The sequence below is a fragment of the Pelophylax lessonae genome, assembly GCF_965119305.1.
Source record: "Pelophylax lessonae genome assembly, chromosome: 1".
Lineage (NCBI taxonomy): Eukaryota > Metazoa > Chordata > Amphibia > Anura > Ranidae > Pelophylax > Pelophylax lessonae.
The window spans coordinates 9,687,423-9,759,511 of NC_138768.1; the positions used below are offsets into that span (position 1 = coordinate 9,687,423).

At 47.3% G+C, this 72,089-nt stretch overlaps 1 protein-coding gene and 1 pseudogene across 2 annotated transcripts; both read left to right on the plus strand.

The window, feature by feature from the left end:
• Nucleotides 1–10,272: 10,272 nt before the first annotated feature.
• On the plus strand, nucleotides 10,273–50,694 carry LOC309552695 (annotated as a pseudogene). The gene is made up of 6 exons (XR_014226136.1): nucleotides 10,273–10,475; nucleotides 22,481–22,771; nucleotides 24,659–24,928; nucleotides 32,545–32,685; nucleotides 44,867–44,971; nucleotides 50,591–50,694. The product of XR_014226136.1 is annotated as an uncharacterized misc_RNA (transcript).
• Nucleotides 50,695–53,998: 3,304 nt separating this feature from the next.
• Nucleotides 53,999–64,520, plus strand: LOC309544839 (uncharacterized protein). Its single transcript, XM_082243822.1, has 4 exons — nucleotides 53,999–54,060; nucleotides 56,790–56,903; nucleotides 61,395–61,493; nucleotides 64,062–64,520. The coding sequence occupies exons 1-4, from the start codon at nucleotides 54,027–54,029 to the stop codon at nucleotides 64,499–64,501; spliced, it is 687 nt and encodes a 228-aa protein (XP_082099948.1). The 5' UTR covers nucleotides 53,999–54,026; the 3' UTR covers nucleotides 64,502–64,520.
• Nucleotides 64,521–72,089: the final 7,569 nt, after the last annotated feature.

A 72,089-nucleotide genomic window follows, 5' to 3' on the forward strand; every position in this document is an offset into this window, starting at 1 on the left:
TGTATGAGAGCTGAGGGGCATCTGTGAGAGCTGAGCAGGCATTTGTGAGAGCTGGGGCCATTTGTGAGAGCTAAGGAGTCATTTGTGAGAGCTGAGTGGGCATTTTTAAAGGCTGGGGGCATTTGTGAGAGCTGAGGAGTCATATGTGAGCACTGGGGGCCTTTGTGTGAGATGAGGAGTCATATTTGTGAGAGCTGGGAGCATGTATGAGAGCTGAGGGTGCATTTTTGAGAGCTGAGCAGGCATTTGTGAGAGCTGGAGGCATTTGTGAGGCATTTGTGAGAGATGAGGAGTTATTTGTGAAAGCTGGGGGCATTTCTAAAGGCTGGAGTCATTTGTGAGAGTTGGGGGCCTTTGTGAGAGCCGAGGAGTCACATTTGTGAGAGCTGGGAGCATGTATGAGAGCTGAGGGGGCATTTGTGAGAGCTGGGGGCATCTGTGAGAGCTGAGCAGGCATTTGTGAGAGCTGGAGGCATTTGTGAGTACTAGGGGCATTTGTGAGCCCCTCCCTCCTGTTGAATACCTCCCCAGCAATCAGTTTGCTATGAGGGCACCCGAGCCAGTCACAGCTCCCTGTTTTCATTCAGACATGGAGTCCCGAACTGGCCTTGCCCCTCTCTCCCCTGATTGGCTAACTGACTTTGATTGACAGCAGCAGCACCAATGGCGCAGCTGCTGCGGCTCAGCCAATCAGGAGGGAGAATCTCAGACGGCTGGGACACTCTGGATAGAGAGGGGGCTCAGGTAAGTATTAGGGGGGGCTGCTACACAGTAGGCTTTTTTATCCTAATGCATAGAATGCACCTTCTGCCTTTACAACTCCTTTAGGTTTTTTTTTTTTTTCGGATCCCATGCTTTTCAGTGTGGAGGAGATGGTTTTATAGACCTCAGATGTCTCCATAAAGAGGACCTCTCATGCCTTATTTCTGTATGTAAACATCCCTTGTGATAGGAAAAAAGTGATCAAGATTTTTTTAGACCCCTTTCTCACGAGGCGGATCCGCTCGGTGGACTCCCCTAGCTCAGCGGGGATTGCTCTGTTGATCCCCGCTGAGCAGGTGGATAAAAGTTCTGTCTCTACTCACCGTGCGGAGACGGACCTGTCATAGTCCTGCTCTCCTCTATGGGGAGATAGGATGAAAATGGACATCATGTCCATTTTCACCCAATCCGACCCGCTGGACGGATGGCGAATATATCGCCATCCATCAGTTTTCAGCAGATCTTGTCGGATCGGATGCCAGGCGGGTGTGTCAGCGGACATCCGCATTGTAACCGATCAACCGGCATCCCGATTGGGTACCTCCGTTGACGGATGCTCCTAGTGCTTCCCGAGGGCTCCAAGCACTCCACCAGACACCGTAACCACTTCAGACCCCACGAACCGCTGCAGCTTGGTTGGGGTCTCCCAGCCTCCTACCCACCCTGGACCTACGACAAGGCTCCAGGTTCCAGTTGGTGAACCTCTCTTTCCCCAGAGAGTGAAGCAGGAACAGGAACAAGCTCTTACAAGAGCTTAGTGATTATTCAAGGGAGTATGAAGAGCACAGCAATACCTTACATAGTTACATAGTTTGTGAGGTTGAAAAAAGACCTCAGTCCATCCAGTTCAACCTATGATGTGTGTGTGTTTGCTGTTAACCGTACATTGTATACCCCTGTATGTTGTACATTGTCTACCCCTGTATGTTGTACATTGTATACCCCTGTATGTTGTACATTGTATACCCCTGTATGTTGTACATTGTATACCCCTCTATGTTGTACATTGTATACCCCTGTATGTTGTACATTGTATACCCCTCTATGTTGTACATTGTATACCCCTGTATGTTGTACATTGTATACCCCTGTATGTTGTACATTGTATACCCCCTGTATGTTGTGGTCTTTAAGGTGCCCATCTAATAGTTTTTTGAAACTATCGATGCTCCCTGCTGATTCGACTGCTTGTGGAAGTGAATTCCACATCCTTACTGCTCTGACAGTGAAGAACCCCCTACGTATTTTAAGGTTAAACAGTTTTTCCTCTAGTTTTAGTGAGTGGCCATGTGTCTTATTGTATCTCCTTTCTCTAAAAAGTTTGTTCCCTATGCTAGGGTCACCAGTACAATATTTGTACATTGATATCATATCCCCCCTCAATCGTCTCTTCTCCAGAGAGAATAAGTTTAGTGCTTGTAGTCTTTCCTCATAGCTGATGTCCTCCATTCCCCTAATTATTTTTGTTGCCCTTCTCTGGACTCTCTCCAGTTCCAGCACATCCTTCCTGAGGACCGGTGCCCAGATTCCCCCGCTTGTAGCAGATTCCCCCGATAAGAGATAGGACACTCGATTTAGGGTGAAGTAGAACTCAAACTGTTTATTCCAACACATGCACAAAGAGATATACACTGTGGGACAATCCCCCCTCCCCCTTAGCAGCCAATCCACATACACATATACATCCCATAATAAGTTTATCTTAAGGCAGACAGAAACAATAGAACAATGGGATACAGGCACTTCTCAATAACAAACCCCACCCCATCTCACTATCTAGCAAAGGTCTATGAGACACTTCTGCAATATTCGCGCAATCTGAAAAGTCAAACCGTTCATCTTCATACATTTCCTGAGAGATATTGCTGACAAATATTACTGTCCCATCTGAAGCCATCCAAACCATTCTCTCAGCGTCCCCCAAGTATCTGTCCCTCACTCCCAGTGACGGTGAGCACTGTCACACGCCTCCCCATAGAGGAGAATGGGTGGCCTGATCTGGTCCGCCTGAAAAACAGACAGACCTGGTTGGTCCGAAAAAATAAATAAAAAAAATTGTCACGACCACCTTTTTTATTCCCTAGGGTCTTTGCCAAAAATATATATATATAATGTTTGAGGGTTCTGAGTAATTTTCTAGGAGGGAAATGTCAGAAACTCTGAAATGTTTTATTATTTGAAAGAATGACGACCAGGATTTCACGATTTCCAGTTAGAGACGTTTATTCATCACACAGAAGAGACAATTCAGAACGTATCACACCAACATACATTTATATGATAAGAAAACAGCAAATTACATTATTGTTATTTGGATACAAATGGTTCAGGACACCGGACACGCATGTATTAATATCGATAGGAAAAGAGTCACAGCAGAAAAGATCCACATTGGAGCTCCAAGCCCCTACATTGACCAATTCAATATGACATTGTCATCTAACATTGTCTTTGTTATCTGTTAGTCGGTAATATGGATGACATACACCATAGACACTCCTAAACCTTGCGGACGGCCTTCCCAGAAGAGTTGAAGCTGTTATAGCTGCAAAGGGTGGGCCAACTCAATATTGAACCCTACAGACTAAGACTGGGATGCCATTAAAGAGGTTGTAAACCCATACAAACATTTTTTTTTTTCGACCTGAAAGAGAAACACATAATGAGCTAGTATGCATCGCATACTAGCTCATTATGAAATACTTACCTTAGAACGAGCCCCCGCCGTGCCGTCCGCTTACCTGTATGATGGGCGACATGTCCAGTCACCCGTCTTCCGCGCGTGGGAACCGATGGTCACGGCCGCTGGTGCCGTTCCTTCAGAGCGCATGTGCCAGTAATGTCACTGGCTGCATGTAAGGTAAATATCTCCTAAACGGTACATGTTTAGGAGATATTTACAGTACCTATAGGTAAGCCTTATTATAGGATCACCTATAGGTAAAAGTTGCAGAGGAGGGTTTACTTCCTCTTTAAAGTTCATGTGTGTGTGTGTAAAGGCAGGCGTCCCAATACTTTTGACTATATAGCGTATATACTGTATGTATGCACTGTATGTATGTATGTATGTATGTATGTATGTACTATATGTATTAGGGATAGACCAATATGGTTTTTTTCAGGGCTGATACCGATATTTTGGTCACAACGTATCGGTATCGGCCGATATGGGCCAATATTTTGTACATTTGAAGTTTTGAAAAATAAAGACAATTTTTGACACAAATCTGGTACTGAACATGTTAATTTTTGTTTAATGCTTAACCGGTTGCCAACCGCCGCACGACTATATACTGCGGCGGTCAGCCCCGGCCAGGCAGAGTGACGTATCGGTACGTCACTCGCCTGTCACTGACTTGCGAGCCTATCGCGGGCGGGCGCGCGCCCGCCGAGGCGCGCGCCCGCCGCGGCTCGTTCACAGGCAAGTCAGTGCGTGTGACCGGCGGACTCGATGTCCGCCAGTCACACTGCGATCGCTCCTGTGAAGGGAGAAAGACAGAGCAGCTTGTGTAAACAAGCTGCCTGTCAGTTCTCCCTGTGTAAAAGTGAAGATCTGTCCGTTCTACTATGTAGAACGGTGGATCTTTGCTTTTACACCAATAGGAATGTCCCTACACAGTAGAAAGCACGCCCCTAGGACACACTTAACCCCTCCCTGTCCAATAAAGTTAACCCCTTCCCTGCCAGTGTCATTTTTGCAGTAACAGTGCATATGTATAGCACTGATTACTGCAGTAATGTCACTGGTACCCCCAAAAGTGTCAAAAATGTCAGTCAAGGGTCCGATCTGTCCGCCGCAATGTCGCAGTACCGAAAAAAAAATCGCAGATCGCCGCCATTACGCGTTAAAAAAAAAAACACCAAAAATGACAAAAATCTTTCTCTTTGTTAGTAAACGCGATAACTTTTGCGCAAACCAATCAAAATACGCTTTTTGCGATTTTTTTTACCAAACATAGGTAGCATAAAAGAAATTGGCCGAAAAATTTTTAAAAATTTTGATTTTTACTTTTTTTTTTGGGGAATTTCATATAAAAAAATGTGAAAAATATTGTTATTTTTGCAAAATTTACGCTCTTTTTTTGTTTATAGCGCGTGATCAAAAAATCGCACAGGTGATCAAATACCACCAAAAGAAAGCTCTGTTTGTGGGAAAAAAAGGACGTCAAATTCGTTTAGGTACAGCGTCGCACGACCGCGCAATTGTCCGTTAAAGTCACGCAGTAAAAAATCGCAAAAAAACCCCTGGTCCTTTAGCAGCCAAATCCTCCGGGGCTTAAGTGGTTAATGGCTGGCTGGCTAGCACCCTGTGGTGGGTGGGTGGCTTTCTGGCACCCTGTGGTGGGTGGCTGGCTGGCACTCTGTAGTGGGTGGCTGGCTGGCACCCTGTGGTGGGTGGCTGGCTGGCACCCTGTGGTGGTTGCTGGCTGGCACCCTGTGGTGGGTGGGTGGCTGGCTGGCACCCTGTGGTGGGTGGGTGGCTGTCTGGCACCCTGTGGTGGGTGGGTGGCTGTCTGGCACCCTGTGGTAGGTCGCTGGCTTGCTGGCACCCTGTGGTGGGTGGCTGGCTGGCACCCTGTGGTGGGTGGCTGGCTGGCACCCTGTAGTGGGTGGTTGGCTGGCTGGCACCCTGTGGTGGGTGGGTGGCTGGCTGGCACCCTGTGGTGGGTGGCTGGCTGGCACCCTGTGGTGGGTGGGTGGCTGTCTGGCACCCAGTGGTAGGTCGCTGGCTTGCTGGCACCCTGTGGTGGGTGACTGGCTGGCACCCTGTAGTGGGTGGTTGGCTGGCTGGCACCCTGTGGTGAGTGGCTGGCTGGCACCCTGTGGTGGGTGGCTGGCTGGCACCCTGTGGTGGGTTTCTGGCTGGCACCCTGTGGTGGGTGGGTGGCTGGCTGGCACCCTGTGGTGGGTGGGTGGGTGGCTGGCTGGCACCCTGTGGTGGGTGGGTGGCTGTCTGGCACCCTGTGGTGGGTGGGTGGCTGTCTGGCACCCTGTGGTAGGTCGCTGGCTTGCTGGCACCCTGTGGTGGGTGGCTGGCTGGCACCCTGTAGTGGGTGGTTGGCTGGCTGGCACCCTGTGGTGGGTGGCTGGCTGGGACCCTGTGGTGGGTGGGTGGCTGTCTGGCACCCTGTGGTAGGTCGCTGGCTTGCTGGCACCCTGTGGTGGGTGGCTGGCTGGCACCCTGTAGTGGGTGGTTGGCTGGCTGGCACCCTGTGGTGGGTGGCTGGCTGGCACCCTGTGGTGGGTTGCTGGCTGGCACCCTGTGGTGGGTGGGTTGCTGGCTGGCACCCTGTGGTGGGTAGGTGGCTGTCTGGCACCCTGTGGTGGGTGGGTGGCTGTCTGGCACCCTGTGGTGGGTGGCTGGCTGGCACTCTGTAGTGGGTGGCTGGCTGGCACCCTGTGGTGGGTGGCTGGCTGGCACCCTGTGGTGGTTGCTGGCTGGCACCCTGTGGTGGGTGGGTGGCTGGCTGGCACCCTGTGGTGGGTGGGTGGCTGTCTGGCACCCTGTGGTGGGTGGGTGGCTGTCTGGCACCCTGTGGTAGGTCGCTGGCTTGCTGGCACCCTGTGGTGGGTGGCTGGCTGGCACCCTGTGGTGGGTGGCTGGCTGGCACCCTGTAGTGGGTGGTTGGCTGGCTGGCACCCTGTGGTGGGTGGGTGGCTGGCTGGCACCCTGTGGTGGGTGGCTGGCTGGCACCCTGTGGTGGGTGGGTGGCTGTCTGGCACCCAGTGGTAGGTCGCTGGCTTGCTGGCACCCTGTGGTGGGTGACTGGCTGGCACCCTGTAGTGGGTGGTTGGCTGGCTGGCACCCTGTGGTGAGTGGCTGGCTGGCACCCTGTGGTGGGTGGCTGGCTGGCACCCTGTGGTGGGTTTCTGGCTGGCACCCTGTGGTGGGTGGGTGGCTGGCTGGCACCCTGTGGTGGGTGGGTGGGTGGCTGGCTGGCACCCTGTGGTGGGTGGGTGGCTGTCTGGCACCCTGTGGTGGGTGGGTGGCTGTCTGGCACCCTGTGGTAGGTCGCTGGCTTGCTGGCACCCTGTGGTGGGTGGCTGGCTGGCACCCTGTAGTGGGTGGTTGGCTGGCTGGCACCCTGTGGTGGGTGGCTGGCTGGGACCCTGTGGTGGGTGGGTGGCTGTCTGGCACCCTGTGGTAGGTCGCTGGCTTGCTGGCACCCTGTGGTGGGTGGCTGGCTGGCACCCTGTAGTGGGTGGTTGGCTGGCTGGCACCCTGTGGTGGGTGGCTGGCTGGCACCCTGTGGTGGGTTGCTGGCTGGCACCCTGTGGTGGGTGGGTTGCTGGCTGGCACCCTGTGGTGGGTAGGTGGCTGTCTGGCACCCTGTGGTGGGTGGGTGGCTGTCTGGCACCCTGTGGTGGGTGGGTGGGTGGGTGGCTGGCTGTCTGGCACCCTGTGGTGGGTGGGTGGCTGGCTGTCTGGCACCCTGTGGTGGGTGGGTGGCTGTCTGGCACCCTGTGGTGGGTGGCTGGCTAGCACCCTGTGGTAGGTGGGTGGCTGGCACAGGGGCTGTGGGCTGCTGGCTGGTACAGGGCCTGTGGGTGGCTGGTACAGGGCCTGTGGATGTGGGTGGCTCGCTGGTACAGGGCCTGTGGATGTGGGTGACTGGCTGGCATCGGACTGCTTTGAGTGGGTGTATGGCTGTGATACACTTCCGCAAGTCTAATCCCGACTCCAGACGAGGCTGTCCAGGGCGAGGGAGGTGGTCTAAGAAGGCAGAATGACGTCACAAAAATATCGGCTATATCTGCCAGTTTCGGGGCTGTTTCTGATATATCGGGGAAAGTGCATATCGGCCGCTGATATATTGGCCTTGCCGATAATCGGTCTATCCCTAGTATGTATGCACTATATGTATGTATGTACTGTATGTACTGTATGTATGTGTAGCCATGTGAAGAAATCCAGCATCAGTTAAGGCTGATGTAATCCTTTAAATTTGTTGTTTATTGTGGGTTCTCCTGAAAGAGTGGCGTGTTGGATTGTGGGAGATATAGTCCAGAGGAGGACGAAGACTGTGGAGAGTGGGCTGGATTGAACTATACTCCCAGGGAGCTGCAGGTTCCGCGGAGGATTATGGGAGAGCCTATAAATAAGGGGCGCGGTGGGAAGTTCGCTCTCTTGCCTCGGGGACAGCGTGCTGGAGATCTGCTGCGGAATGCAGAGCGAGTGGAGGCTGTGGCCTAGCGCGGAGACACCTTGGAGAGGTGGTGGATGTCACAGAGAAGTGACTGAGAGTGGAGACACCTGGAAAAGGTGGTAGAAGTTACAGCAGGGTAACCAGCCTGATGTGGAAGACTGCCGCAGAGGAATGGGTGAGAGATACCTAATTGTAGTGAGCACAGAAGCTCACGGACACACGGAAAGGGCCTGTGACGCAGCACAGACACCGAGAGGACTTTAATATAGTAGAGCCGTTGCCACAGGACACTCCTGATCTTTGATAGTGCGTGGCGAACCGAGGCCTCATCTGCACACATTCCGGGGTTTATACTGATTCCATTTTAGACAGAATCCGGATTACAAATACTCCCTTTTCCTTTTGGATTACAAATATCATTCATGGAATGATTAGAGCTCCTACTGCTGGTAAAAATTAGCAAGGCCTTGCTCAGGAAGAGACTCATTTGATTAGGGGAAAAAGGGGGCCCCCTATAGGTGACGGAGTGCACTCTTTCAGGTTATATTTAATATTAATATGTATTCTATAGTGATATATCCAGACAGCTGAGTTAGTCAGATCTAACTGTTTTATCCATAATTGATATAGAGCTAAATGTCTGGTTTGTCACTCTCACACATTTATAAGAGGAATTGTTTTATTATTGCAGTCATATCCATATATTTCTCCAGTTAGATATTGTTATATCTATTTGTTCCTGACATTATTGGAATATTCAGGATTCTGAGTGTTCAGCTACCCAGTGATCTTGGGACTTTAGGATTCAGAATCTCACTTTGGTTCTTTATTCTCATATTTCCTGTTGTGTTGAAACTTCATCTGTTCATTTCCTTTTAAAGTCAGTAAACTGATACATTGATATCCAAGTGTCATTGTTGTTTCACTGAATTATCATGTCAGAACCCATAGTGTGGAGTGGGTGGAGGTGCCTCAGGGTCAAGGAAGTGTGGAGGAAACTAACATATTCCGAAGCCCCTGTGGGGGGCGTGCTACATATGTGTGCACTGTATGTATGTATGCACTGTATGTATGTATGTATGTATGCACTGTATGTATGTATGTATGCACTGTATGTATGTATGTATTGTATGTATGCACTGTATGTATGTATGTATGCACTGTATGTATGTATGTATGCATTGTATGTATGAAGGTATGTATGCACTGTATGTATGTATGCACTGTATGTATGTATGCAATTTATGTACTGTATGTATGTACTGCATCCATGTATGCACTGTATTATGTATGCACTGTATGTATGTACTGACTGTATGTATGCACTGTGTGTATGTATGCCCTGTGTATGTATGAATGTATGCACTGTATGTATGTATGCACTGTATGTATATACTGTATGTATGAATGTATGTATGCACTGTATGTATGTATATACTGTATATATGAATTTATGTATGTACTGTATGTATGTATTTACTGTATGTATGTATTGTATGTATTTACTGTACCTATGTATGTACTGTATGAATGTATGTATTTACTGTATGTATGAATGTATGTACTGTATGTATTTACTGTATGTATGAATGAAAGTATGTATGTACTGTATGTATGTATTTACTGTATGTATGAATGAAAGTATGTATGCACTGTATGTATGTATTTACTGTATGTATGTACTGTATGTATGTACTGTATGTATTTACTGTATGTATTTACTGTATGTATGAATGAATGTATGTATGTATGTAGGCACTGTATGTATGAATGTATGTACTGTAGGTATGAATGTATGTATGCACTGTGTATGTATGAATGTATGTACTGTATGTATGAATGTATATATGTACTGTATGTATATATGTACTGTATGTATGCACTGTGTATTTATTTATGTATGTACTGTATGTATTTAATGAATGTATGCATGTACTGTACGTATGAATGTATGTACTGTATGTATGAATGTATGTATGTACTGTATGTATGAATGTATGTATGTACTGTATGTATGAATGTATGTATGCTCTGTGTATGTATGTATGTATGTACTGTATGTATGTATGTACTGTATGTATGTATGCACTGTATGTATGTGTTTGTCAACATTGCCTGCAGCTGTACATAACTTTCATTTCAATAACATAGTGGGCGTTGCTATTACTTGATGGTGGCGTGTTTTATCTGAGGGCATGCCAGGAGTCCTCAAGAAGGCGCTAAAACATTATCTGTGGATGTATGATTGGCTCGCCAACAACAGCAGCTCTTACCGTAATAAACAGTAACCATAGCAAGAAATCATATGAGGCTCTCCTCCTCCTCAGCCCACACTTCCAGACACATTCACTGTGTGCAGTCAATGAGATTGCATCAGGCTCTGTGGATGTCACTGGGCACCGCCTTCCCCATTCCTCTACCTCCTGATTTCTCCATATTCTGGACTCCTCCTGCATTCCTCCAGACAGCACATGTGGATGTGTCTGCAGAGTCCCCCCAATCTCTGCACCATGAAGACCCCACTGATCCTCCTGATATCCCTGACCGCCCTCTACACAGCTACAGGTGAGAGGGGGCACTGCCTGCTCTGCTGGGACAATTATCTCTATGTTGGGGGGGGGGGGGGCAATCATCTCAATTTTAGGGAGCAATGATTTTTATGTTGGGGATCTCTGAGGAACAATGATCTCTATACTGGGGAACAATGCCAGCCTTGTGGGAAGTTACTGGCTGATGAAATGACCAGAAATAATGGGATGGAGATATTTGCAGCAGTCTGTGTTTAGTAAATACAGGGAAATGCAGTGTTACAATGTATCAGATTTCACACAACTTTTAGGAAGTCAGAGAATGTTTGTAGATTTGTATCTCAGCTGAGCTGCTGTAGAAATAAAAATCCCACCATGCTCAGACTGGTCATGCTGGAGCTTGTAGTTCTACAGAGGCAGAGGCAGTGACTTTGTAGCATCATGTGATTTAAATGCCTCTACATGTCATATGGCAACTTCCCGGTATGCTTTATGTTTAAAACGTCTACACTATAATACTAATATCTCATACAATGTAACCAATCATGATCCGGGTTTATTTAACCACTTTAAGATCGGAAGATTTTGCCCGCTTAACCTCCCTGGCGGTATGATTCTTTCCAATTGTAGGTGCTGAAAGCGGTACAATTATTTTGCATGTAATTCTTAAGAACGAGGAGCCCAAACCAACTATTTACATATGATTTTTTTTACTGTGCGTTCTTCTTTATAACATCTCAGGTATGATAAAGTTTGACACACAAAATCAAAAATTATAATATAATAAATAACTATAAATAAGTTTATGTATGTATATATATATATATGTGTGTGTGTGTATAGATATACATGTACATATGTGTGTGTGTATATATATATATACACACACATACAGTGCCTTGCGAAAGTATTCGGCCCCCTTGAACTTTTCGACCTTTTGCCACATTTCAGGCTTCAAACATAAAGATATAAAACTGTAATTTTTTGTGAAGAATCAACAACAAGTGGGACACAATCATGAAGTGGAATGAAATTTATTGGATATTTCAAACTTTGTTAACAAATAAAAAACTGAAAAATTGGGCGTGCAAAATTATTCAGCCCCTTTACTTTCAGTGCAGCAAACTCTCTCCAGAAGTTCAGTGAGGATCTCTGAATGATCCAATGTTGACCTAAATGACTAATGATGATAAATAGAATCCACCTGTGTGTAATCAAGTCTCCGTATAAGAGCCCATTCACACTAGCACGACTTGTGTCGCCCCAAGTCGCTTGACATAACAAAAGCAATGTTAATCAATGAGTGCCGTCTTAATTGGCACTACTGAAGTCGCTCCGACTTCAGAAAAGGGTCCTGTACTACTTTGAGGCGACCTGCAATCCGACTGTCCCATATACTTCAATGGGAGTCGCCTCCTTATCTTAATTGACACGACTTGTTATCAGACTTTCCAGGAAGAAGAAAGAGATTAGCCAGACATTCCCCACAGACAAAGTCGCCTGTCTCTTTAAAGTAGTGCACAAGTCTCTTACAAGTCTCTTCCAAGTCTCATCCAAGTCTCTAAACAAGTCTCTTCAAGTCATGGGGTGACTTTCTGGTCGTGGTAGTGTGAACCGCCTCTAAATGTACCTGCACTGTGATAGTCTCAGAGGTCCGTTTAAATCGCAGAGAGCATCATGAAGAACAAGGAACACACCAGGCAGGTCCGAGATACTGTTGTGGAGAAGTTTAAAGCCGGATTTGGATACAAAAAGATTTCCCAAGCTTTAAACATCCCAAGGAGCACTGTGCAAGCGATAATATTGAAATGGAAGGAGTATCAGACCACTGCAAATCTACGAAGACCTGGCCGTCCCTCTAAACTTTCAGCTCATACAAGGAGAAGACTGATCAGAGATGCAGCCAAGAGGCCCATGATCACTCTGGATGAACTGCAGAGATCTACAGCTGAGGTGGGAGACTCTGTCCATAGGACAACAATCAGTTGTATACTGCACAAATCTGCCCTTTATGGAAGAGTGGCAAGAAGAAAGCCATTTCTTAAAGATATCCATAAAAAGTGTCGTTTAAAGTTTGCCACAAGCCACCTAGGAGACACCAAACATGTGGAAGAAGGTGCTCTGGTCAGATGAAACCAAAACCGAACTTTTTGGCAACAATGCAAAATGTTAGGTTTGGCGTAAAAGCAACACAGCTCATCACCCTGAACACACCATCCCCCACTGTCAAACATGGTGGTGGCAGCATCATGGTTTGGGCCTGCTTTTCTTCAGCAGGGACAGGGAAGATGGTTAAAATTGATGGGAAGATGGATGGAGCCAAATACAGGACCATTCTGGAAGAAAACCTGATGGAGTCTGCAAAAGACCTGAGACTGGGACGGAGATTTGTCTTCCAACAAGACAATGATCCAAAACATAAAGCAAAATCTACAATGGAATGGTTCACAAATAAACATATCCAGGTGTTAGAATGGCCAAGTCAAAGTCCAGACCTGAATCCAATCGAGAATCTGTGGAATGAACTGAAAACTGCTGTTCACAAACGCTCTCCATCCAACCTCACTGAGCTCGAGCTGTTTTGCAAGGAGGAATGGGCAAATATTTCAGTCTCTCAATGTGCAAAACTGATAGAGACACACCCCAAGCGACTTACAGCTGTAATCGCAGCAAAAGGTGGCGCTACAAAGTATTAACTTAAGGGGGCTGAATAATTTTGCAAGCCCAATTTTTCAGTTTTTTATTTGTTAAAAAAGTTTGAAATATCCAATAAATTTCGTTCCACTTCATGATTGTGTCCCACTTGTTGTTGATTCTTCACAAAAAGTTACAGTTTTATATCTTTATGTTTGAAGCCTGAAATGTGGCGCTCAAAAGGAGATTGTACAATCAGATTGTATTAATATGGCCAGCTTAAGGCTCACCATGCATGTTACAAAAGGTGGGGCCTAAAGATGAAGGGGTGTGGTTTACAGATGGCAGAGCGGGTCTTTAATGGGATGGGGTCTGGCCTTGACAGGAAAGGGTGGGTCATACTTAAACTAGGGGGTGCACGAGTTTAGTCAGGCCTAGGGTAGCACAAAACCTAATTACACCACTGGGTAGTATACTCCGCTTTTTAACTTTTACCTACAGGTAAGCCTATAATAAGGCCTATAATAAGGCTTACCCAGGAGCTAACTCGCAACTTTCGGCCCAGGGGGCAATTACAATCCAGAGGCCCATGGTGCAGCGACTCGGCCCCCCTTCCACTTTCCCTCTTCCCGGCCTTCTTCTGACCCCCATTCCAGGCTGAAGGGGCGGTTGGGGGGAGCTGGGACAGCTCGGTTGGGGCTGGCTGGGGGAGGAGAGTCTCCACTGGGGCATGGAACCGGCCTCTGCTCAGACACAGTTTACACCATCCATGCTGGGGGGGGGAAGTCTTCGCTCTGTCCTTGTCCTCATCCCACACTCAGTAGGTCAGTGGAAGGGACTTTTTACTTCGCTTCACCAGCAATCATTTAGGCATGTCTGTGGCCGAAGCAGTGCAGCCTTTTTACAGGGCATCAGAGTGGCCCAGGGGGAAATTGCGGGACAAATCCCTGGCCCAGTCCTCCCCTGGGCCTACCTGTAAGTAAAATTAATATCTCCCAAACCTGCGTGGTTTAGGAGGTATTCGCCCTGCATGCAGCCACTGACACCAGCGGCGCATGCGCTCTGAAGGTCCGGCTCCTTCCGGCATGCATGCGCGTGAGTGACGTCATCGCAGCTCTGGCCACTCCCAGTGCTGGAGCAGCCGAACCCGGAAGCATGCCGAGGGAAGATGTCAGCTGCCTCAGCGGTGTCCGGGCGACCATATCGGGGCTTCGTTCTAAGGTAAGTATTTCATAATGAACTAGTATGTGATGCATACTAGCTCATTATGCCTTTGTCCTGCAGGGTTTGCTTTTTTATTTTTTTAGCATACAACCACTTTAAAGTGATACACAGGCCTGGATTGGCTAATTGGGAGAACCGGGACTTCTCCCGGTGGGCCGGTCGGTGCGAAGGGCGTTCCACTGGTTTGCCTAAGATTTAAAAATGGTGCCACCCGGCGCCAGCATGTCACCGCCCATGCGCCGCCGCTGCTCGGGAAAGGCTGTACACGTTTGGCTATTCCCGGGAATAGCCGAACGTATAAGAGCTTTCCCGAGCGGCGGCAAATGCGCAATGACGTGTTGGCACCGGGCGGCGCCATTTTTAAATCTATGGCGCCTCAGGAACAGGTGAGACTCCTCCACAGCCGTACTACCTGCCATTATGCGGGGCTGCAGGCATACTACAAGAGATGCAGTGCTGCGGGCATGGTACACCTGTACCATGCCCGCAGCAGTGCATCTCCTGTAGTATGCCTCCAGCCCCGCTTTCTCCTGTACCGTTTCGGCAGCCCTGCATTCCCCTGTACCATGCCCGCAGCTCTGCATTCTCCTGTACCATGGCTGCAGCCGTGCATTCTCCTGTACCATGCCTGCAGCCCTGCATTCCCCTGTACCATGCCCGCAGCTCTGCATTCTCCTGTACCATGGCTGCAGCCCTGCATTCTCCTGTACAATGCCCGCAGCCCTGCATTCTCCTGTACCATGCCCGCAGCCCTGCATTCCCCTGTACCATGCCCGCAGCCCTGCATTCCCCTGTACCATGCCCGCAGCCCTGCATTCTCCTGTACCATGCCCGCAGCCCTGCATTCTCCTGTACCATGCCTGCAGCCCTGCATTCCCCTGTACCATGCCCGCAGCCCTGCATTCTCCTGTACCATGCCCGCAGCCCTGCATTCTCCTGCACCATGTCCGCAGCCCTGCATTCTCCTGTGCCATGCCAGCAGCCCTGCATTCTCCTGTACCATGTCCGCAGCCCTGCATTCTCCTGTACCATGTCTGCAGCTCTGCATTCTCCTGTACCATGCCCGCAGCCCTGCATTCTCCTGTACCATGCCCCCAGCCCTGCATTCCCCTGTACCATGTCCGCAGCCCTACATTCCCCTGTACCATGTCCGCAGCCATTGCAAACTTATTTTCTGAGGTTTTAATTACATTATTTTAATATAATCAGTCGTGAACTAAAGTGGGCCGGTCTAAGGAATGACACTCCAGGGCTGAAATGAGTCCCACTCCGTCCCTGGTGATACACTTTGTATAAAGTCACATAGAGCGCCCCATGCCCAATAGTGTCCATTATTCTGCACAATATATATTGCACAATACTGGGAATTTACACCTTTATCGTCACATGAGGTCACCCTTCCCTCCGCTTCCTATATTCTTATATATCATTACATCAGCTGCTGCAGCCAAGTGGAGTCAGCTCTCCTCCTGCACCCTATTAACCCCAATTCTGACCGGTCCCAGGATGAGCCCCCTCATATTCCTGTTTATGTTGGTGCTGACAGCCAGCTGGACCACAGGTGAGAATTCCAATGTAAAATGCCATTAACTGCAACCTATATATAGTGTGAGAGTATGGGGTGCCACAGAGGAACTATGCCCAACATTTATATATATATATATATATATATATATATATATATATATATATATATACCTCATTCCATTCTTTTTTATTTTATTAGAATATAATATGTGGGTGGAGGTTAGAAAGTTCACCAATTCCTCTACAGATCTGAAAGGGTGTAAATTAGGGGTGGTTAGCATCGCATTGGTGCGGTGAGCAGGCGTCAGTCATTTTGCTTTTTATTTTTAGGAAACTGAGCCACCCACGCGGCCACTTTCTATTCTACTATTGAGTCACTGAGGTTGGTGTGGGAAGTTGTAGCCATTCACCTTTGTATTAGTCAGCTTTGGTTGCATTTTCTCAGGTCATGGACCGTCTATGCTAAGTCATGGCCTTAGATGTGGGTTGTGGGGCCCATACTGTATAAATGTGGAACATATTGATATGTGATGTCTGGTAAGGGGGGGGGGGGTTCTGTAGCACACAGGGGTCCTGGATAATAGAGTATAGTATTTATCCCACAAAGGGTTGTAGATAGTGCAGGAGGATGTATAGTAGCTGAGGGGGGCTTATGTAGTACCCATTGGCCCTAAATAAAAGGGAATGGTTTTTGGAACACAGAAATGTTGAAGATAGTGTTGGGAGGAAGGGGTGTATGGAGTCTGGGGGAGGGGTTGATGTAGTACACAGGGATCCTAGGCAATGTTCCCTCTAATTTTTTACTGTGCTGAGCAAATTAAAAAATTTCTGAGCGCAAACCTTCAATAGAGGGGTGGGTGCTGTGCAATGTCCCCTTTAAGCTGCGCGCATGCGCGGACGCGTAGTCTGATTGAAGGTGCAAAATGCAGAGTGCCCACAGCATTGCCCCCAATCAATGCAGAGTGCCCACAGCATTGCCCCCAATCAATGCAGAGTGCACTGCCCAGTGCCCACAGCATTGCCCCCAATCAATGCAGAGTGCACTGCCCACAGCATTGCCCCCAATCAATGCAGAGTGCACTGCCCACAGCATTGCCCCCATTCAATGCAGAGTGCCCAAGCATTGCCCCCAATTAATGCAGAGTGCCCAAAGCATTGCCCCCAATCAATGCAGAGATGCCAGTGCTGCTCGGTCTGAATTTGTGCTGCTGCGCGGGACCTTCAATTAGACATACGCGCAGCTATTAAGCATACGCGCAGCTTAAAGGGAACATTGGTCCTAGTTCGCAGAGACATTTCTAAAGCTGGTCATATATGGATCAAAATTCGGCCAGTTCAGCAGGGACCAGCCGAGATTCAATCCATTTATAAGCAGGCTGATTGTACCCAAGTCAATCTATTGGTTGGCTTAGGTACAGCCAGCCTGTTGCATTTTTTACATTTGTTTACTGCCGGTGGCTATAGCCACTAGTAGTAATCGTTATGTTCTGCTGGCTGGGAAGGCTCCCTTAGCCCGCTTTTTGCCAGCAGGACATTGCCACTGTGGGAGGCATTCCCCCATCAACACTGACTGTGTTAATGGGAGAAATGAGTGGTTTTCATTCATTTTACCCATGGTCGTAGAAAATGGAGATAGTTTCTTAGAGCACAGAAGGGTTGTAGATACGGGGGGGGGGGGGGGCTGTATAGTGCTTTGGAAAAGGAGTTCTAGAAAATGGAGAATGGCTCCTTATGAAGTATTGAGGAGATCTGTGCTATGTAGGAAACAAAAGTAGACCAAAGTATTCCATATGTTCTCTACTTTAAAGCTGTGTCTTTTGTTGGTGGACTTACCCTATGGTGAGCTTTATAGCTACCTACACCAAAACATGTAGCAAAGCCTTCCCCTAATTAGAAGGTACTAGAGATCTGCTACAAAACATGCCTGACTGAAAGCCACCCCATTACTTGGTCAATGCTGTGGATTAAAGGCCAGCTAAAATGTGGCCTGGCCAAAACCTGCTCCTCCATTGGGGCAGTGCTGAGGGCTAGAGGCCAGCTAAAACATGGCCTGGCTAAAATGAGCCCTATCACGGGGGAACCACTCTGGGATACGGGCCAGGTGCTACATGACACTGTAAAGTTTCTGCACCCAAGCAGATGGAAGAATAGGCTATGCGGGGATAGCTATCCAGGTATGTCATCTTTATGTCTGATGAGTATGAAGCTTAGTGGTTCTTGAGGGCCATAAAGGGCCCTACAACAAACCAGAATTCCATTAGGACAATTAAAGTTTGAGAGTTGGAGGATTGTAAAGAACCCCAAGGAGGACCTGTTGTAGAGTCCTGGACCCACAGCCTATACATCTTCCCTTCAACCCCCAGAGGTTGAAACATGTGCAGTCAATCACATGATTAACTGCAACAGAAGTTGATTGGTAGGCAGCATAGATGCCCCCATTCTCGGCCTGACTTTCTGTATAAAGGAGGGGAAAATAATATAGAAACAGGACTTGGCTCAGGCCATATAGGTCCCGGGTAGTTCGTTGTCTAGCTGTTCCTTCTGTGTGAGGACTCCTTTGGTGCCATTTTGTCCGCTTGACCATAATTTTGCTACTTACCTTCTTAACTTCATCAATGGCAACCGGTGAACTCCCAATAAAGCATTATTAATCCAGAGTAGAAGTAAGGAATTTCCGAGGGAGCAATTGTAGCTGGGGTGGCTGTAGTCATCCAGATGTTCCATCTTGGTGTGCTTTGGATATAAAGATGGTCGGCTCTCGAGGGCCACAAAGGGCTCAAATGCCAAAACAAGCCAGAATTATATTGGAACAATTTTTTTTAAAGATCCAAAGGCTGAGAATTGTATGGGGCCCCTTGGAGGAGCTGTTGTAGAATCCCTGATAGGTGATGGTGCTGGTAATCCATGGGGTAGGTTTGGCTCTCTGTTGTGAAGCAGAATTCAGGTAGTAACCAGGACTCTTCATGCATACTCTGTCTCAGGGACTTTCCAGCCTCGCTGTACTTCACCCTCTGGGAGTCTGTTTGTTTGTTCACAAATTTGCCAACACCCAGTGTGATCTCATCACATGACTGAGCCGTGTAACAGGATCTTCATTTCAAGAAACCTTGTCTGTAAGGGAGAATTTAAAAAAAAAATTATACATTTACCGACCCCTTCCTCACACTCCATTATTTGTTTTTCCATTGAATTTTTATTGAAAGTTTTGCAAAGTACAATGGTACAATACAGAACAAATATAGAATGAAAAGTAACGGTTACAAAAATGGGTTACAACTAGCGTGGTCTATTAGCATTAGTACAGTAGGTACGCAATGTATCAGACTTAGCTCTATGCATGGTGACCGTATCCAAGATGTAGTAAAAGGGAGCATATGAAGGGGAAGGATGGGAGGGGGGAAGGGGGAGAGAAAGGGAGGGGAAGGTAAGGAAGAGGGGAGGAGGGGGGGAGAGAGGGAAGGGGGGAGAGAAGAGAAGGAGATAAGATAAGAGCGATAAGAGGTAAAGAGATAAAGAGGAAGGGGAAGGGGGAGGAGGGGGGACTCACTCTCCATTCTGACAGATCCTCCACAGCAGCCAGCGGGAGAGGAGAGGAGAGAAGTTGGCAGAGCCGGGAGAGATCAAAGTGGGCCAAGAGAGAGGAAACAGCAAGTCTGGGAGAGGTCAAAGTAGAGACAGGAGAGATCAAAGCGAGCCAGGAGAGAGAGGAAACAGCAAGTCTGGGGGGAAATCAAAGCGGGGACAGGAGAAATCAAAGCGGGGATAGACGAGATCAAAATGGGACCAGGGCAGAGAAAACGGCAGGTCTTGGAGCGATCAAAACAGGGCTGGGGGAGATCAAAGTGGGGAGGGGAGAGATCAAAGTGGAGCAAGGAGAGAGAAAACAGCAAGTCTGGAAGAGATCAAAGCAGGGCCAGGAGAGATCAAAGCAGGGCCAGGAGAGATCAAAATGGGGACAGGAGAGAGAAAACGGCAAGTCTTGGAGAGATCAAAGCGGGGCCGAGAGAGATCAAAGCGGGGTCAGGAGAGATCAAAGCGGGGTCAGGAGAGATCAAAGCGGGGTGGGGAGAGAGGAAATGGCAAGTCTAGGACAGATCAAAAGGGAGGCCAGGAGAGAGGTAACAGCAAGTCTGGGAGAAGTCAAAGCGGGCCAGGAGAGAGAAAATGGCAAGTCTTGGAGAGATCAAAGCAGGGCCAGGAGAGATCAAAGCGGGGTGGGGAGAGAGGAAATGGCAAGTCTGGGAGAGATCAAAGGGGGGCCAGGAGAGATCAAAGTGGTGCCAGGAGAAAGGAAACAGCAAGTCTTGGAAAGATCAAAGCAGGGACAGGAGAGATGAAAGCGGGGATAGACGAGATCAAAATGGGACCAGGACAGAGAAAACGGCAGGTCTTGGAGCGATCAAAGCAGGGCCGCGAGAGATCAAAGTGGGGTGGGGAGAGAGGAGATGACAAGTCTGGGAGAGATCAAAGGGGGGCTAGGAGAGATCAAAGTGGTGCCAGGAGAGAGGAAACAGCAAGTCTGGGAGAGATCAAAGCAGGGCCAGGATAGATCAAAGCAGGGCCAGGAGAGATCAAAGCAGGGCCAGGAGAGATCAAAATGGGGACAGGAGAGAGAAAACGGCAAGTCTTGGAGAGATCAAAGCGGGGCTGAGAGAGATCAAAGGGGAGCCAGGAGAGAGGAAACAGCAAGTCAGGGAGAGGTCAAAGCGGGGACAGGAGAGATCAAAGTGAGCCAGGAGAGAGGAAACAGCAAGTCTGGGAGAGTTCAAAGCAGGGACAGGAGAGATCAAAGCGGGGATAGACTAGATAAAAATGGGACCAGGACAGACAAAACGACAAGTCTTGGAGCGATCAAAGCAGGGCCAGGAGAGATCAAAGTGGGGTGGGGAGAGAGGAAATGGCAAGTCTGGGAGAGATCAAAGGGGGGCCAGGAGAGATCAAAGCGGTGCAAGGAGAGAGGAAACAGCAAGTCTGGGAGAGATCAAAGCAGGGCCAGGAGAGATCAAAGCAGGGCCAGGAGAGATCAAAGCAGGACCAGGAGAGATCAAAGCAGGACCAGGAGAGATCAAAGCAGGGCCAGGAGAGATCAAAATGGGGACAGGAGAGAGAAAACGGCAAGTCTTGGAGAGATCAAAGCTGGGCTGAGAGAGATTAAAGGGGAGCCAGGAGAGAGGAAACAGCAAGTCAGGGAGAGTTCAAAGTGGGGACGGGAGAGATCAAAGCGGGCCAGGAGAGAGAAAACGGTAAGTCTTGGAGAGATCAAAGCAGGGACAGGAGAGATCAAAGTGGGGATAGACGAGATCAAAATGGGACCAGGACAGAGAAAACGACAAGTCTTGGAGCGATCAAAGCAGGGCCCGGGAGAGGGGAAATGGCAAGTCTGGGAGAGATCAAAGGGGGGCCAGGAGAGATCAAAGTGGTGCCAGGAGAAAGGAAACAGCAAGTCTTGGAGAGATCAAAGTGGGGACAGGATAGATCAAAGTGGGGATAGACAAGATCAAAATGGGACCAGGGCAGAGAAAACAGCAGGTCTTGGAGCGATCAAAACAGGGCCGGGAGAGAGCAAAGTGGAGTGGAGAGAGAGGAAATGGCAAGTCTGGGAGAGATCAAAGGGGGGCCAGGAGAGATCAAAGCGGTGCCAGGAGAAAGGAAACGGCGAGTCTGGGAGAGATTAAAGCAGGGCCAGGAGAGATCAAAATGGGGACAGGAGAGAGAAAACGACAAGTCTTGGAGAGATCAAAGGGGGGCCAGGAGAGATCAAAGCGGTGCAAGGAGAGAGGAAACAGCAAGTCTGGGAGAGATCAGAGCAGGGTCAGGGGAGATCAAAGCAGGGTGGGGAGAGAGGAAATGGCAAGTCTGGGAGAGATCAAAGGGGCGCCAGGAGAGATCAAAGCGGTGCCAGGAGAAAGGAAACGGCGAGTCTGGGAGAGATTAAAGCAGGGCCAGGAGAGATCAAAATGGGGACAGGAGAGAGAAAACGACAAGTCTTGGAGAGATCAAAACAGGGCCGTTAGAGATCAAAGCGGGGTGGAGAGAGAGGAAATGGCGAGTCTGTGAGAGATCAAAGGGGAACTAGGAGAGATCAAAGCGGTGCCAGGAGAGAGGAAATGACGAGTCTGTGAGAGATCAAATCGTCCAGGAATGATCACAGTGGGGCAGCAGAACCTGGATAGGAGGGGCGGCATGTAGAGAAACTGATCCCCTCCATTTTCCTCCTGCAGCCGCTGAATACCGGCAGAAGGGAGAGGAGGAGAAGCCAGAATTCAACAGCTACAAGGGATCCGTTTTTGTACATGCCACACTATCTTGTTAGGACATTCTGTGGCTGCACCCTAAGTGGCAGTGTGCCCCAGGCAGCTGCCTGGGGCACACTGCCACCTAGGGGGCAGCCACGGCATGTCCAAAAAAGACAGTTTGCCAAATGGTAGCTCCGGCCCTCACTACAGCACGACTGATTGACCCCGTGTGCTGCTTCTCTTTTTCCCAGTCTGAGCCCTGCTGTACAGACATTTGAGAGGCTGGCACCAGGTCAGGTTTGGATACTTACATTGTTTGCATTTAATGATTACAGAGCTGCATTAGTTTGTGTTCTATATCTGTCGGGAGTTCAGCATCCACACTGAAATACTGTATGTGTTCTCTTATTTATTTCTATAGGGGGTGAGGGGATGAAGACTGCCCATCTACACGCAGAGATCGGCTCATCTGTGTCCTTCCCCGGGGAGAAGATTGATAATTACACGGTTTTTGACTTAGGAAGAACCAATGGAGGCGTTGTAGTGGCATGTCATGGTGACTGCAAAGTACGGGATCCGTACACCCAACGTGGCCACTTCTACCAACACAATGGGACTTTTCTGCTGACTCAGCTAAGAAAGGAGGACAGCGGGACCTTTGAGTACAAAGTGAACTTCACCTTGAAGGAACGGATCCATCTCCGGGTGATGGGTGAGTCTGGTATATGGGTGGCAGTTATGACACATGGGGGAGGTTACCAAAGGGAATAGAACTGAAATGTATAGCTGAACTCTGGTCAACCTTTAAAAACTGGCTCCCCCCACTTCCCCTACTATTACAACGGAGGACAGAGGACACACATCTGACAACGGAGGACAGAGGACACATCTGACAACGGAGGACAGAGGACACATCTGACAACGGAGGACAGAGGACACATCTGACAACAGAGGACAGAGGACACATCTGACAATGGTCGAGATGGTACCAATCCTTATATTACTGTATACTCAGGATGAGGATATAAGGGAGATAAGAACAAGGACTAGTGCTCTCCGTATAGATACTTTTATTGCCCACAAAAGAAAATTAACGCAAAAGCACAACAAGCTGTGCGGGCTGGACAAGCAGAGATACATCTAGGAACTGACAGCGAAGTGGCATAGAATAGTAGGCTCCGCCCCTATACGCGTTGCGTCACATGTCGACTTCCTCCGTAGAGGAGGAGCCAGCCACGATCCTTCACTCTATAAATACACTTTCTTAATTCACGTTCACCGAGCCTCAGCAGGTGATTGGTAATTAAACCAATCATTCCCGCACTTCTGAAAAGGCTACGAATCCGGAAGGAAGAATTCCAGCATATACTTACGGGACATCCAACACATAAAAAACTGTCCTCTGCAGAGCTTCCACCGCTGGAGACCGGATCGGATCAGCTTCATAAAAGGGTATGTATAGCGATTTCTTCTTTACAGGGCTAGATAGGTGAGTGTTAGATCGTGGGGATCTATAGATGCAGGGATTTTACTTTTAAGGTGGATTCATCCTTTAAGGCTGATAGTTTCAGCCATAATCCCAGTAAACCACTTGCAAACCGCGACATATACAGAGGCGTAACTAGAACCTTCAGGGCCCCGGTGCAAGAAACCATAAAGGGCCCCCCCGGACCCCTGGCCGGGGCCCTTCCCTTCAAATCTGGGGCTCTTCCCACTGATCCTGGGGCCCTTTACTCTCATTGCTGGGGCCTTTATTACGGTCCCGCAGTGGGACCCTTTCACAAGTTCTGCAGTGGGCCCCCTTCCTGCCATCTTGGCGCCTCCCCACGGTGGTGGAATGCCAGGGCCCGGTCGCAAGTGTGACCTTTGCGATCCTGGAAGTTCACCCACTGGTGTCAGTAGTTTTTATTTTTTGGTATTTTAATTGTATTTTTTATCATTTTATTTTTTTACAATGTCACTGACTATGACTCTGTCCATTCAGAAAAGGAAGGAGCTGATAAATTACATATTTACAGACCCCTTCCTGGTTCTCTATTGTGACACATCCCCTGCAGCAGCCGGCAGGAGAGGGAAGGGAGCACAGTGGGGGGACCAGGGGAGCACACAGGGGCCCAGAGACAGCAGAACACAAGTGAACTGGATAGGAGGAGTGGCGGGGGCAGCATATAGAGGAACCGGGGGGGGCAGCACAGTAGGGGGGGGACCAGGGGGGCACACAGGGGCCCAGAGGCAGCAGAACACAAGTGAACTGGATAGGAGGAGTGGCGGGGGCAGCATACAGAGGAACCAATCTCCTCCATTTTCCTCCTGCAGCTACAGGAGGAAAAAGGAGGACAGTGATTTCTCTACATGCTGCCCCCGCCGCCCCTCCTATCCAGGTGTACAGGGGAGCGGCACAGGCCCCCTGAAGCATGGGGCCCGGTTGCAATTGCAACCCCTGCAACCCCTGTAGTTACGCCCCTGGACGTATATATATATGTGTGTATTGTGGTCGGCAATTGGTTAAAAAGAATTAAGGATAACAATTGTTAATGTTACAGCCAGGGGATGTTCTTTGATCTTGCTGTTGATATTATTTTGCTCTTGTTTTCTGCAGCTCCGGTGATGGACCCGGTCTTGGAACAAGAAGTGAAAGGAAACGGTACCCAATGCTTGGTCACCCTCACATGCCGAACCAAGGGTGACAGTCCGTTCTCCTTCACAATTCTAAGGAACGATAAGATTTATCATACAGTGAAAAGCACAGACAACTCCGTCTCTCTGTCTATGGATGGCTGGGATCCAGAAACGTCCGGTATATTTTCCTGCGAGGTGACAAATGCGGTCAGCTCCAAGACATCTCCATCTATTCTATTCCTGCCACCAGGTACAATTATATTATTTTATATGGCAACGCCCAGAGCGCTCTGCAACATGAGCTAATGGGAAATTATAATGGTTTTGTATTTATTTTATTTTTTTAATTTTTTACATATGTTTTTTACTATTTTTATTTTATTATTAATAATAATAATAATAATTATTATTATTATATCTTGCTGTTGATATTATTTTGCTAATAATAATAATAATTATTATTATTATTATTATACAGGATTTATATAGCGCCAACAGTTTTACAATATGAGGGAAAACAGTACAATTATATTACAATTCAATACAGGAGGAATCAGAGGGCCCTGCTCCTTAGAGCTTACAATCTATGAAACTGTTGTTATTACAAATAAACATTTAATTATGCCTACGCCTATAAAAATGTAGACTGAAAGTAAAATTGTAAGTGATGCTTTTCATTAGTTAACTGAATATACACTCCCGTTACCAAAAGTATTGAGACGCCTGCCTTTACACACACATGAACTTTAATGCCATCCCAGTCTTAGTCTGTAGGGTTCAATATTGAGTTGGCCCACCCTTTGCAGCTATAACAGCTTCAACTCTTCTGGGAAGGCTGTCCACAAGGTTTAGTAAATGTGTCTATGGGAATGGTTCACCATTCTTCCAGAAGCGCATTTGTGAGGTCAGGCACTGATGTTGGATGAGAAGGCCTGGCTTGCAGTTGCTGCTCTAATTCATCCCAAAGGTGTTCTATCAGGGTTGAGGTCAGGATTCTGTGCAGGGCAGTCAAGTTCCTCCACCCCAAACTCACTCATCCAAGTCTTTATGGACCTTGCTTTGTGCACTGGTCAAAATCATTTGGTGGAGGGGGATTATGGTGTGGGGGGTTGTAATTCAGGGGTTGGGCTTGGCCCCCTTAGTTCCAGTGAAGGGAAGGCGTCAGTATACCAAGACATTTAGGACAATTTCATGCTCCCAACTTTGTGGGAAGAGTTTGGGGATCCTTCCTGTTCCTTGAAGAGTTTGGGGTGGAAGAACTTGACTGGCCTGCACAGAGTCCTGACCTCAACCAAATAGAACACCTTTGGGATAAATTAGAGTGGAGACTGCGAGCCAGGCCTTCTCATCCAACATCAGTGCCTGACCTCACAAATGTGCTTCTGGAAGAATGGTCAAACATTCCTATAGACACACTCCTAAACCTTGTGCACAGCCTTCCCAGAAGAGTTGAAGCTGTTAATGGGTTAGTGGGTTAAGGACCTTCTACGGCCCTGTCCAGTTTATGGGTTAAGGACCTTCTACGGCCCTGTCCAGCTGATGGGTTAAGGACCTTCTATGGCCCTATCCAGCTGATGGGTTAAGGACCTTCTATGGCCCTGTCCAGCTGATGGGTTAAGGACCTTCTACGGCCCTGTCCAGCTGATGGGTTAAGGACCTTCTACGGCCCTATCCAGCTGATGGGTTAAGGACCTTCTACGGCCCTGTCTAGCCGATGGGTTAAGGACCTTCTAAGGCCCTGTCCAGCTGATGGGTTAAGGACCTTCTACGGCCCTGTCCAGCTGATGGGTTAAGGACCTTCTACAGCCCTATCCAGCTGATGGGTTAAGGACCTTCTACGGCCCTGTCCAGCCGATGGGTTAAGGACCTTCTACGGCCCTGTCCAGCTCTCCTAGAGTAACTGCCTGTCTCCTGGAATCTCCTCCATGCTCTGAGACTGTGCTGGGAGACACAGCAAACCTTCTGGCAATGGGACGTATTGATGTGCCATCCTGGAGGAGTTGGGCTGCCTTTGCAACCTCTAGAGCAGTAATGGTGAACCTTGGCACCCCAGATGTTTTGGAACTACATTTCCCATGATGCTCATGCACTCTGCAGTGTAGGTGAGCGCCATGGGAAATGTAGTTCCAAAACAACTGGGGTGCCAAGGTTCACTATCATTGCTCTATATCTACAGGGTCCAGGTATCTCCTCATGCTACCAGTAGTGACACTGACCCTGGCCAAATGCAAAACTAGTGATAAACAGTCAGAAAAGATGAGTAGGGAAAAAATGTCAGTGGCCTCCACATGTAAAACCATTCCTGTTTTGGAGGTTGTCTCATTGTGGCCCATCTAGTGCACATGTTGTTAATTTCATTAACACCAAAGCTGAAACTGATTAACAACCCCCCCTGCTACTTAACTGACCAGATCAATATCCCAGGAGCTTAATTGATTTGATGCGATACTCTGATTACAAAGTGTTAGTTTCATTTTTGTGAGCAGTGTATATGAGAAACACGATCTTCTTTTGGTAATATTGTCTTGCGAAATTTTTTTATTCCTTATGCAATTTATAGACAAAAAATAACAAAACTAAAACTTGTCTTTGTTTTTTTTAATGCAGCAGAATAAATGAACAAACTAAAGAAATAAAAAGAGAAAAAAGGTTGAAAAATAATTGGTTAGAATAATTAAAAAACAAAACTAAAACTTTTTCCTATCTTGTTTAAAGTTAGCTTAAAAAAGAATTGTTACTGTATCTAAAAAGTGTTCATTTTATTATCTAATGAATCCTTCTATGACACTAGAATTATTATTCTGGTACCGGGCATTGCAAATACCTTTTTTTTTTTGTGTGTGTGTTTTTTTTTTTAACCACTTCATGCGAATCGACATACCTGTACCTGTCCCTGAATCTGTCCCTGTCCCTGAATCTGCACCTGTATCTGTCCCTGTCCCTATATCTGTCCCTATATCTGTCCCTCTCCCTCTCCCTGTACCTGTCCCTGTATCTGTCCCTCTCCCTGTACCTGTCCCTGTACCTGTCCCTGTATCTGTCCCTCTTCCTGTACCTGTCCCTGTATCTGTCCCTCTCCCTGTACCTGTCCCTCTACCTGTACCTGTCCCTGTACCTGTCCCTGTATCTGTCCCTCTTCCTGTACCTGTCCCTGTATCTGTCCCTCTCCCTGTACCTGTCCCTGTACCTGTCCCTGTATCTGACCCTCTTCCTGTACCTGTCCCGTACCTGTCCCTCTCCCTGTCCCTGAATCTGTACCTGTATCTGTCCCTGTCTCTATATCTGTCCCTCTCCCTGTAGCTGTCCCTGTACCTGTCCCTGTATCTGTCCCTCTCCCTGTACCTGTCCCTGTACCTGTCCCTCCCCCTGTACCTGTCCCTGTATCTATCCCTCTACCTGTACCTGTCCCTGTATCTGTCCCTCTCCCTGTACCTGTCCCTCTCCTGTACCTGTCCCTATCCCTGTATCTGTCCCTGTCCCTATCCCTGTACCTGTATCTGTCCCTGTACCCATCCCTGTATCTGTACCTGTCCCTGTACCTATATCTGTACCTGTATCTGTCCCTGTATCTGTCCCTATATCTGTCTCTGTCCCTGTACCTGTCCCTGTATCTGTCCCTGTCCCTATCCTTGTACCTGTCCCTGTATCTGTACCTGTACCTATACCTGTATCTGTACCTGTCCCTGTACCTATATCTTTCCCTGTACCTATATCTGTCCCTGTATCTGTCCCTGTACCTATATCTGTCCCTGTCCCTATCCCTGTACCTGTCCCTGTCCTCTTCCCTCTCCCTGTACCTGTCCCTCTTCCTGTACCTATCCCTGTCCATGTCCCTCTCCCTGTCCCTGTACTGTACCTCTCCCTGTATCTGTCCCTGTCCCTATCCTTGTACCTGTATCTGTCCCTGTCCCTATCCCTGTACCTGTCCCTGTACCTCTCCCTGTCCCTGTCCCTGTACCTATCCCTGTACCTTTACCTCTCCCTGTACCTGTATCTGTCCCTGTCCCTATCCCTGTACCTGTATCTGTCCCTGTCCCTATCCCTGTATCTGTCCCTGTCCCTATCCCTGTATCTGTATCTGTCCCTATTCCTGTACCTGTATCTGTCCCTGTCCCTATCCCTGTACCTGTATCTATCCCTGTCCCTGTCCTTATCCCTGTATCTGTCCCTATCCCTTTACCTGTATCTGTCCCTATCCCTGTACCCATATCTGTCCCTGTCCCTATCCCTGTACCTGTATCTGTCCCTGTCCCTATCCCTGTACCTGTATCTGTCCCTGTCCCTATCCCTGTACCTGTATCCATATCTGTTCCTGTCCCTATCCCTGTACCTGTATCCATATCTGTAGCGGAATGGACGCTAAGAGTGTGGTTTGTGTTGAAAGAGTGAGGGAGCAGTGTCCCTCAGGAGATGTGTGGGGGTTTGTTATTGTTAAATACCTGCATTCTATTGTCCTATTGTTCCTGTCTGGCAGAGTAAGGTTATTATGGGATGTTCAGCTTTGTGTGTGGAATGTCTCGAAGAGGGAGGGGTTTTGGCAGAGTGTAGAGCTCCCTTGTGTTTGTGTTTTCAATAAACAAGGCATTCTAGTTTTGACTCCCAGCCTATGTGTCGTCTAGTTCTTGGGAGGGAAGGATGGTATAACTCTACCTGGATTGTTGCATGCTGTACCTGACTATTGGGATTATTACCTGTTTTCCTGTCTATCAGCGGAGACCCTGTGGATTAAACTACTTCTCCGCTACAATATCTGTCCCTGTCCCTTTCCCTGTACCTGTATCTATATCTATATCTGTACCTGTATCTGTGAAAGTGAAAGGGGGGCACATAGGAGGGGGGGGGGTCAGAAGCAGGAACAATGCCCTGTGTCTCTCCCCGCAGCAGCTGAAAGTTGGCAGAAGGGGGAGAAACTTTCTTTCAGCTGCTGCAGAGAGCCGCACAGGGCTTCCTTCTGTAATTACCCCTCCGCCGGACCGCACCAATTCCCTGTGCTGTTGGTGCTCCTCCCCCTATCAGCGGCCCTGCAGATGAGGGAGACTGGACCATTGCACTGTAATGTAATCTATAATAACCTGATCAACTCTTCCCACTGGATACGTTTTGCTGCTTATTTTCACTATTTTATTTGCAGCGATATAACAAACTGTAAATTCTTCAGATCAGCTGATAACCACTTGCCAACCGCCCAGCCGCAGTTTTACTGGCTCGGCTGCGCGAACCAACGTAATATTACGTCGGTCGCTCGCATGGTGGCGAGGGGCAAGCGCTCGCTGCCGGCGGCAACGCTTCCGCCCCCCACTAGGCAGCAGGGATGCCAATACATGGGGCAGGCGGCTCCAATTGCCGCCGACCACCTGCGATCGCTCCCCTCTGAGAGAGAAGAACGGTCGGATGTTGTAAACACAGCTGACCGTTCTTCTCCCTGGAATGATCACAGAGCGCCTGTGACCCTTCTATATAGGATCACATGTCTCTATGGTCATTTCACAAGCCCCACCCCCATACAGTTAGTAAAAACTCCCCTAGGCTCACACTTAACCCTTTGATCACCCCTGGTGTTAACCCCTTCCCTGCCAGTGTCATTATTACAGTAACAGTACATATTTTTAGCACTGATTACTGTAGTAATGTCACTGGTACCCCCAAAAGTGTCAAAAATGTCAGTTAAGGGTCCGATCTGTCCGCCGCAATGTTGGAGTCCCGCAAAAAATCACAGATCGCCGCCATTACTAGTAAAAATTTTGATTTTTTTTTTTTAACCAAAAATATGTAGCAAAATACAAATTGTCCTAAAAGGATGAAAAAATTTGATTTTAAATTTTTTTTTTTTGGGAATGTTATATAGCAGAATTTGAAAAATATTGTTATTTTTTTTTGGTTTTTTTTTAGAATTTTCGCTCTTTTTTTGTTTATAAAATTCGCAGAGGTGATCAAATACCACCATAAAGTTAGAATCACTCCCCTAGGTACACATTTAACCCTTTGATCACCCACAGTGTTAACCCCTTCCCTGCCAGTGTCATTATTGCAGTGACAGTGCATATTTTTAGCACTGATTACTGTAGTAATGTCACTGGTCCCCCCCAAAAGTGTCAAAAATGTCAGTCAAGGGTCCGATCTGTCCGCCACAATGTCGCAGTCCTGCAAAAAATCGCAGATTGCCGCCATTACTAGTAAAAAAAAACAATAAAAATGACACAAATCTTTTATGTAGTTAGTAGCTGTGATAACTTTTGCGCAAACCAATCAAAATACGCTTATTGCGATTTTTTTTACCAAAAATATGTAGCAGAAAACAAATTTGCCTGAAAGGATGAAAAAATTTGATTTTTAAATTTTTTTTGGGGGGGGGGGGGGAATGTTATATATCAGAATGTGAAAAATATTGTTTTTTTTTTTTTTTTTTTCAGAATTGTCGCTATTTGTTTGTTTATAGAGCAGAAAAATAAAAATCGCAGAGGTGATTAAATACCACCATACAGTTAGAAACACTCCCCCTAGGTACACTTTTAACCCTTTGATCGCCCACAGTAATAACCCCTTCTCTGCCAGTGTCATTAGTACAGTGACAGTGAATATTTATAGCACTGATTACTGTAGTAATGTCACTGGTCTCCCCAAAAGTGTCAAAAATGTCAGTTAGGGGTCCAATCTGTCCGCCGCAATGTCGCAGCCCTGCAAAAAAAAATCGCAGATCGCCACCATTACTGGCAAAAAAAAAAAAATAATAAAAATGACAAATCTTTCCCGTAGTTTGTAGAAGCGATAACTTTTGCGCAAACCAATCAAAATACGCTTATTGCAATTTTTTATCAAAAATATGTAGCAGAAAACAAATTGTCCTAGAAGGATGAAAAAAATTTGATTTTTAATTTTTTATTTTTTTTTTGGGGAATGTTATATAGCAGAATGTGAAAAATATTGTTTTTTTTTTCAAATTGTCACTATTTGTTTATTAAGTGTCAAAAATGTCAGTTAGGGGACCGATCTGTCTGCAGCAATGTCGCAGTCCCGCTAAAAATCGCAGATCGCCGCCATTACTAGTAAAAAAAAAACAACAATAAAAATGACATAAATCTTTCCTGTAGTTAATAGATGCGATAAGTTTTGCGCAAACCAATCAAAATACGCTTATTGTGATTTTTTTTTTTTTCAAAAATATGTAGCAGAAAACAAATTGCCCTAAAATGTTAAAAAATTTAGATTTTTACATTTTTTTTTGGAGGGAATGTTATATAGCAGAATGTGAAAAATATTGTTTTTTTTCAAATTTTTTTACAATTGTCGCTATTTGTTTGTTTATAGAGCAAAAAAATAAAAATCGCAGAGGTGATCAAATACCACCATACATTTTTTTGTGGGGAATGTTATATAGCAGAATGTGAAAAATATTGTTTTTTTTTTTTCAGAATTGTTGCTCTTTTTTTCAAAAAATAAAAATCGCAGAGGTGATCAAATGCCACCAAAAGAAATCTCTATTTGTGGGAAAAAAAGGACATCAATTTTATTTGGGTACAGCGTCGCACGACCACGCAATTGTCAGTTAAAGTAACGCAGTGCCGAATCGCAAAATATGGCCTGGTGAATAAGGGGGGAGGGGTAAAATCTTCCGGTCCAGAGGTGGTTAAATAATAATAAAACAAAAAAAGACTTTAAAAATGTAAAAAAGTTTAAGAAAAAAAATAAAAAGTAAAAATGTAAATTATGACCGATGTCAGCCCGCCCCCCCGGGGTGTGAAGTCTCACTGAGCCCGCCCCCCGGGGTGTGAAGTCTCGCTGAGCCCGCCCCCCAGGGGTGTGAAGTCTCACTGAGCCCGCCCCCCGGGTGTGAAGTCTCACTGAGTCACTGTTTTTTTTTTTTTGCAGTAAAACCTTGGCAGACGGAAATGGTGCTCACTGTGATTGGCTTGCTTCTCCAATGGGGCGGTACCATGCTGTATAGCCTATCAGAGAGGGGTTTACTCAAATGGCAAGAATGGCGGCAAAGGAAAAAAAGTGGCGAAGAAGGTAAGACGACAGGAAAGAGCTGAACTGAGATTATTCCTTTCCCTGAAATGTTGGTGAAATTTCAGCAAAATGTTTCCATTTTTTTGGGAAGTGCGTTTGGAGTCGATTGGAAAGAGGAACGTTCGGAAATGATTCCAGATCTTTATTGGTCAATACATCATTCAATTTTTTTTGTGTGTACCTGAATGTGTCCTGGTATCAGCCTATTGGAGAGTAGAGCTCAGAGGAGGGAGGGGTGTCAGAGGGAGCACATTGGGTTGCAGGAAAGAAGCATGCTGATAGGAGGAGAGAGCAGAGTGAGCTCAGGTGGAGACCTGCTGGTAAAACTGCAGCAATGAAAGTATTTCACTAATAACGTGATAATAATAGTGTGTGTCTGTGGGGGAGGGGACATTAGAGTGTAAGCTCCTCTGGTACAGAGACTGATGTGACTGTGGGGGAGGGGACATTAGAGTGTAAGCTCCTCTGGTACAGAGACTGATGTGACTGTGGGGGGAGGGGACATTAGAGTGTAAGCTCCTCTGGCACAGAGACTGATGTGACTGTGGGGGAGGGGACATTAGAGTGTAAGCTCCTCTGGTACAGAGACTGATGTGACTGTGGGGGGAGGGGACATTAGAGTGTAAGCTCCTCTGGTACAGAGACTGATGTGACTGTGGGGGAGGGGACATTAGAGTGTAAGCTCCTCTGGTACAGAGACTGATGTGACTGTGGGGGAGGGGACATTAGAGTGTAAGCTCCTCTGGCACAGAGACTGATGTGACTGTGGGGGAGGGGACATTAGAGTGTAAGCTCCTCTGGTACAGAGACTGATGTGACTGTGGGGGGAGGGGACATTAGAGTGTAAGCTCCTCTGGTACAGAGACTGATGTGACTGTGGGGGAGGGGACATTAGAGTGTAAGCTCCTCTGGCACAGAGACTGATGTGACTGTGGGGGAGGGGACATTAGAGTGTAAGCTCCTCTGGTACAGAGACTGATGTGACTGTGGGGGAGGGGACATTAGAGTGTAAGCTCCTCTGGTACAGAGACTGATGTGACTGTGGGGGAGGGGACATTAGAGTGTAAGCTCCTCTGGTACAGAGACTGATGTGACTGTGGGGGGAGGGGACATTAGAGTGTAAGCTCCTCTGGTACAGAGACTGATGTGCCTGTGGGGGGGGGGGGGATATTAGAGTGTAAGCTCCTCTGGTACAGAGACTGATGTGACTGTGGGGGGAGGGGACATTAGAGTGTAAGCTCCTCTGGTACAGAGACTAATGTGACTGTGGGGGAGGGGACATTAGAGTGTAAGCTCCTCTGGTACAGAGACTGATGTGACTGGGGGGGAGGGGACATTAGAGTGTAAGCTCCTCTGGTACAGAGACTGATGTGACTGTGGGGGGACCATAGAGTGTAAGCTCCTCTGGTGCAGAGACTGATGTGACTGTGGGGGAGGGGATATTAGAGTGTAAGCTCCTCTGGTACAGAGACTGATATGACTGTGGGGGGAGGAGACATTAGAGTGTAAGCTCCTCTGGTACAGAGACTGATGTGACTGTGGGGGGAGGGGACATTAGAGTGTAAGCTCCTCTGGTACAGAGACTGATGTGACTGTGGGGGAGGGGACATTAGAGTGTAAGCTCCTCTGGTACAGAGACTGATGTGACTGTGGGGGAGGGGACATTAGAGTGTAAGCTCCTCTGGTACAGAGACTGATGTGACTGTGGGGGAGGGGACATTAGAGTGTAAGCTCCTCTGGTACAGAGACTGATGTGACAGTGGGGGGAGGGGACATTAGAGTGTAAGCTCCTCTGGTACAGAGACTGATGTGACTGTGGGGGGAGGGGACATAAGAGTGTAAGCTCCTCTGGTACAGAGACTGATGTGACTGTGGGGGAGGGGACATAAGAGTGTAAGCTCCTCTGGTACAGAGACTGATGTGACTGTGGGGGGAGGGGACATAAGAGTGTAAGCTCCTCTGGTACAGAGACTGATGTGACAGTGGGGGGAGGGGACATTAGAGTGTAAGCTCCTCTGGTACAGAGACTGATGTGACAGTGGGGGGAGGGGACATTAGAGTGTAAGCTCCTCTGGTACAGAGACTGATGTGACTGTGGGGGGAGGGGACATTAGAGTGTAAGCTCCTCTGGTACAGAGACTGATGTGACTGTGGGGGGAGGGGACATAAGAGTGTAAGCTCCTCTGGTACAGAGACTGATGTGACTGTGGGGGAGGGGACAGAGTGTAAGCTCCTCTGGTACAGAGACTGATGTGACTGTGGGGGAGGGGACATTAGAGTGTAAGCTCCTCTGGTACAGAGACTGATGTGACTGTGGGGGGAGGGGACATTAGAGTGTAAGCTCCTCTGGTACAGAGACTAATGTGACTGTGGGGGAGGGGACATTAGAGTGTAAGCTCCTCTGGTACAGAGACTGATGTGACTGTGGGGGGATATTAGAGTGTAAGCTCCTCTGGTACAGAGACTGATGTGCCTGTGGGGGAGGGGACATTAGAGTGTAAGCTCCTCTGGCACAGAGACTGATGTGACTGTGGGGGGAGGGGACATTAGAGTGTAAGCTCCTCTGGTACAGAGACTGATGTGACTGTGGGGGAGGGGACATTAGAGTGTAAGCTCCTCTGGTACAGAGACTGATGTGACTGTGGGGGAGGGGACATTAGAGTGTAAGCTCCTCTGGTACAGAGACTGATGTGACTGTGGGGGGATATTAGAGTGTAAGCTCCTCTGGTACAGAAACTGATGTGACTGTGGGGGGATATTAGAGTGTAAGCTCCTCTGGTACAGAGACTGATGTGACTGGGGGGGAGGGGACATTCGAGTGATGTGACTGTGGGGGAGGGGACATTAGAGTGTAAGCTCCTCTGGTACAGAGACTGATGTGACTATGGGGGGGTGGGGACATTAGAGTGTAAGCTCCTGTGGTACAGAGACTAATGTGACTGTGGGGGAGGGGACATTAGAGTGTAAGCTCCTCTGGTACAGAGACTGATGTGACTGTGGGGGAGGGGACATTAGAGTGTAAGCTCCTCTGGTACAGAGACTGATGTAACTGTGGGGGAGGGGACATTATAGTGTAAGCTCCTCTGGTACAGAGACTGATGTGCCTGTGGGGGAGGGGACATTAGAGTGTAAGCTCCTCTGGTACAGAGACTGATGTGACTATGGGGGGGGGGGGGACATAAGAGTGTAAGTTCCCTGGCAAAGAGACTGATGTGACTGTGGGGGGAGGGGACATTAGAGTGTAAGCTCCTCTGGTACAGAGACTGATGTGCCTGTGGGGGAGGGGATATTAGAGTGTAAGCTCCTCTGGTACAGAGACTGATGTGCCTGTGGGGGAGGGGATATTAGAGTGTAAGCTCCTCTGGTACAGAGACTGATGTGACTGTGGGGGGGGGACATTAGAGTGTAAGCTCCTCTGGCACAGAGACTGATGTGACTGTGGGGGGGGGGGGGGGACATTAGAGTGTAAGCTCCTCTGGTACAGAGACTGATGTGACTATGGGGGGGGGGGGGGGACATTAGAGTGTAAGCTCCTCTGGTACAGAGACTGATGTGACTGTGGGGGAGGGGACATTAGAGTGTAAGCTCCTCTGGTACAGAGACTGATGTGACTGTGGGGGGAGGGGGCATTAGAGTGTAAGCTCCTCTGGTACAGAGACTGATGTGACTGTGGGGGAGGGGACATTAGAGTGTAAGCTCCTCTGGTACAGAGACTGATGTGACTGTGGGGGGAGGGGGCATTAGAGTGTAAGCTCCTCTGGTACAGAGACTGATGTGACTGTGGGGGAGGGGACATTAGAGTGTAAGCTCCTCTGGTACAGAGACTGATGTGACTATGGGGGGGTGGGGACATTAGAGTGTAAGCTCCTGTGGTACAGAGACTAATGTGACTGTGGGGGAGGGGGCATTAGAGTGTAAGCTCCTGTGGTACAGAGACTAATGTGACTGTGGGGGAGGGGACATTAGAGTGTAAGCTCCTCTGGTACAGAGACTGATGTGACTGTGGGGGGAGGGGGCATTAGAGTGTAAGCTCCTCTGGTACAGAGACTGATGTGACTGTGGGGGAGGGGACATTAGAGTGTAAGCTCCTCTGGTACAGAGACTGATGTGACTATAGGGGGGTGGGGACATTAGAGTGTAAGCTCCTGTGGTACAGAGACTAATGTGACTGTGGGGGAGGGGGCATTAGAGTGTAAGCTCCTCTGGTACAGAGACTGATGTGACTGGGGGGGAGGGGACATTAGAGTGTAAGCTCCTCTGGTACAGAGACTGATGTGACTGTGGGGGAGGGGACATTAGAGTGTAAGCTCCTCTGGTACAGAGACTGATGTGACAGTGGGGGGAGGGGACATTAGAGTGTAAGCTCCTCTGGTGCAGAGACTGATGTGACTGTGGGGGAGGGGATATTAGAGTGTAAGCTTCTCTGGTACAGAGACTGATGTGACTGTGGGGGAGGGGACATTAGAGTGTAAGCTCCTCTGGTACAGAGACTGATGTGACTGTGGGGGGATATTAGAGTGTAAGCTCCTCTGGTACAGAGACTGATGTGCCTGTGGGGGAGGGGATATTAGAGTGTAAGCTCCTCTGGTACAGAAACTGATGTGACTGTGGGGGAGGGGATATTAGAGTGTAAGCTCCTCTGGTACAGAAACTGATGTGACTGTGGGGGAGGGGACATTAGAGTGTAAGCTCCTCTGGTACAGAGACTGATGTGACTGGGGGGGAGAGGACATTAGAGTGTAAGCTCCTCTGGTACAGAGACTGATGTGACTGTGGGGGAGGGGACATTAGAGTGTAAGCTCCTCTGGTACAGCGACTGATGTGACTGTGGGGGGAGGGGACATTAGAGTGTAAGCTCCTCTGGCGCAGAGACTGATGTGACTGTGGGGGGAGGGGACATTAGAGTGTAAGCTCCTCTGGTACAGAGACTGATGTGACTGTGGGGGAGGGGACATTAGAGTGTAAGCTCCTGTGGTACAGAGACTGATGTGACTGGGGGGGAGGGGACATTAGAGTGTAAGCTCCTGTGGTACAGAGACTGATGTGACTGTGGGGGAGGGGACATTAGAGTGTAAGCTCCTGTGGTACAGAGACTGATGTGACTGGGGGGGAGGGGACATTAGAGTGTAAGCTCCTCTGGTACAGAGACTGATGTGACTGTGGGGGGACCATAGAGTGTAAGCTCCTCTGGTACAGAGACTGATGTGACTTTGGGGGAGGGGACATTAGAGTGTAAGCTCCTCTGGTACAGAGACTGATGTGACTGTGGGGGAGGGGACATTAGAGTGTAAGCTCCTCTGGTACAGAGACTGATGTGACTGTGGGGGAGGGGACATTAGAGTGTAAGCTCCTCTGGTACAGAGACTGATGTGACTGTGGGGGGATATTAGAGTGTAAGCTCCTCTGGTACAGAGACTGATGTGCCTGTGGGGGAGGGGATATTAGAGTGTAAGCTCCTCTGGTACAGAAACTGATGTGACTGTGGGGGAGGGGACATTAGAGTGTAAGCTCCTCTGGTACAGAGACTGATGTGACTGGGGGGGAGAGGACATTAGAGTGTAAGCTCCTCTGGTACAGAGACTGATGTGACTGTGGGGGAGGGGACATTAGAGTGTAAGCTCCTCTGGTACAGAGACTGATGTGACTGTGGGGGGCATTAGAGTGTAAGCTCCTCTGGTACAGAGACTGATGTGACTGGGGGGGAGAGGACATTAGAGTGTAAGCTCCTCTGGCACAGAGACTGATGTGACTGTGGGGGGGGGGGGGGACATTAGAGTGTAAGCTCCTCTGGTACAGAGACTGATGTGACTATGGGGGGGGGGGACATTAGAGTGTAAGCTCCTCTGGTACAGAGACTGATGTGACTATGGGGGGGTGGGGACATTAGAGTGTAAGCTCCTGTGGTACAGAGACTAATGTGACTGTGGGGGAGGGGACATTAGAGTGTAAGCTCCTCTGGTGCAGAGACTGATGTGACTGTGGGGGAGGGGATATTAGAGTGTAAGCTTCTCTGGTACAGAGACTGATGTGACTGTGGGGGAGGGGACATTAGAGTGTAAGCTCCTCTGGTACAGAGACTGATATGACTGTGGGGGGAGGGGACATTAGAGTGTAAGCTTCTCTGGTACAGAGACTGATGTGACTGTGGGGGAGGGGACATTAGAGTGTAAGCTCCTCTGGTACAGAGACTGATGTGACTGTGGGGGAGGGGACATTAGAGTGTAAGCTCCTCTGGTACAGAGACTGATGTGACTGTGGGGGAGGGGACATTAGAGTGTAAGCTCCTCTGGTACAGAGACTGATGTGCCTGTGGGGGAGGGGATATTAGAGTGTAAGCTCCTCTGGTACAGAAACTGATGTGACTGTGGGGGAGGGGATATTAGAGTGTAAGCTCCTCTGGTACAGAAACTGATGTGACTGTGGGGGAGGGGACATTAGAGTGTAAGCTCCTCTGGTACAGAGACCGATGTGACTGGGGGGGAGAGGACATTAGAGTGTAAGCTCCTCTGGTACAGAGACTGATGTGACTGTGGGGGTGGGGACATTAGAGTGTAAGCTCCTCTGGTACAGAGAGTGATGTGACTGTGGGGGGAGAGGACATTAGAGTGTAAGCTCCTCTGGCACAGAGACTGATGTGACTGTGGGGGGGGGGACATTAGAGTGTAAGCTCCTCTGGTACAGAGACTTATGTGACTATGGGGGGGTGGGGACATTAGAGTGTAAGCTCCTGTGGTACAGAGACTAATGTGACTGTGGGGGAGGGGACATTAGAGTGTAAGCTCCTCTGGTACAGAGACTGATGTGACTGTGGGGGAGGGGACATTAGAGTGTAAGCTCCTCTGGTACAGAGACTGATGTGACAGTGGGGGGAGGGGACATTAGAGTGTAAGCTCCTCTGGTGCAGAGACTGATGTGACTGTGGGGGAGGGGATATTAGAGTGTAAGCTTCTCTGGTACAGAGACTGATGTGACTGTGGGGGAGGGGACATTAGAGTGTAAGCTCCTCTGGTACAGAGACTGATGTGACTGTGGGGGAGGGGACATTAGAGTGTAAGCTCCTCTGGTACAGAGACTGATATGACTGTGGGGGAGGGGACATTAGAGTGTAAGCTCCTCTGGTACAGAGACTGATGTGACTGTGGGGGGAGGGGACATTAGAGTGTAAGCTCCTCTGGTACAGAGACTGATGTGACTGTGGGGGAGGGGACATTAGAGTGTAAGCTCCTCTGGTACAGAGACTGATGTGACTGTGGGGGGATATTAGAGTGTAAGCTCCTCTGGTACAGAGACTGATGTGACTGGGGGGGAGGGGACATTAGAGTGTAAGCTCCTCTGGTACAGAGACTGATGTGACTGTGGGGGGATATTAGAGTGTAAGCTCCTCTGGTACAGAGACTGATGTGCCTGTGGGGGAGGGGACATTAGAGTGTAAGCTCCTCTGGTACAGAGACTGATGTGACTGTGGGGGAGGGGACATTAGAGTGTAAGTTCCTCTGGCACAGAGACTGATGTGACTGTGGGGGGAGGGGACATTAGAGTGTAAGCTCCTCTGGTACAGAGACTGATGTGACTGTGGGGGAGGGGACATTAGAGTGTAAGCTCCTCTGGTACAGAGACTGATGCGACTGTGGGGGAGGGGACATTAGAGTGTAAGCTCCTCTGGTACAGAGACTGATGTGACTGTGGGGGAGGGGACATTAGAGTGTAAGCTCCTCTGGTACAGAGACTGATGTGACTGTGGGGGAGGGGACATTAGAGTGTAAGCTCCTGTGGTACAGAGACTGATGTGCCTGTGGGGGAGGGGATATTAGAGTGTAAGCTCCTCTGGTACAGAAACTGATGTGACTGTGGGGGGCATTAGAGTGTAAGCTCCTCTGGTACAGAGACTGATGTGACTGTGGGGGAGGGGACATTAGAGTGTAAGCTCCTCTGGTACAGAGACTGATGTGACTGGGGGGGAGAGGACATTAGAGTGTAAGCTCCTCTGGTACAGAGACTGATGTGCCTGTGGGGGAGGGGATATTAGAGTGTAAGCTCCTCTGGTACAGAGACTGATGTGACTGTGGGGGGCATTAGAGTGTAAGCTCCTCTGGTACAGAGACTGATGTGACTGGGGGGGAGAGGACATTAGAGTGTAAGCTCCTCTGGCACAGAGACTGATGTGACTGTGGGGGAGGGGACATTAGAGTGTAAGCTCCTCTGGTACAGAGACTGATGTGACTGTGGGGGAGGGGACATTAGAGTGTAAGCTCCTCTGGTACAGAGACTGATGTGACTGTGGGGGGATATTAGAGCGTAAGCTCCTCTGGTACAGAGACTGATGTGCCTGTGGGGGAGGGGATATCAGAGTGTAAGCTCCTCTGGTACAGAAACTGATGTGACTGTGGGGGGCATTAGAGTGTAAGCTCCTCTGGTACAGAGACTGATGTGACTGTGGGGGAGGGGACATTAGAGTGTAAGCTCCTCTGGTACAGAGACTGATGTGCCTGTGGGGGAGGGGATATTAGAGTGTAAGCTCCTCTGGTACAGAGACTGATGTGACTGTGGGGGGCATTAGAGTGTAAGCTCCTCTGGTACAGAGAGTGATGTGACTGTGGGGGAGGGGACATTAGAGTGTAAGCTCCTCTGGTACAGAGACTGATGTGACTGTGGGGGAGGGGACATTAGAGTGTAAGCTCCTCTGGTACAGAGACTGATGTGACTGTGGGGGAGGGGACATTAGAGTGTAAGCTCCTCTGGTACAGAGACTGATGTGACTGGGGGGGAGGGGACATTCGAGTGTAAGCTCCTCTGGTACAGAGACTGATGTGACTGTGGGGGGATATTAGAGTGTAAGCTCCTCTGGTACAGAGACTGATGTGCCTGTGGGGGAGGGGATATTAGAGTGTAAGCTCCTCTGGTACAGAAACTGATGTGACTGTGGGGGGCATTAGAGTGTAAGCTCCTCTGGTACAGAGACTGATGTGACTGTGGGGGAGGGGACATTAGAGTGTAAGCTCCTCTGGTACAGAGACTGATGTGCCTGTGGGGGAGGGGATATTAGAGTGTAAGCTCCTCTGGTACAGAGACTGATGTGACTGTGGGGGGCATTAGAGTGTAAGCTCCTCTGGTACAGAGACTGATGTGACTGTGGGGGAGGGGACATTAGAGTGTAAGCTCCTCTGGTACAGAGACTGATGTGACTGTGGGGGAGGGGACATTAGAGTGTAAGCTCCTCTGGTACAGAGACTGATGTGACTATGGGGGGGGGGGACATTAGAGTGTAAGCTCCTCTGGCACAGAGACTGATGTGACTGTGGGGGGAGGGGACATTAGAGTGTAAGCTCCTCTGGTACAGAGACTGATGTGACTGTGGGGGGCATTAGAGTGTAAGCTCCTCTGGTACAGAGACTGATGTGACTGGGGGGGAGAGGACATTAGAGTGTAAGCTCCTCTGGCACAGAGACTGATGTGACTGTGGGGGAGGGGATATTAGAGTGTAAGCTCCTCTGGTACAGAGACTGATGTGACTGTGGGGGAGGGGACATTAGAGTGTAAGCTCCTCTGGTACAGAGACTGATGTGACTGTGGGGGAGGGGATATTAGAGTGTAAGCTCCTCTGGTACAGAGACTGATATGACTGTGGGGGAGGGGACATTAGAGTGTAAGCTCCTCTGGTACAGAGACTGATGTGACTGTGGGGGAGGGGACATTAGAGTGTAAGCTCCTCTGGTACAGAGACTGATGTGACTGTGGGGGGATATTAGAGTGTAAGCTCCTCTGGTACAGAGACTGATGTGCCTGTGGGGGAGGGGATATTAGAGTGTAAGCTCCTCTGGTACAGAAACTGATGTGACTGTGAGGGGCATTAGAGTGTAAGCTCCTCTGGTACAAAGACTGATGTGACTGTGGGGGAGGGGACATTAGAGTGTAAGCTCCTCTGGTACAGAGACTGATGTGACTGGGGGGGAGAGGACATTAGAGTGTAAGCTCCTCTGGTACAGAGACTGATGTACCTGTGGGGGAGGGGATATTAGAGTGTAAGCTCCTCTGGTACAGAGACTGATGTGACGGTGGGGGGCATTAGAGTGTAAGCTCCTCTGGTACAGAGACTGATGTGACTGTGGGGGAGGGGGCATTAGAGTGTAAGCTCCTCTGGTACAGAGACTGATGTGACTGTGGGGGGAATTAGAGTGTAAGCTCCTCTGGTACAGAGACCGATGTGACTGTGGGGGAGGGGACATTAGAGTGTAAGCTCCTCTGTTACAGAGACTGATGTGACTGTGGGGGGAGGGGACGTTAGAGTGTAAGCTCCTGTTGTACAGAGACTGATGTGACTGTAGGGGGAGGGGACGTTAGAGTGTAAGCTCCTGTGGTACAGAGACTGATGTGACTGTGGGGGAGGGGACATTAGAGTGTAAGCTCCTCTGGTACAGAGACTGATGTGCCTGTGGGGGAGGGGATATTAGAGTGTAAGCTCCTCTGGTACAGAGACTGATGTGACTATGGGGGGGGGGACATTAGAGTGTAAGCTCCTCTGGCACAGAGACTGATGTGACTGTGGGGGGAGGGGACATTAGAGTGTAAGCTCCTCTGGTACAGAGACTGATGTGACTGTGGGGGAGGGGACATTAGAGTGTAAGCTCCTCTGGTACAGAGACTGATGTGACTGTGGGGGAGGGGACATTAGAGCGTAAGCTCCTCTGGTACAGAGACTGATGTAACTGTGGGGGAGGGGACATTAGAGTGTAAGCTCCTCTGGTACAGAGACTGATGTGACTGTGGGAGGACATTAGAGTGTAAGCTCCTCTGGTACAGAGACTGATGTGACTGTGGGGGGATATTAGAGTGTAAGCTCCTCTGGTACAGAGACTGATGTGACTGGGGGGGAGGGGACATTCGAGTGTAAGCTCCTCTGGTACAGAGACTGATGTGACTGTGGGGGGCATTAGAGTGTAAGCTCCTCTGGTACAGTGACTGATGTGACTGTGGGGGGATATTAGAGTGTAAGCTCCTCTGGTACAGAGACTGATGTGACTGGGGGGGAGGGGACATTCGAGTGTAAGCTCCTCTGGTACAGAGACTGATGTGACTGTGGGAGGACATTAGAGTGTAAGCTCCTCTGGTACAGAGACTGATGTGACTGTGGGGGGATATTAGAGTGTAAGCTCCTCTGGTACAGAGACTGATGTGACTGGGGGGGAGGGGACATTCGAGTGTAAGCTCTTCTGGTACAGAGACTGATGTGACTGTGGGGGGACATTAGAGTGTAAGCTCCTCTGGTACAGAGACTGATGTGACTGTGGGGGGACATTAGAGTGTAAGCTCCTCTGGTACAGAGACTGATGTGACTGGGGGGGAGAGGACATTAGAGTGTAAGCTCCTCTGGTACAGAGACTGATGTGACTGTGGGGGAGGGGACATTAGAGTGTAAGCTCCTCTGGTACAGAGACTGATGTGACTGTGGGGGAGGGGACATTAGAGTGTAAGCTCCTCTGGTACAGAGACTGATGTGACTGTGGGGGAGCGGACATTAGAGTGTAAGCTCCTCTGGTACAGAGACTGATGTGACTGTGGGGGAGCGGACATTAGAGTGTAAGCTCCTCTGGTACAGAGACTGATGTGACTGTGGGGGAGGGGACATTAGAGTGTAAGCTCCTCTGGTACAGAGACTGATGTGACTGTGGGGGAGGGGACATTAGAGTGTAAGCTCCTCTGGTACAGAGACTGATGTGACTGTGGGGGGACATTAGAGTGTAAGCTCCTCTGGTACAGAGACTGATGTGACTGTGGGGGAGGGGACATTAGAGTGTAAGCTCCTCTGGTGCAGAGACTGATGTGACTGTGGGGGAGGGGACATTAGAGTGTAAGCTCCTCTGGTACAGAGACTGATGTGACTGTGGGGGAGGGGACATTAGAGTGTAAGCTCCTCTGGTGCAGAGACTGATGTGACTGTGGGGGAGGGGACATTAGAGTGTAAGCTCCTCTGGTGCAGACACTGATGTGACTGTGGGGGAGGGGACATTAGAGTGTAAGCTCCTCTGGTACAGAGACTGATGTGATTGGCTCAGTGATCTCTGTACAGCACTGCGGTATATGTCAGAGCTATATATGAAAATACATGATAATGTTTGAGGAATATTATGAATATTTCTCCAGATTGTGTTTCATTGAAATGAATTTCTGGATTTTCTTATTTCAGGGTTCCAGGGCTCTGTAATTCCCGGCCTCTACAAAACCCTCTCTCTGGCAGACAATCTTTTCGGGTTCATCAAGGAGTCTCTTGCAGTGCTTATCTCTGTGTATGGTAAGGAGTCACTGCAAGTCTTGTACTGTATATTACAGGCAGAAGATGGGGCTTCATGTACTGTGTATATACTGACTGTATATATATATATTTACACACACATGAATTTTAATGGCATCCCAGTCTTAGTCCGTAGGGTTCAATATTGAGTTGGCCCAACCTTTGCAGCTATAACAGCTTCAACTCTTCTGGGAAGGCCGTCCACAAGGTTTAGGAGTGTCTATGGGAATGTTTGACCATTCTTCCAGAAGCGCATTTGTGAGGTCAGGCACTGATGTTGAACGAGAAGGCCTGGCTTGCAGTCTCCACTCTAATGCACCATGAAGGTCTTTATCAGGTTGCGGTGCAGGCCAGTCAAGTTCCTCCACCCCAAACTCGCTCATCCATGTCTTTATAGACCTTGCTTTGTGCACTTGTGTGCAGTCATGTTGGAACAGGGAGGGGCCATCTCCAAACTCCTCCCACAAAGTTGGGAGCATGAAATTGTCCAAAATGCCTGAATATACTGGCACCTTAAGAGTTCCCTTCCCTGGAATTAGGGGGCCAAGTGCAAACCCTGAAAAACAACCTCACACCATAATCCTCCCTCCACCAAATGATTTGGACCAGTGCACGAAGCAAGGTCCAAAAAAACATGGATGAGTGAGTTTGGGGTTTAGGAATTTGACTGGCCTGCACAGAGTCCTGACCTCAACCCGATAGAACACCTTTGGGATGAATTAGAGTGGAGACTGCAAGCCAGGCCTTCTCATCCAACATCAGTGCCTAACCACACAAATACTCTTCTGGAAGAATGGTCAACCATTCCCATAGACACTCCTAAACCTTGTGGACAGCCTTCCCAGAAGAGTTGAAGCTGTTATAGCTGCAAAGGGAGGGCCAACTCAATATTGAACCCTATGGACTAAGACTGGGATGCCATTAAAGTTCATGTGTGTGTAAAGGCAGGCGTCCCAATACTTTTGAAAATATAATGTGCATACAGTATCTCACAAAAGTAAGTACACCCCTCACATTTGTTGTAAATATTTTATTCTATCTTTTCATGTGACAACACTGAAGAAATGAGACTTTGCTACAATGTAAAGTAGTGAGTGTACAGCTTGTATAACAGTGTAAATTTACTGTCCCCTCAAAATAACTCAACACACAGCCATTAATGTCTAAACCGCTGGCAACAAAAGTGAGTACACCCCTAAGTGAAAATGTCCAAATTGGGCCCAAAGTGTCAATATTTTATGTAGCCACCATTATTTTCCAGCACTGCCTTAACCCTCTTGGGCATGGAGTTCACCAGAGCTTCACAGGTTGTCACTGGAGTCCTCTTCCACTCCTCCATGATGACATCACGGAGCTGGTGGATGTTAGAGACCTTGCGCTCCTCCACCTTCCGTTTGAGGATGCCCCACAGATGCTCAATAGGGTTTAGGTCTGGAGACATGCTTGGCCAGTCCATCACCTTTACCCTCAGCTTCTTTATCAAGGCAGTGGTCATCTTGGAGGTGTTTTGGCTCATTATCATGTTGGAATACTGCCCTGCAGCCCAGTCTCTGAAGGGAGGGGATCATGCTCTGCTTCAGTATGTCACAGTACATGTTGGCATTCATGGTTCCCTCAATTAACTGTAGCTCCCCAGTGCCGGCAGCACTCATGCAGCCCCAGACCATGACACTCCCACCACCATGCTTCACTGTAGGAAGACACACTTGTCTTTGTACTCCTCACCTGGTTGCCCCCACACACGCGTGACACCATCTGAACCAAATAAGTTTATCTTGGTCTCATCAGACCACAGGAGATGGTTCCAGTAATCCATGTCCTTAGTCTGCTTGTCTTCAGCAAACTGTTTGTGGGCTTTCTTGTGCATCATCTTCAGAAGAGGCTTCCTTCTGGGATGACAGCCATGCAGACCAATTTGATGCAGTGTGCGGCGTATGGTCTGAGCACTGACAGGCTGACCCCCCACCCCTTCAACCTTCCTTGGTTGACCATGGTGAGGCCTGTTCTGTTTGTAGCAAAGTGTCATTTCTTCAGTGTTGTCACATGAAAAGATAGAATAAAATATTTACAAAAATGTGAGAGGTGTACTTACTTTTGTACGCATGCAGTAAAGCATCACAGACTCTTAGTTATGTTAGCGTCATTATATTTGGGTTTAGCGCCGCACAACCACCCAATTGTCAGTTAAAGTAACACAGTGCTGGATCGCAAAAATATCCTGGTCATTAAGGGGGGGGGGGGGGGTAAATCTTCTGGAGCTGAAGTGGTTGAAGCTGGAGTGCAAAATCTGGTGTAGCCAACTCAGCTTGTTCAATTAGGCTTTGACAATAAAACCTTAAATCTGATTGGTTTCTATACAGCTGCACCGGATTTTGCACTCTTCTTTTAACCAGTTCTGGACCGGAAGATTTTGCCCCCCTTAATGACCAGGCCCTATTTTGCGATTCGGCACTGCGTGACTTTAACAGACAATTGCGCGGTCGTGCGACGCTGTACCCAAATAAAATTCATGTCTTTTTTTTCTCCCACAAATAGAGCTTTCTTTTGGTGGTATTTGATTGCGGGTTTTTTATTTTTTTTTTACGCTATAAACAAAAAAAGCCTGACAATTCTAAAAAAAAATATATATATTTTTCACATTCTGCTATATAACATCCCCCAAAAAAAATATAAATCTAATTTTTTCATCATTTTTGCCCAATTTGTTTTCTGCTACATATTTTTGGTAAAAAAAATCCCAATAAGCGTATTTTGATTGGTTTGCGCAAAAGTTATCACGTCTACAAACTACGGGAAAGATTTATGTTATTTTTGTTTATTTGGTTTTTTTTTACTAGTAATGGCGGCGATCTGCGATTTTTAGGCTGCATTCACATGTCAGCGTTTGGATCGCGGGCAGAACCGCCGCGGTTCCGCCCGCGATCCGGAGATTATTGCAAATCGCGGGACGCATGTGCGTTGCCCGTTGATTTGCAATAGCCCCCCAAACGCTGAGCGATGTTGCCGCGATTTCCGCCCGCCAAATCGCGGGAACATCGCGCAAAAAAAATCGCGGGACGCAGTACGCTCCAAAGAAGCTCTTGTACTTTTTTGGGTGTGATGCGTCCCGCGATTTTTTTTTGCGCAATGTTACCGCGATTCGGCAGGCGGAAATTGCGGCAACATCGCTCAGCGTTTGGGGGGGCTATTGTAAATCAACGGGCAACGCACATGCGTCCCGCGATTTGCAATAATCTCCGGATCGCGGGCGGAACGGCGGCGGTTCTGCCCGCGATCCAAACACTGACATGTGAATGCAGCCTTAGCGGGACTGCGACATTGCGGCGGACAGATCGGACCCCTGACTGACATTTTTGACACTTTTGGGGGGACCAGTGACATTACTACAGTAATCAGTGCTAAAAATATGCACTGCTACTGTAATAATGACACTGGCAGGGAAGGGGTTAACACCAGGGTTGATCAAAGGGTTAAGTGTGAGCCTAGGGGAGTGTTTTCTAACTGTGAGGGGGAGGGGCTTGTAAAATCAATTCAGAGACCTGTGATACTAAATAGGAGGATCACAGGAGCTCTGTATTGATAGCAGAGAGAACAACGGTCAGATGTGTTTATAACAGCAGACGGCCGTTCTCGCTCAACGGGGAGCGATCGCTCGGCGGCAATCGCAGCCGCTGGCCCAATGGATCAGCTTCCCCACAGGCAAGTGGGCCCGCTCGCCAGCGGGTAATTCGCTACCGCGATCCTGGGGGCCCATTCTCCAGCGGAGAATTCGCTCCCACGGGGAAAGTGTGAGAAGATCCTCCTGCTTGTGTAAACAAAGCAGGCGGATCTTCTCAGTGACAGACAGGGAGAGATCACAGGATTTAGCATAGCTGAACCTGCGATCTGTGTCTGTGTCACAGGACCCCCCCTCCCCCCACACACGTCAGTAAGCATGAGGCACACATTTAACCCCTTGATCACCAACAGTGTTAACCCCTTCCCTGCCAGTGTCATTTTTACAGTGACAGTGTAGATTTTAGCACTGATTACTGTACTATAATCAGTGTTACTGGTCCCCCGAAAAGTGTCAAAAATGTTAGTCAGGGGTCCGATCTGTCCGCCGCAATGTCGAAGTCCTGCAAAAAAAATCGCAGATCGCCGCCATTACTAGTAAAAAAAAAAAACAATGAAAATGACATAAATCTTTCCCCTAGTTTGTAGACGCGATAACTTTTTGTGCAAACCAATCAAAATACGCTTATTGCAATTTTTTTTTTCTACCAAAAATATGTAGCAGAAGACAAATTGGCCTAAAATGTTAAAAAATTTTGATTTTAAATTTTTTTTTTTGGGGAATGTTATATATCAAAATGTGATAAATATTGTTTTTTTTTTTTTTTTCTAAATTGTCCCTTTTTTTTTTCAAAAACTAAAATTCGCTCAGGTGATCAAATACCACCAAAAGAAATCTCTATTTGTGGGTAAAAAAGGACATCAATTTTATTTGGGTACAGCGTCGCACGATCGCGCAATTGTCCGTTAAAGTAACGCAGTGCCGAATCGCAAAACATGGCCTGGTCAGGAAGGGGGTAAAATCTTCCGGTCTTAAAGCGGTTAAAAATACGCTCATTGAGAATTTTTTTGTCAAAGACATGCAGCTAAATACATTTTGGCCAAAATATATGACAAAAATTGAATATATTGGATATTTTTTAACAGTCAAAGTAGAAAATGTCACTTTTTCGCAAAATGTTTGCTCTATTTTTTATTGATTTTGCAACAAAAATAAAAAGCGCAGAGGTAATCAAATACCACCAAAAGAAAGCTCTGTTTGTGGGGAAAAAAAAAACATAAATGTTGTTTGAGTACAGCATTGCATGACCGCGCAATTGTCAGTTAAAGTCACGCAGTGCCAAGTTGAAAAAAGTGGCCTGGTCATTGAGCAGCAAAATCTTCCGGGGCTAAAGTGGTTAAGCTACTGACCAAAATTCTGTTCACATGTCTCAACTCAATTATCTGCTCTCTTATACACAAAGTAGGCTTCATCCCTAGAAAGCAAGCAGGAGATAATATACACAGGGCTGTCCTCCTGGCTCACCATGCGCTCTCCCGCCGCATCCCTGCCTGCTTTATCTCCTTGGATATCAAAAAAGCCTTCGATACCTTGTCATGGTCATATCTTCGATTTATATTACGTAAATGGGGCTTTGGGCCCCATTTCATGTCGGGGATCTCTTCACTATATTCCACCCCTATATTCGCTATGTTGGCTTTAAGTCCCAATCCTTACCTGTGTGCTACGGCACGAGACAGGGGTGCCCACTGTCTCCTCTAATTTTTGCGCTAGCTATAGAACCCCTTGCCCAAAAAATCCGTTCTAATCCTGATATCAAAGGCTTAGCAATTGGAGGCCACCAACACAAACTGTGTTGACAATCTCCGGTTTCTCACCTCTCCCCTGACCTCCACCTCTAATCTTCTTTCCACTTTAGATCCATTCGATAAACTCTCTGGGCTGGTTGTTAATCCCCAAAAATCCAAAGCCCTCAAAGTATCCCTACCCCCCACCCCGCTACTCTCACAACTGCATTCTGCGCTACCCTTTTCTTGGGCTACCCATTGTATTCCCCAACTTAGGTATTAAATTTACTGCTGACCCTTGTGAACTCTTTACCACCAATTATCCCCCAATGGCTTATGACTTCCTGGACTTCTTTACCCTTGGCCTGGTTGGGACGTAGCACCGTAGTCAAAATGGCTATTCTGCTGAAGATACTGTACCTATTTAGGGTTTTGCCCATCCAGGTTCCTTCATATTGTCTACGCCGGCTGCAACGCAGAACTCACGCATATATCTGGGGTCAAATTCAACCCAGAATACTAAGGAAGGTCTTGTACCTCCACAAACTCCAGGGTGGATTAGGACTCCCCCACTTTGCAAAATATTACCAAGCAGCACAGCTAGCTCAACTCACTAAGTTACATGCCACTCAGGAAATACCCCTCTGGGTAGCCCTGGAGGCAGTAGACTGCGACCCGCTATCCTCAGCCAATCTCCTCTGGCTAAAACCGACTGATCATCAGTCAATCACCAACCCCATAATGCGCCATTCCTTACGCCTCTGAAACACCCTCAAATTCAAATACAAGATTCAATCACCCCATAATCCTCTTTTGTCATACTTACACAACCTGTCCTTTCTCCCTGCGTGGGAATCACCATCTTCCTTTCACAATTGGTCCAATGCCGGGCTTATAAAGGCCCACTCGTTCATTACCTCCAACTCTATTAAACCATTCATTTGTGAATCATATGGTTTACCAATCTCCGAAATATTTAGTTATCTCCAAATTAAACACTTTCTCACCCAATGTATTCATACTGTCCATGCCTTGCCTAACTTGACTTCGTTTGAACACACTTGTTTACATGACCCACACGCCCAAGGACTTATCTCCCTTCTCTACTCTAGAATCTCGGACATCCTTAACCGTGACTCTCCCCTCCCTATGCTAACAAATGGGAAACAGACTTTGTCCTACATCTAGAACCCGAAGACTGGTCCAGGATTTGACTGACAACTAAGGCTGCCTCCCAAAACGTTGCAGCGTCCGAAACCAATTACAAAGTCCTAATGGCGCTGGTACTTGGTGCCTGCACGAATATCAAAGTATCTCTTGCTTCCTACCCTTCAGCATGTTTTCGTGGTTGCCCTGATGCTGGTACTCACTTACACATATGATGGACTTGTCCCATAGTACAAACGTTCTGGGCAGGAATTTTTCAAATTCTCTCCACTCTGATGCATACCACCCAAATCTTCTCCTCCCAGCACAAATACTCCCCCCCCCCCCTTCTAGCACAAATCTTCTTTCCCCCTTATACAAAACCCCTTAGGTAAAAAGGAAGGAAATGCTAACAAATGGGAAACAGACTTTGTCCTACATCTAGAAACCGAAGACTGGTCCAGGATTTGGCAGAAGACTAAGGCTGCCTCCCAAAACGTTGCAGCGTCCGAAACCAATTACAAAGTCCTAATGGCGCTGGTACTTGGTGCCTGCACGAATATCAAAGTATCTCTTGCTTCCTACCCTTCAGCATGTTTTCGTGGTTGCCCTGATGCTGGTACTCACTTACACATATGATGGACCTGTCCCATAGTACAAACGTTCTGGGCAGGAATTTTTCAAATTCTCTCCACTCTGATGCATACCACCCAAATCTTCTCCTCCCAGCACAAATTCCCCCCCCCCCCCCTTCTAGCACAAATCTTCTTTCCCCCTTACAAAAAAACCCCTGAGGTAAAAAGGAGGGAAATGGCGCTGTCTACTGTGAAGGTAATAAAGGGCAATAAATATGTGTGGCAATAAAATGTGCAAACAATATTTTACAGGACAGGCTAAAAATAGCTGGTATAATAATAGGTGAACGGAAAGAAATGAATAAATGCACAATAATAATGAATAAAAGTGTCACGTTCTGTGAATAATAAAAGGTAATATCACTGGAAAGTGCTTATTGACAAGATAAATAATGGAATGGTTGAAGATAAAGTGTCAAGGTGCACACATAAATATCAAATATAAAGTGATAAAGTGCAATCTGACAATAAATTGTAAACAATATAACAACTAAGGGAAAGTGACACTGTGCACATAAATAGATCAGCTGGGCAAAGTGAAGTATAGCCAATAAAGTGGCAATAATCAAATAAAGTGACTAGGTGTCAGCTGACAGGAACAGTCCATAAATGGTGTGTACAGGTGAGAACACTCTTCATGCGACAATACCAGTAGTGACCCCGTGGTGGGTATGATGAGGTGCTTGGTGGCCCCTATAGTAAGTAGCAAACTCACCAGAAATACCCACCCCACACAGGGATATAGGGCAGGTATATATAGTGGCAAAAAGGCGATCCCTCTGGTGGGTCCTGGTTCCCTCCTGGTATCTTGGTGTACAGGGTTGTGTCGGGAGGTCCCTGTAGGGCTCCGGGATATTCAGGGGGTTTCTCTAAAGGATATCGAGGGGTCTTGTGGGGTCCACAATTAGGGAGGTATGGTACAAGCAGTAAAAACGTCCCTGGAACGCAATGCGTTCCACGCGCAAAGGGGAACCGGAAGTGATGTGACGACGCCGTACGCGTTTCGTCGTCCAACGTCTTCAGCGGCGTGAAGAGTATATCCCCTTCACAAAACCCCTCAGATCACCACTCATAGCCCTCTCCCTCCCTATTTCCCCTCCTAGAACAATACTTCTAACAAGAAATCCTTCCCCAAACTCCTTGAGCCCCCCCCCTCCTTCACATTACATGACATCACAGTGCCTCTCCTGCCCACCCCTTTACCGGCCCTGTGTGATATCTTATCTTTAGTAATAACAAAGTTATTGCTGAATAAACAGGCCCATAGCATAAATGTAAAAATTGCTCTGCTCTGTAGTGGTGAACAGGTGTAAGGGAATAAGTAGAGTAAAGCAGATTTTTAGATAGGATCTTAAAGAGACCCTGTAACCAAGGTCAAACATTGCACAGAAAAAATAGAGTATTTTAAATGATTGCTTACAGTGGTTTTTTTTTTTTTTTTAATATCTTCTATAAATTATTTTTTATTCACATTTAACGTGCATTTAATTTGATAGAAAATCTGACTACTCAAGGAAGAGTTAATTCCCTAGTACAGAATATTTCCTCCTTCTATATCACAGCTTTCTCCTCTTTTGGGAGTGTCTAATCACTGTCTGTGCTGGCCCAGCTCCTCTGCCCCTCACCTCAGCTCTCTACATAACCTGTCGGAGGGGAGAGAAAATAGCCTAATAACATTTTGCACCCATGCACACACTCTTATCTTAAGTTTGGGGATGAAACGTAAAAAAAGCTGGCGATGTCAAATCCATTTTCAGATTTTGAATTTTTTTTTTTTTTTTTTTTTTGTTTTTGAACAACAAAATTGTTAATTTGCTCAACACAACCCGATCATTCTGTAAATATTTTATGTTTCAGGTTTTAATATCCTGGTGTGGTGTTGGGTGATTCCTCCTGTGGGATGTTTCCTCCTGTGTCGGACAATATACTGGATGATCATCTTGGTGAACAGTTATAGAGAAACACGTGAGTCTCAGTGAGCTTGTTTGAACCTGTTGATGGGGACAAGGATCTCTTCCTGACAACCTTGGCCTGTGGTTTTCGGGGTCTGTGAGCAGGGGGCTTATCGGAATCCAGAAGCCCCCTTTAACAAAGGGGGTCCCCAGATCCCCCCCCAAATGTGTATCAGGTACATCGTGAATTCACGTGACACCAGAAAGTGGTGCCACCGGGTCACGTAGCCGGGTGGCTCTGCCCCTTGCTTATATAAGAATTGTCAAAGCATGGAACGGGCAGATGGCGGGAGGCCTCACAGGAAGCAACAGCGTTTTTATTTATTTTATTTATTTTGTGTCCGGCGAGCGTTGTGATTGACGATGGATTTACATCGAGGGACACTATTTTTATATTTTTAATAAAGGACTTGTCAAAAACAGTTTCTTGTGGTTATTACTTTTTGACACTATTTTGGTGAATGGCTAGGGGTACGATGTACACGACACCCATTCACAAAGGGGGGGGGGGCGGGATCTGGAGTCTTCCAGATTCCTATAAGCCCCCCTGCCTGCAGACCCCCGACAACCACAGCCCAGGGTTGTCAGGAAGAGGTCCTTGTCCCCCATTAAAGCGGAGTTCCAGCATCAAAATCGAATAAATAGATTTTGGGCCATCCGCTTGCTGAGGGTCACCTGAAAAAGAAATGGATACTCCCGATTTTTTTGGTCACTTACCTTGTTATAGAAGAAAATATACACACCTTCCTTCCACTTCCTCCCTCTGCGGCCGCAGCCCGCGCCGTCTCTTCCGGCTTGCGATGACTCCTGGGAGCTGAAAGTCATCGCTCCCAGGAGTCAACGCGCCTGCACCGGCCCCGCTTGTCACTTCCGGTGTAGGCGCGGCACAGCTAAACAGCTTCTGGGCATGCCCAGAAGCTTTGCAGGGATTCCGCGCCTGCACCGGAAGTGACGAGTGGGGCCGGTGCAGGGCATTCTGGGACTCCGACGCCACGGAAGAGGACACGAAGAGGGATGCTCCTGCTTCAGCTGCCCACACCTGAGATGGCAGCGCTGAAGAAGAAATTTTCAAGGTAAGTATTTCTTCTAAAAGGTAAGTGTGACCCGGGACAGTTCAGAGGCTATCCATTGTGGAATGTACTAGCCCTGACTGTCCCGGGGGTATTTTTATCAAAATTTCACCCCCGAGGCCGGAACTCCGCTTTAACATGGGGACAAAGTGCTTTGGGATGGGAGGCTCAAAGCACCCACCCCACCATGTTGAGGGCCTGGTATAGTCCGGGAGGGGGGTGCTCGCTCATCCCCTCCCCTTTCCTGACCTGCTGGGCTGCATGCTCAGATAAGGGTCTGTTATGGATTGTGGGGTGGGGTGGGGAAACCCACGTCGTTTTTTTTTACCTGCATTTTTTCAGCAGGGAAACCCATTGACAGCTAATGACTCATCGATTATTAAGGACGCCATGGCCAGCTTCCCGGCCCCGATCCTTAACAACCAGCCTACACTGCTCCCTGATTGGGGAAAAAGCTTTGCCCAATCAGGGCGCAGAATGAACTGTACAGCACTCTTGCATTGCAGGGTGTTCATCAGGGCGAACAGCCTGCAAATTCGGGTGTTCCGTGAAAGGCCAAACAGGCAAATGTTCGGCTCAAATTCATGCTCGGGCCGAATCTTTCGCCCATGCCTTCCCTCATCCATCTGCTGATTTGCAGGTGCAGTACTTTGCAGGCTCTTGTAAGAATATATCATAAATGTGTAGGAATAGATAATAAATGCACACGTGTTTTCCAAAAATATGTGCATTGATTATTTTTGTTTCTAAAAAGGTGAACTTGTCCTTCAACCAAGGCAACAGGCCAACATGAAAGTGCATCCACCAAATGGAGGGAACTGAGGTCCCCTGTGAACTACTGGAGAAAATAATTTTTAGTTAGCAAAAATCCCTTTGCTCCACCGTTTATAGGTGGTTACAGCACATCCCAAAGCATCCCCCAATGAGGAACTTTAAAGAATACATGACATGACTGCAACAGAAGGCAAGTCATAAGGAGACATCAATTTATCTCACAGCTGCCTGCAGGACCTTAAATCCGAAGCTAGCAATTGCTGATTGGATCACATCTAGCCGTTAAAACAGTAAAGGTGTGGATGGAGGACAACATTGCCACTTTATAAATTGGAAAGCCAAAGCCTGGCTTTGGAAGGCCCAGGAAGTACCCACCACTCTGGTAGAGCAGATGTAGGGTTATAGTCACTAGAACAGCCTTTCCAAACCTTCTCAACATGGAGGAACCCTTAAATTAACTTTCCAGTCTCAGGGAACCCTTGCTAATAATTCTTAAATCTACAACTTATGATACATTAGTGTGATGATCAGTGGGAAATATGCTCCTTACACTTGTGGTCATTGGGAAGAATGCCCCCCTTTTTAGATAGCTAAAAAGATCAATGGTGAGAGGCAGAAATTGCTCATTGCTCAAGGAACCCCAAGCAACCTCTGGAGGAACCCTAGACATCCATGGAACCCTAGTTGAGAAACCCTGCACTAGAGATAGCTGTCACCTTTTTGTTTTGCATAGTGGCCATACCTCCTGTACTGTAAGTGACTCTATCCTAGAGCTCCACTTGCTGCTTGGTACGAGACCACAAAATAGTCCTATGAAATGCTTTTTTTTTTTTATTACTACTTTGCTTTTCCTTTAGGTGTAACGTTCCCTAATTGCGTGTTTTTGTTCTTTTGCCAGGAGTGAAGTTTTTCTCCTCCATAAAATTTGTTTGTGCCGTGGCTATGCACATCTCCAGCGTATTGGGAGTTCCCGCATTCTGTGTTGCTGTCTTAGTGATCTTCTACAAATACTGTGAGTAGAAAAGATTCCATTGTATCATAACTCACTATTTATCTAGATGGGACCATATAAGAGTTTCTGTCTGTTGGAGTTAGCTGTGTGCACTCAGTAGTTGACTGTCAATGTCTTCTATTACCATGTGAGGTCAACACAGGGCCATCTACAAACTACAGTGCAAGATGTCATTCCTCCTACCACATATACCTTAGAAAGAGCATTTTTTCCTGGTTAGATGAAAGCATAAGCTGAACGTTAGAGGATATGTCTAGACATGCCCAAAATTCATCCCTAAACTTTCCTCTTCCCCCAGAGCATGTCCCAAAATAATTTTTTTTTTTTTTTACCATGTTCCAACTTTTATTAATGCCAGTGAAATCCATAGAATTCCAACACACATTTACCAAGAGCCTTTTACCAACACATTTATTAATCCCAGTGGGATTAATAAATGGTCCGACCACATCCAGTTCTGATCGCCGGTCCTCAGAAGGGATGTGTTGGAGCTGGAGAGAGTCCAGAGAAGGGCAACTAAACTAATAAGGGGATTGGAGGACCTTAATTATGAAGAATGTCTGCAATCGCTTGATTTATTCTCCCTGGAGAAGAGACGCCTGAGAGGGGACATGATAGCAATTTATAAATATCTCAATGGTGATCTCAGCATAGAAAAAAAGCTATTCAGTCGAAAGGATTGCATGAGGACTCGAGGACATACAATGCGATTAGAGGAGAAGCGTTTTAACCTCATGCAACGTGGGGGGTTCTTTACTGTTAGGGCTACAAGATTGTGGAATTCTCTACCACAAGAGGTGGTTTCTGCGGGTAGTATGGTGGCTTTCAAAAGACTCTTAGACGTACATCTCAAGGATCAGAACATTCAAGGGTATGAGAGATGATTACAGCCACACACACCTACACAGGTTGAACTGGATGGACTATTGACTTTAATTAACCTCACCTACTATGTAACTATGTAATATAGTATGCGAACATGTCTTTGGGAGTCAAGGCAGCTGCATTCTTTTGTGGGGAAAATATCATTGTACTGCATGTATGTGGAGAGGGGTGGGGATAGACAGAGTTCAGTGACATATCCTCCATGGATGCAATAGGGTTGACTTACTAAAACTGGAGAGTGCAAAATCTGGTGCGTGGTAGGCAATTAGCTTCCAACTTCAGATTATTCAATTAAGCTTTGACAAAAAACCTCAAAGCTGATTGGTTTCTATGCAGATATATTGCATATATTTTGTCTTTATTATTTTACCCTGACATACACTCTAACTTCTAACCCATAACCTGAGGTCAACATCTAAATCCTACCCTTGAAGTGTTAATTCATCTTTCCCTTTTCCTTCCCAAAACCCCTATGCATTCTAGGATCCCTGGCACATTACATACTACTTAAGCTGCTATGGTTAAAGGAGTGCACACTACACATGCATGCAGTTTGCACATGCCGGAGCAGCCAGGGGGCCCTGTAGTTAAGGCAGGGTTGAGGGCAGTTGAGCCCCAAGAATTTTTTGACAGGTTGCACATGGCCTACACATATGGAAGGGAAAAAAGCACCTGTTTTACCAGCCGAGTGGTGTTATGTGCTGGGGATGCTGGAATGCATGGGGAGTGTTGCGGTAAAACCACAGGAAAAGTAAACTAACTCTCTCACCTCCTAAATGTATCCCTAAACTTAACTTCCAACTCTAACCCTTAACCTGAGGCCAATCCCTAAATCTTTTCCTAAACCTTACTTCTAAATGTAACCCTTGACCTATAACCAACCCTTAAATCTACCCCTAAACCTAATATCTAACTCTAACCCTTAATCTAAGGTCAACCCCTTAACCTTACCCATAGGCCTAACTCTAACCCTATTACTGTGGCCAACCCCCAAATCATACCCTAAGTTTAACTTCTAACTCTAACCCTTAACATGAGGGCAACCCCTAAATCTAACCCTAATGCAACTTCTACATCTATTCATAAACTGAGGCCAACCCTAAATCTAACTTCTAACTTCAACCAACTCTAATCATTAACCTGAGGTCAACCCCCAAGTCTAACCCTAAACCTAACTTGTAATCGTAATATCTAATCATTAACCTGAGGCCAATGTTTAAGTCTAACCCTAACTTCTTACTCTAACCATTAACCTGAGGCTAACCCATAAGTCTAACCCTAACTCTAACCAATAACCTAAGGCCAATCCTAAATTTAACCCTAAACCCAATTTCAAACTCTAATTTATAACATCTAATCATTAACCTGAGGCCAATGCCTAAGTCTAACCCTAACTTCCTACTCCAACCATTACCCTGAGACCAACCTCTAAGTCTAACCCTAAACCTAACTTCTAACTCTAATCATAACATCTAATAATTAACCTGAGACCAATGTTTAAGTCTAACTCTAAACCCAATTTCTAACTCTAATCATAACATCTAATCATTAACCTGAGGCCAACGCCTAAGTCTAACCCTAACTTCTTACTCTAACCATTAACCTGAGGCCAACCCCTAAGTCTAACCCTAAACCTAACTTCTAACTCTAATCATTACATCCAATCATTAACCTGAGGCCAACGCCTAATTCTAACCCTAACTTCTTACTCTATTAACCTGAGGGCAACCCCTAAGTCTAACCCTAAACCTAGACCCAATTTCTAACTCTAACAAACTCCAACCATTTACCTGAGGCCAACCCCTAAGTCCAACCCTAAACCTAGACCCAACTTCAAACTCTAACCAAGTTCAACCATTTACCTGAGGCCAACCCCCAAGTCCAGCCCTAAACCTAAACCCGACTTCTAACACTAACCAACTTCAACCATTTACCTTAAACCAACTCCTAATGGGCCATACACACTATAAGATTTTCTGAAGACTTTTTCCTTTAGATTTACCAAAACCAGATAATATGAGGTCAAACCTAAACACTTTCAATTTGTACGCAATCTGGCAGGCCCTTGCACTACGTAGAAAAGGTAAATTTGAAGGAAAAAGTCTTCAGAAAATCTTATAGTGTGTATGGCCCTTAAGTCCAACCCTAAACCTAGACCAAACTTCTAAGGGTCCATGTACACGGGACGTTGTTAAAAGTCTCTTTGAATGCTGGAATTTTTAGGACGTTTGAAACGTCCGTTCAGTCGCGTTTGTACCCGCGTTTAGCGGGCGTTTGCGTTTAGAACCGTTCCTAGAGGTCAAAAAAATTATTCCCCTTTAAAATGGAAAAACGCGAACGCCAAACGCGGGTCATCGCGTTCGGTCGCGTTCGGATGCGTTCGGTCGCGTTTTTGCGTTTGAAACGCCGGGAAACACACGTTCGAACGCAAATAATTGCGTTCTAAAAAAAGTCCCTGAACGCAACTGCCCGCAAACGACCTGGTGTACATGGACAGATAAGATAAAATGTAGATGGGTTCAGGGGCTTCTAAAAAAAACACCCAACTGCTCCTAAACGGCCATTTCCAGCGTCCCGTGTACATGGAGCCTAACTCTAACCAACTTCAACTATTTACCTGAGGCCAACCCAAGTCTAACCATAAACCTAACTTCTAACTCTAATCATAACATCTAATAATTAACCTGAGTGTCAACGTCTAAGTCTAACTTCTTACTCTAACCATTAACCTGAGGCCAACTCCTAAGTCTAACCCAAAACCTAGTTTCTAACTAGCATTTTACCTGAGGCCAAACCCTAAATCTAACCCTTTAACTGAGGCAAACCTATAACCTATTATCTAACCCTTAACCTGAGATCAACCCCTCATTTTAATCCTAAGCCTGAACCTAACCCCTAACTCTAACCCTAAACTTTATCCCACCTTTAAAGCTAACCATACATATAAGATTATTCCCATTCAGCTCAGCAGGCTGAGCTAGAAGAATCTATTGATTTTCCCATCAATGCTAAACAGCTTTGATGTAGGAATCTCTGCTGCTGACTATTGTGCCCAGGTTCTTCGATCATCAGATTGAAGGATGTGGAGTGGAAGGATGTGGAGTGGGAGGATGTTGATAGGGCCATCCATGGCTGGACTTCCAGCCAGTTCACCAGAAACCAGCTAAAATTTGCTCTGTGCCTAACTGCTAACTTGAAGCCAACCCATACCTCTAACCCTAACCTTCCATTAAACCACAGTTTTACCCCTAAAAAAATACTTCACCTCATTCCAGCTGCGAGACCTATCTCCAAGCCTTGTGGTTCTGCAGATAATACTACTATGCCAAAAATGTAGTGTAGTATGACAAAATTAAGAACATAACATATCAATTAGAAAAATACTAATGCGTATGTATAATAAAAATGTAAATCCCTTATCCAATGACTGACCTGGACACTAGAGAGAGATGGACTGTTTTTGTTCTGTAGTACTCTCCACCTTTTCGTGCTTGGCTCGCCATTTTCAGTGCTGATGGTTACTATATAACTATAATTACTATATTACTATGTACAGTATATACTTTGTTATATTACTATTTTATAATTCTCCCTGTATCTTTTCAGATTCCTGCCCCTGTCCCTGTGAAATGGCATACAAATGGCTTTTTTATGTACCCCTGATGCCAATTGCCTTCGTTGGATTGTGTTTCTTCGCCTACATGTGTAAGTGGATATTTTTTGGAGAGATCCAAAAATATTATTGCACTCAAGTTTTGATAGATGAAAAATATGTATTTCAACTACTCTATTTATTATTAATAAGAATATTTAAACATGTAATGCTGCCATTAGATATTAGGTATGATAAGGGTGGAACACTGGTCCTCCTTTGTGGGGTCCAAAGCTCATCAGTTCAACAGGGGGCCCGGGCAGCTTTACGGTGCAGGCACTTCCCCCTCGCTACAGCACAGCTGGCCTCTCCTACTCTCCCTCCTGCAGACTGTCAGCTGCTGCAGGGGAAGCCACAGGGGGATCGGTTTCAGGGAATGGCCATCCATTTTGCTGCTCCAAACACCAGCATCAGGAGCCAATCATTTGTGCTGCAGTGCTCATGTGCTAACAAGGGACATGCTGATAGGAGGAAAGTGACAGAGAGATGAGCTCATCAGTCTGCTGCATCTCCTTGAACTGTCCAGTCACAGTCTGAGGGAGGGATAAGAACTGTAAGTGTTACTCAACTGCAGAAGAGAAAAATCTGGTGCCCTGCCACATAGGACAGTGCTGTGTGGCAGATCTGTGAAAATTTCAGGAAAAAAACTGATGGGGGGTTATACCATTCCCCACATCAGGGGTCTCCAAACTTTTAAATTAAATGGCCAGTTTACTGTCCTTTGGATTTAGGTGTGGGGGGGGGGTGCACACTGTGGCCACTGGGAAATGCCCCAGCATCAGTGGAGGTAAACAGTGCCGCAGGCTTGGTGGTAAGTGGGAGAAAACAAATAACCCAATAATATATATTATAATAATAAATAAAACAATAACAATTGCCTGTGGTCTGTAGGGGTAGGAATGGTTCTTCATCATTGGTATCAGTGGGAGGAATAGTGTCCCATCATTGGTGTCAGTGGGAGGAATAGTTCCCCATCATTGGTGTCAGTGGGAAGAATAGTGCCCCATCATTGGTATCAGTGGGAGGAATAGTGCCACATCATTGGTATCAGTGGGAGGAATAGTGCCACATCATTGGTGTCAGTGGAAGGAATAGTGCCACATCATTGGTATCAGTGGGAGGAATAGTGCCCCATCATTGGTGTTAGTAGGAGGAATAGTGCCCCATCATTGGTATCAGTGGGAGGAATAGTGCCCCATCATTGGTATCAGTGGGAGGATTAGTGCCCCATCATTGGTATCAGTGGGAGGAATAGTGCCACATCATTGGTATCAGTGGGAGGAATAGTGCCCCATCATTGGTGTTAGTAGGAGGAATAGTGCCCCATCATTGGTATCAGTGGGAGGAATAGTGCCCCATCATTGGTATCAGTGGGAGGAATAGTGCCCCATCATTGGTATCAGTGGGAGGAATAGTGCCACATCATTGGTATCAGTGGGAGGAATAGTGCCCCATCATTGGTGTTAGTAGGAGGAATAGTGCCCCATCATTGGTGTCAGTGGGAGGAATAGTGCCCCATCATTGGTATTAGTAGGAGGAATAGTGCCCCATCATTGGTATCAGTGGGAGGAATAGTGCCACATCATTGGTATCAGTAGCAGGAATAGTGCCCATCATTGGTGTCAGTGGGAGGAATAGTGCCACATCATTGGTATCAGTGGGAGGAATAGTGCCCCATCATTGGAGTTAGTAGGAGGAATAGTGCCCCATCATTGGTGTCAGTGGGAGGAATAGTGCCCCATCATTGGTGTCAGTGGGAGGAATAGTGCCCCATCATTGGTGTCAGTGGGAGGAATAGTGCCACATCATTGGTATCAGTGGGAGGAATAGTGCCCCATCATTGGTGTTAGTAGGAGGAATAGTGCCCCATCATTGGTGTCAGTGGGAGGAATAGTGCCCCATCATTGGTATTAGTAGGAGGAATAGTGCCCCATCATTGGTATCAGTGGGAGGAATAGTGCCACATCATTGGTATCAGTAGCAGGAATAGTGCCCATCATTGGTGTCAGTGGGAGGAATAGTGCCACATCATTGATATCAGTGGGAGGAATAGTGCCCCATCATTGGAGTTAGTAGGAGGAATAGTGCCCCATCGTTGGTGTCAGTGGGAGGAATAGTGCCCCATTGTTGGTGTCAGTGGGAGGAATAGTGACCCATTGTTGGTGTCAGTGGGAGGAATAGTTCCCCATTGTTGGTGTCAGTGGGAGGCAAAACAGTATAGTGCCCCATAGTTGGTGCCAGTGGGAGGAATAGTGCCCCATTATTGGTATCAGTGGACAAAATAGTGCCCCATGGTTAGCATCAGTGGAAGCAATAGTGCCCCATTGTTGGTGTCAGGGGAAGCATAGTGCCCCAATGTTTGTGTCAGTGGAAGGAATAGTGCCCCATTGTTGGTATCAATGGACGGAATAGTGCCCCATTGTTAGCATCATTGGAACACTAGTGCCCCATTGTTGGTGTCAGTTGGAGGAATTTTGCCCCATTGTTGATCTACATGATCCAAAACTAAAAATAAGATTTCACTTTACATACGCTTTTAGGGCTGAATTAGTTGTGCCCTTAATTTGAGGCTTGGAATGATGCTTGTAAAATAATCTGTAATCTGTTGTGTCTACTTTTAGACATAAAGAAAAAAGCCAAGGCTAAAGGAATGCAACACAGACAACCTGAAGATGTCAAGACTCAGCAAGAAGAACTACAAAATAGTTTTACCAGCCATGTCCCTAATGGTGGCAGAGGACAACCAGAGGACAAAGGGAGCCCTGAATGTGAGGATCACCTGCCTGGAGTGGTTGTAGACATTCCAAATGCTGATCAGGAAAATCCAGAGCAAGAAGCGAGCTGTGAGAACTCAACCGAGGAAAGCCCAGAAGACCAGTTGACCCCTAAACCTGAGGAAGGCCAGTCACAGGGGTCCGTAGAGATCCCATGTAAGAGTCGCTTGAGAGCAGTTCCAAACCACGAGGATCCTGATGGCACAGAGGACACGGAGGGACAATGTTTACTGACTGTAGAAACCAAGGTGGTGGCCTTGGACAAGGATCGAGTTGCGAATGGTTAATGAACTTTGAGGGTTTTTCTTTCAAATTCAAATTAATTCCAAGTGGAACAATTCCAAACCTTACTCGGGTAATATAGCGACTCTTCAGCCTCGCAGGGACACCAAAGGAAGATGAACCTGAGAAGAGGAAGAGTAGAAGCGAAGAGCATATACTGTATGTGTGATCAACTGATACCGCGGATATTACGGTTGGAAGGCCCAAAGCAAAAAATTGATTGATTTCTCATTGATTTATAAGATTTAACTTGCATTTACAGTAATCCTACTTTGTGTACAGCATATGTTTGACAACGGCTGTCCAGCTGTTATTACGAGTTTTATAGATATAGTATATAGATATATAGTCTTATAGATATTGTATGCACCTATTGTATTCTATTGACTGTATGTGCTAAATACATATAATAACATAAGGATAAGAATTCTTCTTTTTATTTGATGAGCTTTTGTATATTATTCTCCTCATTAGCATGCATGACTTGCCGGTTCCTAATACTGTACCTGTGTAATGTGTATTCTTATAGACAATAAAATTGACCGAAGAAAAATCAGTGACGTGTCTTCTTTGGAACCTAACATCATCTTTTTTTTTTTCTTTAGCACAAATATGGTTTATCCTTCATTTAAGTTCACTTTTTTTTATTTGTCATATAATTAAACCACTTAACCGCTTGCGGCAGTCTGGCTCTCCTGGGCAAACCGACGTAGGGCTACGTCGCCCGCCCAGGAGCCTCTAGGGGGCGAGCGCGCGCCACCGGAGGCGTGCTCCCGCCCCCGCTCGTTCCCTGACATCCCCGCGCGAGTGACCGGTGGACATTGGAGAGGGAGAAAGGCAGGCGGCTGATGTAAACAAAGCCGTCTGTCCTTTTCCCTGGTGTAACTGCAGAGATAATACGATCCTGCTATGTAGGATTGTATGTCTCTGTGGTTACATCACAAGCCACGCCCCCCCACAGTTATAAACATGTCCCTAGGGATACATTTAACCCACTGATCACCAATAAAGTTAATCCCTTCCCTGCCAGTGTCATTTTTACAGTAACAGTGCATATGTATAGCTCTGATTACTGTAGTAATGTCACTGGTACCCCCAAAAGTGTCAAAAATGTCAGTTAGGGGGTCCGATCTGTCCGCCGCAATGTCGCAGTCCCGCAAAAAAAAAAAATCGCAGATCGCCGCCATTACTAGTTAAAAAAAAAAAACAATAAAAATGACATAAATCTTTCCCGTAGTTAGTAAACGCAATAACTTTTGCGCAAACCAATCAAAATACGCTTATTGCGATTTTCTTTACCAAACATATGTAGCAGAAAACAAATTGGCATAAAATGTTAAAAATTTTGATTTTTACATTTTTTGGGGGGAATTTCATATACAAAAATGTGAAAAATATTGTTATTTTTTCAAAATTGACGCTCTTTTTTTGTTTATGGCGCAAAAAGTAAAAATCGCACAGGTGATCAAATACCACCAAAAGAAAGCTCTGTTTGTGGGACAAAAAGGACGTAAATTTAATTTGGGTACAACGTCGCACGACCGAGCAATTGTCAGTTAAAGTCACGCAGTGCCAAATCGCAAAATAGGGCCTGATCTTTGAGCAGCCAAATCCTCCAGGGCTTAAGTGGTTAAAGCGTAACTCCACTTTTGTTGAGAGAAAAAAAACATTCCCCTCTGGGTGATCTCTGTACATTGCAGGGATTATAACAAACTTTGTTGCAGATTCCTACATTTTGTTGTTCTGAAGAAATCATTGTTTGTTCCTCTGTGCTGAGTGGGTCTAATGGGAGGGGTTTCATAATTATCTATCAGCTGTGGCTGCTGCAGGGCACTAATGAGGAAATCTGCTGGGCCTGCATCCCTTTAGACGTGTTCCTATTGGGAGGATCTCACCAAAAATGAAATTTTTGTTGCAGGGGATGCCAGAAATCTGACTTGTATCTTAGTGCAGGCTTCTGGGAAAATTGGTGACCCAATCACACAAGCAGGAAATTATGTTTCTGGGGGTGTGGTCAGTATAAATTCTGTGTACAGAACAGCTCCAGGCGGCCATATTGCATTTTCAGAAAACTGCAACAGCTGCAGATTGAAAAGGAAAAGTAATTTTTAATAACATTCAATTACAATATGATTTGTGTCGCAATTCTATACGCTATATTATTTTTTCTTTATTTGCAATTTTTTTCCCCCACGAAAGTGGTCCCCCTTGCTGTCGGTTAGGGGTCCAATCTGTCCGCTGCATTGTCGCAGGCATTTATCTTTTCTATGAATAGTGTAGGACCCACTGAAAATGGGGTACTTTGACGTAGTGGTGGGCTTAAGCACAATATGGCCATATGGTGTTACTAAATCCCCATATTTATGTAGCACCCTCCTAGATAGGTGCTAGGAAGGAAAGTAGTTTGCTCTGCCTGCTTAGCAGGGGAGTAGCAGGTAAATCGTAACCTGCTCCATCTGCTTATCAGGGGAGCCTGATCAGTAGTTATACCTGTTGCATGTGTCCATGTGTGATTCATCTGGGCTGAGGGAGTGTCCCCACTGTGTCCAATAGGGGAGCCTGTTGGACAGTGGAGGAAACCCAGCCAGTAACACACAGGCTTTGTAACTATCCCAGTGGGTAGCACAAACAGTGGTGCATCCTGGAATATGTTATAAAAGCCAAGGGCACATGTGACAGGGTGTCTTTGGGCTGGAAGCCAGGTCCCAGGAGGAGGGTGACGGCTGTCTCTCCTCCTGCTGCTGAGGAAGGTGGTCACAGGCGGTCGGCCTTGTGGACCAGAAGTGTGGTGCTGAGCCAGGAGGTCCAGGAAAGCTGACAAGAGGATTTGGAGGCAGAGCAACCTTGGAAAAAACAGTGTCCGTGAGTACCGGACGCTGAGGAAGGTGAGTATCATCACTTGGGGAAGGCACGTGTGCAGGGGGGCACGTGTGCAGGGGGGCACGTTTGCTCTCGGGGGGCTCTCTTCTCGAAGTGGGGGCGATTTCGCTAAGTGGGACACACTTCTGAATCTGCACTTCAGAGAATGCACAAAGTGAGGGAACACAGGAAAGGCTGAGATATACACCACATATACTGCAGGTGATTTCCTCCCTTTTTTCCTTCTGCTCTATCCTGGTAAAATGCACTCTCTGCCACTTCTTCTGACTGCCCTATCCTCCATCCTTAAATTCTCTCTACTTCACCCCTCTTCTCCACCCCACAGCTTATATATATCACCCTCACTTCTGTCCTCACCTTATTACTGCACTCACCATCTCCTGCTACTTCTAAATCCACACGCACACAAATCCTCCAGGACACTGGGGCATGTCCCCTCATATAAATCACACTCTCATATTACCACCCTCACCTTTCTGCTTCTCCTGGCCTCTGGAGACATTTCCCCAAACCCTGGGCCTCCATCTACCCATGCTCAATACACCACCTACCCTACACCCTCTGGCTGCAGTCGCAGTCAGCACAATCTAGTTCCAATCTCTCTTCTTCCCAAAACCGGACTCCCTTTCTCTTGCGCCCTTTGGAACGCCCGCTCTGTCTGTAATAAACTCACCTCTCTCCATGACCTTTTCATCGCTAACTCATTTAATCTACTCTCCATCACCAAAACCTGGCTGCATGAATCCGACACTGCGTCTTCTGCTGCCCTATCCCAAGGTGGTCTTCTATGGACTTACACCCCTAGACCCAACGGACGCAAGGGAGGGGGTGTCGGGATCCTTCTAGCCCCACAAAGCTCCTTTCAGGTACTTCAGCCGCCTCCCTCTCTGTCACTCTCCTCATTTGAGGTACACTGCGTTTGTCTTTTCTCCCCTGTCTCTCTAAGGGTAGCTGTGATCTACCGCCCCCCTGGACCAGTATCAACCTTTCTTGATGACTTCTCCGCCTGGCTACCCTACTTTCTCTCTTCTGAAATCCCCACAATCATTCTCGGCGACTTCAACATCCCTATTAATACTAACACTCCTACCACTTCCAAACTTCTCAATCTAACCTCCTCCTTCGACCTGAAGCAATGGATACATGCTTCTACTCACTCTGAAGGCAATATCCTTGACCTTGTTTTCTCCCACCTATGCACCCCGCACAACCTTTCCAACAATCCTTTCCCTCTCTCTGATCACTACCTTATTAGTTTCACTCTCTCCCTCTACTCCACCTCCTCTCCCTCCAGCTACCGTACAGTTACCCGCAGAAACCTACGCCATCTCAACCCTTCTCTTCTGTACTCTGCTACTGACCACCTCTATGACAAAATTGCACCCCTGTCCTGCACCAACCTAGCCACTTCTGTCTACAACACTTCACTCTTAGCCTCCCTGGACACATTGGCCCCCCTCACCACACACCGAATCAGGCCCCGACCCCTTCAACCTTGGCAAACTGATAACAATAGAAGTCTGAAAAAGCATAGCCGTGCTCTTGAGCGCCTATGGCGTAAGACTCGGTCTCAGAAGGATTTCAACCAATATAAATCCGCCCTCCAAAAATACAATTCCAGTCTCCACACTGCCAAACAGACCTATTTTATCACTCTCATTAACAGCCTGTCATCACGCCCCCGGCAACTCTTCGCTACCTTTAACTCTCTACTCCGTCCTCCACTACCCCCTCCCACTGACTTACTCACTGCCCAGGAGATTGCCAACCACTTCAAACAGAAGATTGACACAATTCATAAGGAGATCGTTGCTGTTCAGATACCTTCCTCCATGCCTTATGCTTCACGCCCACAGGTGCGATCATTACTTCCCTCATTCAACCCCGCCACTACAGACGAGGTTGCTAAACTACTTGCTAACGTCCACTTAACCACCTGCCCTCTGGATCTGGTTCCCTCGCAAATGCTACGTTCACCTTCTGGCCCTATTCTACACTCTCTAACCCACATCTTCAATCTCTCCCTCTCTTCTGGCATCTTCCCCAACTCTCTAAAACATGCACTAGTCAGCCCCATACTTAAAAAGCCCTCACTGGACCCAACCGATCTGAACAACCTACGCCCTATTTCCTTGCTCCCCTTCTCATCCAAACTCCTCGAACGTCTAGTCTACAACCGACTGTGCGACCACCTTGCCGAGAATAGCCTCCTTGAACCTCTTCAGTCTGGATTTCGGCCTCAACACTCCACTGAAACTGCACTCCTAAAGCTGACAAACGATCTGCTAACGACCAAAACCAATGGACACTATTCTGTACTCCTGCTTCTGGACCTTTCTGCTGCCTTTGATACGGTTGACCATCCCCTCCTCCTCAAAAAACTCCATGCCTTTGGTCTCCGTGACTGTACTCTTCACTGGTTTTCTTCCTACTTATCTAACCGCACCTTTAGCGTTACCTACAATTCTACTTCCTCCTCTCCTCTTCCCTTCTCTGTTGGAGTCCCCCAAGGCTCTGTTCTTGGACCCCTCCTATTTTCAATCTACACCTCCTCTCTAGGTCAGTTGATAGCCTCCCACGGCTTCCAATACCACCTCTACGCTGACGATACCCAAATCTACCTATCCACTCCTCAGCTCTCTCCCTCAGTCTCCTCACGTATCACTAATTTACTATCAGATATATCGGTCTGGATGTCTCACCACTTCCTCAAACTACATCCATCCAAAACCAAGCTTATAATTTTTCATCCACCGCGTGCCCCTTCCCCTGATTTCTCCGTCAATATCAACGGCATTACCATCAGCCCATCTCCACATGCCAAGGTCTTAGGTGTTGTCCTGGACTCTGAACTCTCCTTCAAACCCCACATCCAATCGCTGTCCAAATCTTGCCGCCTCAGCCTCCACAACATCTCCAAAATACGCCCCTTTCTAACCAAAGACACAACAAAACTCCTAGTTCACTCCCTGGTCATCTCGCGCCTCGACTACTGCAATTCCCTTCTCATTGGCTTACCTCTACACAGGCTATCCCCCCTTCAATCCATCATGAATGCTGCCGCCAGACTCATCCACCTCACCAATCGCTCAGTGTCCGCTGCTCCTCTCTGTCAAGCCCTCCACTGGCTTCCGCTCACCCAACGAATTAAATTCAAAATACTTACAACATCTTACAAAGCAATCCACAGCCTAGCCCCCAGCTACATCACCAGCCTCATCTCAAAATACCAACCTAATCGCTCTCTTCGTTCTTCTCAAAACCTCCTGCTCTCTAGCTCACTCATCACCTCCTGCCATGCTCGCCTCCAGGACTTTTCCAGAGCCTCTCCAATCCTATGGAACTCCTTACCCTTATCTGTCCGATTATCCCCTGCGCAAACTGTTGGCGCTATATAAATCAATAATAATAATAATAATATAATAATACCGGCAAGCTTGCCAGGGGTCTGCCCAGGAAAGGGGACCACTCCAGTGGAGTGTCGGTGAACAGGAGTTCAGCACACACAGCAAGTGAGAAAGGGGGTGCCAAGTAAGACCCTGAAGAGTAACTTAAACAGGAGCACATATTATCTCTCTTCACTTCAGTGGCAAGGTGAAGAAGTGGCCTTGCCGCACACTACAGCTAGTTGTCCTCAAACTTGTGCATAGTTCATAGTTGGAGTATCCCACTGATCCCTTCTCCTATTCAAGGTGTAAATAAAACATAAAACAAACATCCCCTGGATTGATTATTGACTGAGCCAAGAACTTTCAATGCTATTTGTCTGCTATTAGGTGCTAAGGGTAACCCAGGGGAACCCAAATAGTGTACTTCGCAGCAGTCCTCTAGGGGGCAGTGCTACATTTACTTAATAGGAGCAGGTGTTTTTAAGTAGCCATGAAAGATTTGAAAGCAACCTTTTTTGTGTATGTGTGCGCTATTATATTGTTCAATCTCAAAGAAAATGGCGGCACCCGGGGGCTCCAAAATAATCCCAACAAGAAGGGGTGTCCTGGCAGGCTCCACCACCAGGCTCATCCCCCTCCCATCAGTGGCGCACTCCCCCCCCCCCCCCATTGCCAGCTCAACACACCAGACCAAACTAAAAAGGTATGTGCACCCCGTGGGGGGGATTAATGGGGGGCAAAGGCCTGCAGAAGACCACCGAGAAAGGAGGGAACGCTGACTGGGAGGAAGGGGAGTCCGGGGGTCTGACCATCCCAGGGAGGGGCACACGTCCAACCCAAAACCATCCAGGGGTTGAGGGGGGACAGTTTCTTACCACACTAGGAACAGCTATTTACCACACTAGGAACAGGGTGGGCCCCGCCCTGGACAGACCACTGCTCCATCGTAATGTGGGTGTTGTCGGCCAGGAGAATCGCTGTGAATCAGGCTGAAGCAAGTTCCTATGTGCCCTCGCGAGCTGTTTAACTTGCAGGCCAGTCCCCGTCCAGTAGGGCTATGTCTCAGCCAACCTAGTGCTGAGTGGCCTGCATGCGCTCGCTGGCCAGATTGGGGGGGACCCTCTGGATCTAGATTATCAAGTCCGTCGCCCAGTCCGGCAGTTGATTGTAAATCTCTCAGGAACAAAATAATAAAAAGAGGAAAAAAATTCAATTTAAAAAGAAAAATTGCCAGGATCAGAGATCCCTGCAAGGAACTAGGTCCTTATTCCTGACTAGGCAGAATAAACTGAGTACCTATAGCAGAGAGAGGGAGTATACCCCC

Bases quoted from the DNA above. Each gene is read 5' to 3' on its own strand.
- LOC309544839 (XM_082243822.1), top strand. From the start codon at position 54,027: ATGATCATCTTGGTGAACAGTTATAGAGAAACAC. The intron at 54,061-56,789 runs GTGAGTCTCAGT...TTCTTTTGCCAG, and splicing joins GAACAGTTATAGAGAAACAC to GAGTGAAGTTTTTCTCCTCC. The intron at 56,904-61,394 runs GTGAGTAGAAAA...GTATCTTTTCAG, and splicing joins AGTGATCTTCTACAAATACT to ATTCCTGCCCCTGTCCCTGT.